Here is a 54,605-nt window from a genome sequence, read left to right on the forward strand (position 1 = left end):
GGAGGATGAAGGACAAGCCACTAAGACTAAAACTGACAACGTTCAGCCAGCGGCAGAGGGGCAAGCAAGTGGCAAGGAGTTCAAGCGGGAGTACCGGGTTTTCTCGTCGGCCCCAGAGTCAATAAGTGCCCCTAGTGTGTGTTCTTGGTTATTTTCCATGAGTGTTACCTGAGTGGGTGTGCATGGAGTGTATTTAGAGGGGAATTTGCTCACCAGTGCCCTCCTCATAGCCGTTGAGCGTGTCTTTTTCCCGGACATGCGGCAAGCTGGTGACCCTGATGTCCTGGTTCTTCCCATTTGCATGGGTTCCTCCCGTGCTTGTAGAGGCGCTGTTCCTGGAGTTGCAGAGGCCGGCGGAATCCATGAAGGAGAAATTCCTGGGAGAACGCCCCTGGTGGCTTGGAGGTCTAGGTGTGGCTCAATGCCTCTCTCTCTCTGAGGCTATTATCCACTCGATCCATCCATCCATCTTCTCCCGCTTATCCGTGGTCGGGTCGCGGGGTAGCAGTTCCAGCAGAGAGCCCCAAACTTTATTTTCCCTGGCCACATCAACCAGCTCTGACTGGGGGATCCCAAGGCGCTCCCAGGCCAGCGAAGAGATATAATCCCTCCACCTGGTCCTAGATCTACCCCTTGGTCTCTTCCCAGCTGGACGTGCCTGGAACACCTCCCTAGGGAGGCGCCCAGGTGGCATCCTTACTAGGTGCCCGAACCACCTCAACTGGCTCCTTTCGACGCGAAGGAGGAGCGGTTCAACTCCGAGTCCCTCCCGGATGACTGAACTTCTCACCTTATCCCTAAGGAAGACACCAGCCACCCTGCGGAGAAAACCCATCTCGGCCGCTTGTATCCGTGATCTCGTTCTTTGTGTCATGACCCATCCTTCATGACCATAGGTGAGGGTAGGAACAAAAATGGCCCGGTAGACAGAGAGCTTTGCCTTCTGGCTCAGCTCTCTTTTCGTCACAACGGTGTGGTAAAGCGACTGCAGTACTGCTCCCGCTGCTCCGATTCTCCGGCCCATCTCACGCTCAATTGTTCCCTCACTCGAGAACAAGACCCCGAGATACTTGAACTCCATCACTTGGGGTAACGACTCATCCCCTACTTGGAGTGGACAGTCCATCAGTTTCCTGCTGAGAACCATGGCCTCAGATTTGGAGGTGCTGATCCTCATCCCAGCTGTTTCACACTCGGTTGCGAACCGATCCAGTGAGTGCTGAAGGTCGCAGACCGATGAAGCCATTAGAACCACATCATCTGCAAAAAGCAGTGCTGCAATCCTTAGTCCACTGAACTGCAGACCCCCTCCCCCACGACTACGCATATAAATCCTAACCATGAATATTACAAACATGATCGGTGACTAATTGCATCCCTGGCGGAGGCCAACCCTCACCGGAAATGGGTCCGACTTACTGCCGAGGACCCAGACACAGCTCTCGCTTTGGGAGTACAGAGATTGGATGGCCCTGAGTAGAGACCCCCTCACCCCATACTCCTGTAGCACCTCCCACAGTAACTCCCTGGGAACTCGGTCATACGCCTTCTCCAAGTCTACAAAACACATGTAGACCGGATAAGCGTACTCCCAGGCCCCCTCCAGGATCCTTGCGAGAGTAAAAAGCTGATCCGTCGTTCCACGACCAGGACGGAATCCGCATTGTTCCTCCTCAATCTGAGGTTCGACAATCGGCCTGACCCTCCTTTCGAGTACCTTAGAATAAACTTTCCCGGAGAGGTTGAGTAGTGTGATGCCTCTGTAATTGGCACACACCCTCTGATCCCTTTTTGAAAAGGGGAACCACCACCCCGGTCTGCCACTCCTTCGGTACTATTTCCGACTTCCACGCAACATTGATGAGACGTGTCAACCATGACAGTCCCTCAACACCCAGAGCCTTCAGCATTTCTGGGCGGATCTCATCCACCCCCGGATGCGGGAATTCAATGGCGTAATCTATGACTGGGTGGGAGTGCTGTTTCATCTGCATAAGAGTCCGGGTGCCCTCCCTGGAGGTTGAGGTCTGATCGAACACACGGCTCATAGTGTCATAAAAAGCGGAATACGACCTGCATATGGGAGAGTCTCAAGCCCATTCAGCAGTGGCCCATGCCCCGGCTCTGCCGGTGAGGTGGGAGACCAAGAAGGTGATCTTGGCTTCCTCGGAAACAAACGCCGCTGGGTTGTGTTTATTAGACCCTCCAGAAAAACGCGGGCAAAAATCCTTGATTATGCGGGCTAAAATCCTTTATTATGCGGGCTAAAATCCTTTATTATGCGGGCTAAAATCCTTGATTATGCGATTAAACATGCAGGTTTTTTTTTTTAATATTGGGCTGTCTTATTTATTCTCTCTCACACACACAACCTGCCACTAACATTAAACCCCTTTACTATTCAATTAAACATATTCAATGTTTATTTATTGTAAAAGCAATTGGGCTATTTTAAACACACACACACCGCCTCATTCTGTTTTAATTTACTTGTTCGTTATCTGACCAGCTTCAATCTTGTAGGCTTCTCACCTCGTTTCTTGTAGCCCTCGAAAGGGTTTTGGAGGTTGATGCCTCGGTGAACGTGAGATGTTTGGCTTTCTTGTCCGCAGCAGCAGAAAGCATTTTCGAATGTTTGAATGAATCAAAGTGGGTCGTCACCGTCGATTTTCTCTTATGCTCCAACACAGTTGCACTGGGTGCAGAATAGTTTCCCCCCACTTTCGTGCAAGACATCGGGGTACTGTTTTGCCCGGTCTTTAGCAGAAATGTTCGTCGGTAAATGAGATGGATTCGATTTTTTCATCTTGGTGTTTTCTCTCTCGTGTGAGTTCCACACGTTCACTCTACGGTGTTGTTTACCTTCTGTGATGCGTGAGCTGATGACGTTGCGTCATCATCATCATCATCACTTCACTTCAAGACGAGTTAACTATTTTTTTTCTCAACTTTGTGTGCAATAATGCGGGGATTATGCGCCCTTTTAATAAATATGCGCCCTTTTAAAAATCTGCGCCATTTTGCTGATTATGCGGTAAATTATGCGATCGCATAATCGCGTTTTTCTGGAGGGTCTAGTTTATAGTGTAGATCATCACACTGGACCAGGAACGTTCTGCAGTTTCCAGACTCCCCGGAAAACCTCTCTGGTGATGCCAATCGTAATGGAACAGATGCCGAGCGAAACTCGGCCTGGCCAGCTGCAGGATCGACGGGAGGTGGCGCCGTCGGCACAGCTGGAGTCTCTAGACGGGTGAGGATTTGGTGAAGCTGTGTCGCCAGATGATTGACCTGCGCGGTTACGGAGGTCTGAAAACCCTCCTGGCAGTCTGACAAGCCTCTTACTCCGTGCCCAATAGCTGTTAGCTGCTCTTGATGCTGGTGGATCAGACTGCCTTGGGCAGACAGTGCAGTCTGGAGCGCTTTTGGGTCGGCTGGGTCCATTTTTGGTCAGTTCGTTCTGTCACGACCTCAAGACAATGGGTCTTTATCCTTTTTCAATATGAGAGAGATAGTAGCCTGACGCAGAGTGAGAGGAAGTGAGCCATTTTGCAGCGATTCGTTGAACATGTTAAGTAAAAGCGGTGAAAGTGTGCAAATGTTTTAAAAAATTCAGCAGGGTAACCGTCAGGGTCAGGACTTTTCCCATTCTGCATAAACATTAAAGCACTCCTAAATTCGTCTATTGTAAATGGTGCATCCAGATTAGATGCCACTTCAGAGTTGATAGAAGGGATATCTAAGGAACTAAAAAAGTGTTCGTACTGTGTTTCGTTGTCTGGGCACTCAGAGGAGTATAATGACGCATAAAAATCCCTGAACTGACCGTTAATGGATTGAGGGTTAATGGTTGGTCCAATATCTGTGTTAATTTGGGTGATGTGCAATGATGAGGAGGATTGCCTAATCTGGTGAGCAAGCAACCTACTTGGTTTATCTCCAAATTCATAATAATTATGGCGTGTTTTTAACAGGGACTGTGCTGTTTCGTTGGAGGTCAGAATGTCATATTCTGCCTTTTTTGTGAGTAAGTCTTTGAAAAGATCAGCATCAGGTGTGTCTACACACTTTGACTGCAGCTCTGCTATATCCTTGGAGAGAGTGGCCTTGTTTTCCATAGCAATCTTTCTCTGATAAGCAGAGTAAGATATTATTTCTCCTCTTAAGTAAGCTTTACATGACTCCCATATGGCTGCTGCAGATATATCTGGATTGACATTGGTAGATATGAAAAGATCAATACGACTGTTAATTGTGTTAATAAAGTTGGTGTCAGAAAGTAGCAATGAATTATAGCGCCAGGGAGAGCGGGAAAGCGATCTGCCTGGGAAGGAGACATCCATGACGACGGTTGCATGATCTGAAATTACAATGGGACTGTAGGAACACGACATGACAGAGGAGAGGAGTTTACTATCAATGAGAAAGAAATCTATTCGTGAGAACGTTCCATGAACAGGAGAGAAGAATGAGAACTGCTTGGTGCTAGGATTAAAAAAAAGCGCCAGGCGTCTGAGACGGCATATTGTTCCATGAACAGCTGGATTACTTTAGATGATTTAGATTAAGCATAAGGCCTGTTGGATGAGCGATCAAGCGAGGAATCAAGACAGCAGTTGAAGTCACCACCAAGGATAAGCTGATGAGAGTTTAGGTCAGGGAGAGAGAAAAAAAATTCTTAAAAAAATTGTCATTATCCCAATTTGGGCCATACACATTTGCCAACACCAGGTTATTAGCCCCAATTCTACCTGTAACAATTATAAAGCGTCCATTAGGGTCGGAAATGACAGTGGACATTGAGAAGGGGATTGATTTATGAATTAGAATTGCAGCCCTGCGTGCCTTGCTTGAAAATGTGGTAAAGTTGGCCTACCCAACCTCTCTTAAGTTTAACGTGATCTAACGGCTTAAGGTGGGTCTCTTGTAAAAAGGCTATTTTAGTGTTAAGGAATATAAGATGGTTGATCACTTTGTTACGCTTAACAGGAGAGTTAAGACCTCTAACATTCCAACTAGTGAATCGAACTGCACCGCATGGTGCAGACAATGAGACTGTACTAGCCATATGCAGGGATGACGGTATGGTTGGAGATGCATCCTCCATAAAAGCCCCCGCCCATCCCCACCTAAGACTCAGAGCCAGAACCAGAGAGAGAGCCATATGGATTGTAGCAGTAGCACATAGATAATAGTAGAAAAATACAGTAACAGAACGCACAATAAAACAACTCAAAAAACAGTGACAACAACACCCCACAAGCAACCCACACTCCAACCCCAAACCCCACTGCTGCTGCAAGAAGCAACAGCGTGAAACTCACTGATCCACTGATCAGCATCATTTGCTACTTCCTAAAATTCATCACGCTGATCCCACGACTTACTAAACTTAATAAACTTCAAGAAAAGCATTGTATCTTAACCTCAAAAGCCACATAAAAAACGAGTATAATAGGCATTCCCATGAATTGTTTTGAACACATGTCTGCCTGTGAAAACGTGTCAGTCTGTTGGAAATACGATGAAACAGTGTAACACAAACACTAAACATGTCAGCCTCTTAGAAATACGAAACTCTTTGATGAGACAGTGGAACATGAATATCAAACGTTTATACTCTTAATAGGCTACTGTAGACAGCCCGTAGCTGTGGAGATAACATTTGGGAAGGTGTACGCCAACCGCAAACTGCAATCAACGCCAGCGCACAGCCGGTGTTACCGTTTAACTGGTTACACCGGGGAACTCGTTACGTTACGTTAACGCAGTGGTTCTCAAAGTGGGGGGCGCAGAGGCATGACAGGGGGGGCGCGAGAGACCAGGAGAAAAAATGGTTATTAAAAAAAAAAAATTAAAAATATTTTCAATAAAAAAAAGAAAAAAAAGAAAATCATATTTTGAAAAATTATTGATTCGAAAATAATATGGTACAGTACAATTACGTCTGGGTGTCTGTGTTTCATTCAAGCTCGGCTCTGTGTGTGTGTGGAACGAGCCATTTTGTGTGTGCGCGAGCGAGAGAGAGAGAGAGCGCACCGGTACCGGAGATCGTTGTTGTTAGCTTCTGGTGCTAGCGAGCTACGCTAACGGATATAAGGAGTTTTTTCAACAACAAAGTGGAGGAGAGCTCTCCTGTCAGACTGAGAGACTCAGTGAGCTAAAGGACTCTCTCAGTGTTATCTCAGTGGGTCTCAAACGTTTTGGTCACCATTAATATAAATAAATTAAAAACAATTATGAAATACTATATGACATTAAAAAATGTATAACGTTTAAAAGGGGAGTGATTTGTAAAATATCCATAAAGAAATAGTAAATCTGTTTACAGTTCTGTGTTGAGAGATGTATCCATACTGTAGATCTCTTCATTTTGCTCTCAAAGTGCACCAGATTGATGCTTTTAACTTCAATATTTAAAAATAAATCTTCCCGGAGGAGCTTGCCCCCGGACCACCCTATGTGAGGTCCACACACCACCTATAAAAATAGCACTTTACCCCTGCTTACACCTATATGCCGTGAGCTGATTATTGAGCCTTCATTGTAACAGTTGCGGGTACACTGTGTGTATGCGTGGGGAGTGTTGCAGTAGAACATTCCACTGTAGCGCCCGGTACATTAATGGGAAACCCTAAATGTTTGAGCACCCTCTATGAAACGTCAAGCTACCCCACAGTACCCCCAAAATAAATCTTTGGCGCCGCCACTGAGCCTGACTATTTGTGTTGGGGGGGGCCCGACTTTTTTTTTTCTCCAAAGGGGGGGCCTGACAGAAAAAGTTTGAGAACCACTGCGTTAACGGTAGGAATGGGGCGTGTACTTTGAGGATTGTCGAATAACCAGGAAATACACATTTCGATCGCTTCTTTTGTTGTTTACATTTATCTTTTGGTATATTTGGCTCCATAGGAACACTTTGATGCACATTCAGTACCAGTGTGTGAGGTTGTGGTTGCGATGCCGATATCCGGACGCGGACAGCGAGGACTACAAAATGACAATGAGGTGACTGGGGATGTCTGTTCAAAACATTGCCAACGTGAATAAATCATTTCAAATATGTATTTGTCTCCGACTTTCATTTGTACATCGTTGTTAATGTGATGTTTAGTAGCTTTGATAGCTGTCCATACCTCCAGACAGCCTAAAAGTAAGACACAAGTTGTTTACTCACAGCCGAATGCAGCATCGAGATCCGTGGCCAGCTGTGATCCTCTCCGATTAACTTGTGACAGGACTTCTTTAGCTATTCTCCAGCGAGCAAGGTTTTTATTAAATACCTCCATTCCTCTCATCACAACAAGACTCTACACTGTGCAGAAAAAAAACAACATAAATGAAAATAACCTTGCTGGATAGCTTGACATCAAGCATGCTCATTTCTGACGTGGAGCTAATCTGAAGTAAACATTGAATACTGCTTTCTATTCCTCCATCTTGTGACTGTGTAACTCCCTCTCTTGGATATCAGCATGTGAAGGACACTGTTCAGGAACTAGTTGATGCTCTGTATGTGATGACTACTTCCATTCTGGAGAGGATCACAGACACATGGATCTTGAGGTTGAAGCTCAAACTGGTGAAAAGTGATATTTTTCCAACAATTTCCAATAAATGTTATTCTGAAACATAACTATCACTGTTGTCTTTCCTTCTATAACACTGATGTAGGCCAAGAAAAACGTTGCATTGCATAATATCTAAACTTACATTTGGCACTTTAAATGTAGCCAAAAATATGTGAAGCTTGCGCTTAGCCCACCAAAAAGTGCATAGTTGCAACTTAGGCAGTTAAGCATTTTATATCAGTGGGTCCTAATGGTGCAAGACGGGGAAGGCAGACATAATTGCTTAAACATATAGGCTTAACCCCTTAATTGGCAGACCAAGAAAAAATCTATGGAAAAAGTATTTGTTTGCATTTTTTTTATCAAATGGGACACAAACTACTTTTTTTTTTACTGTCTACACAGTTTTGTTTTTATGAGCCTCAACCAACTGGTCTTGCTGGCATTTTATGGTAAAAGTGCATTTTCAACAATCATCATCTATAGTATTTGTATGCATCAAACTCAAATACATGTTTTTCTTTTATGGAAAATGAGCAATATACCAGATATATTCATACAAGATAATAAAGGATAATTTTCAACAATTTTCTTTTTTTCAAGCCATCAGCATAAATATCGTGGATCATAAAATCCATCAGTTGTTTAACAACTCCTGAATCCATCCCCTCTTGGTTAGCCCTACAGCTATTCTCTCTCACACACACACACACACACAGCCGATCTTTATCTATGTCTATCTCTACAGTATCTCTATCTATGTCTCTATCGCTATCTATCTCTCGCTATCTCTCTCTCTCTATAATCACAAACCAAGAAAGTGTGACACTTCCGCCGGTTTATATAATGTACAATGTAGGATAGATGTACAATGTACAATGTAGGATAGAAATAAATATAAATATATATAGCATGTATAAAATAACAATTTCATTATATGGATTCAACTTGTGCCCCCCCGCTGGACTTGTCTGTGGTTTAGCCGTTACTGTGACATCAGTATCAGCCATGGAAGATAGTTTGTTTGTTTCATTCTAAGCTATCCAGCAAGGTTATTTTCATTTATGTTGTTTTTTTTCTGCACAGTGTAGAGTCTTGTTGTGATGAGAGGGATGGAGGTATTTAATAAAACCCTTGCTCGCTGGAGAATAGCTAAAGAAGTCCTGTCACAAGTTAATCGGAGAGGATCACAGCTGGCCACGGATCTCGATGCTGCATTCGGGCTGTGAGTAAACAACTTGTGTCTTACTTTTAGGCTGTCTGGAGGTATGGACAGCTATCAAAGCTACTAAACATCACATTAACAACGATGTACAAATGAAAGTCGGAGACAAATACATATTTGAAATGATTTATTCACGTTGGCAATGTTTTGAACAGACATCCCCAGTCATTGTCATTTTGTAGTCCTCGCTGTCCGCGTCCGGATATCGGCATCGCAACCACAACCTCACACACTGGTACTGAATGTGCATCAAAGTGTTCCTATGGAGCCAAATATACCAAAAGATAAATGTAAACAACAAAAAAAGCGATCGAAATGTGTATTTCGTGGTTATTCGACAATGGCTCCTCAAAGTACACGCCCCATTCCTACCGTTAATGTAACGTAACGAGTTCCCCGGTGTAACCAGTTAAACGGTAACACCGGCATTTATGATGGGAAAACGCTAAAAATGGAAAGAGCGCGCCTCGCCATCAGGCACGTAATATTGACATTAACGATAGCGTTAATTGTACATAAGTCACTAGCTTACTTGTTCAAGTTCTGTAGAAACTTGTCAGCCTCCAAAACAGACCGGATCCATGTCTTCTCGCCGTTGGGGAGGGTAATACGGAGCTTGGCTGGATACAGGAAAGCCGGTCTGTACCCGCGCTTGTAGAGTTCCGCCATGGAGCTTTTGTACTCTGCTCTTTCCTTCAACACATCGCTGCTGTAATCCTCGTAGAGTCGGATCTTGTGCTCCTTGTAGAACAGCTCACCACGTCTACGAGCCTCACGGATGAGCAGGTCCTTCACTTGGAAGCGGTGTAGGCGTACGATGACAGGTCGTGGCTTATCTCCTGCAGCAGGCTTGGGTGCGACTCGTGCGAGGCTCCGGTGGGCACGATCGAGCTCAGGTGGTGAATAAAGGACCTCCTTGCCAAAGACATCCACAAGTAGTTGGGAAAAAAACGCGGTTGGTCGTGGACCTTCAAGCGATTCAGGTAGGCCGATAATCCTGATGTTTTGGCGCCTGCTGCGCCCCTCCAGGTCGGCTAGCTTAGTTTTCAGCAACACGTTATCTTGTTGGAGGGTAGAGCATGCATTCTCTAAATGTTGGAGACGACGGTCCACCTCATTAGAGTTGTCTTCCAGAGAGCCGATCATTTCCCCATGGCCCGCTACAGTCGAGTTCAAGCCGTCCAGTGTCGTTGTCAGCGCCTCAAAAGATGACTTAAAGTCGGCAGATATTGCTTTCCTGTGCTCAGCTAACAGGGAGCTAAGTTCTGCTAGCGTAACACTAGCAGACGAGGAAGACGGGTCTTTATCCTGCTTGTTTTTCGTTTTAGACATTGTCGAGGCCAAAAAGGTGGTCAGCACAGTTACACTAAACTTTTGAAAACAAAAATACTTAAAAATGAGAAGTTTAAAAGGTAAATCTGAAAGTTAAGTCGTGGGAGTGAGCCACCTGCACGTCTACTCCGCACACCTCATACCGGAAGTCTCCAGATTTACCACCTTAACCTCCTGAAAGCATGGAGGGAGGTGGCGTCTGTTTCTCTGGCAACCACGGTGATTGAGAGAGATGAGTTGGGACCATAGACTGTATATATAAATGGACGTAGGGTCCGTGACGTCACCCATATGATTCTGCAGAGTTGCCGTGAAGCCCTTAGTAGGCGGAGTCGGCCACTAACGGCTCGACAGTGACGCCAGAGTTCAACTCCCGCCTGCTCCAAATAAGGGCAAAGAGGCGGAGCCGAGGCGGGACCTGCTGCCACCGAGCTGGAAGTTCCAGAGCTAGCTGAAGCTACCAAGCTAAGCTAACATGCTCCCCATCTGCACGCTGCCGTCGCATTTTACGTTTCTAAGGTAAGCGGACATGAAACTATTCAGCAAAACTATAAATAATAATCTAAGTTATTGAGTTTTTAGCATAATACTTCAGAATCTTAAAACCCCTTAACGTTTGTATGCAATTGTGCTAAATTCAACACTGGAATCAAGCAAATATTAATATGTTTGCATGACATTAGTTATTTATATTTTGATATCACTTAACTATACGTTTAATACATTTAAGTCAAGCTAAGGTACATGTGATGCTAGCTAGTTAGCGCTCTTACCTGTGAGGCCTCCTCCAAACAGCATAATAACCAGACTATCATTAAAACTAAGTACCAGTTCTAGATCCTTGACTTTAGACAAACAATTCAAAAGACAACATGTATTTAAAGACCAATCTTTATTTGAATGTGCCTCTTAACCTGAGATATTAGTTATTAGTTATACAGTAATAGTATTGACAATCTAAAAAAACTGAGCAACTCAACAGTCAACTTTATGTTTCTTATTGTCTAAAGCAGGGGTGGGGAACCTTTTTCCTCTCAAGGGCCATTTCAATTTTTACATTATCCTCCGAGGGCCGTACAAATGATTGACCTCTGCTTAAAAAAACTAAAATCACAGCCCATTCATTTCATTCTGTGCAAAGAAAAAGCAACCTCTTAATCCAGATATCTCACCATGACTCGCGCATGCATGCACGTGCACGGTGTGGCGTGACCACCAAAACAGAAAGATATGGACACAAGATGTGTGCAAATGTATTTAGTTTCCTATCCATGTGAACATGATTTAAGTGGGGGGGGGGAGCTAACCTCCTCTAGGGGGGTCCGGGGGGGGCATGCTCCCCCGGGAAGATTTGTTTTTAAATGTTGAAGTTGAAAGCATCAATCTGGTGCACTTTGAGAGCAACATTAGGAGAGCTATGGAAACATCTCTCAACATCCATATGAAACAGAACTGGAAGCAGATTTATTTTTCTTTATGAATATTTGACAAATCACTCTCCTTTCAAACTGTATTCTTCTTTATTAATAACAACTTTTAACTATAATGATCATAAAGATGTGGCTTTGCCTCACTGGTTGGAGAAAAAGCGTCTTATATTCGTTAGCATAGCTAGCTAACCAGATGCTAATAACAACAAAGCTATTGACTGTATGATCAGTATGACGGATGAACAGATCGCCACTGGGCTTTCAGCTAAAGACACAGCCACGCAGAAACTGTGAAAATGTGCACATCTTTAAAGGATATACCCGAAAACAATTGCAATGTTCAGTGTACTTTGTGCAATTATTATTTACAGCCATATTTTGTGCAAAACTACTATCATGTGCAACAACACTAAAACGTACTAGTAGACTGCAGCTAAAACCCCCTTACAATAATTCTTCATTGATCCTGGGGCCCTCTGAATCATAATGCATTTTCATCATCAACAATTAGTTTGTACATACTTACATTGCTTCCTCTTCTGTGTCATTCGTTGTGAATTATATGCACCAAAATAAGAATGCCTGAGGCTTATACACAGGGTGCATGTCTATTCTTTTTGCATATCATTATGAATCTCTGTGTCAACCAATGTTTGGCTCGCTGTTGGAAAAAGTGTTTAAAAATAGTAATCTCAAATGAAATTATGAGAAACACATTTAACAATCCTTCTTACGTGTGCTCTTGCCATACTTTATTCAATAAAAAAAGTAGTGTAGCTACAATATGGCACACTTGTGCAATATCAATCAATTTCCAATGGCATGGTAATGTGTTTTAGTTATACAAAGCATGCTTGTACATTAAACACTTAATAAATACAGTAATTTCTATTAACACTTACAAATTACATTTTGCAATTTCCAGGGGCAAATAGTAAAATAAATTTTAAAAACACAATGTGGCGAAGGAAGCGGTCGACACCATTATTCTCCGAAGACCAAACGCACTTAGAAATACAAAACTGTCTTACAAACAATTAGGTAGACGGCATGCATACAAAAATATACAACTATTCTCATCATTTCTTTGTAATTTACAATACTGTTTCATTATTGCCAAGCGTTCTATTTTTGTGCTCCTGTTTTGAGGAATAGCTTGCTTTCTCAATCTTCCCTCGTCCTTCTTGGAAAAGTACAATGTACATTCACAATCACTGAGGCACAGCACTTGATTTACAATTTGTATAAGTACCCCAAAACATTGTGTAGTCAACGTTGTTTAATGTAATATTAAATATATATATACTATATATATGCTCAACACTCTGTACACTCATAGAACAAACATACCCCTTTATCATATCACACATGCATAACAAAATGTTGTGTACATCCAAAATAGCTTTAAATTCCTTCATCAACTAACTGAGCGGCTGTACACAACTCCAGCATAATGTTCCAAACCGTTCAACAGAAGCGCGGGGAGGTGGCCATGCAAGTGAGCGATGATTTACAAAGCCCTCCGTCGAGTCTTTGACACGGATACAAAGTGCTTATTTTCCAGTCATAAAACCCTGTTATTTTAACAAGATAAATGTATTTTTTTGCCTTTTTGTAAGAGCCCTCATCTTTAAAAAGAGAGTGGAGAGGGACACAACGTCTGGGTGCTTCTGCACGGTGAGCGAGGTTGAATGAAAGAGAAGATGTAGAGCCGAACGGGAAAAATAAGGGTTTTGGTGCCTTTTATCTCCAGCAGAGGGATGCCAGCGGTGTGAGGCACAAGCAGAGTCCATACTTTTGAGGTTCAATCAACACACTGATCATCAGTCTACCCTAAAAAACCCAAGGACCGGTTTGCGTCTTGAAGAGGAACATTCTGGAAGGAGGTATAGAGGTACTGATTAGTAAGTAATAAAACACACGTATGGCAGGAGAGACACAAATGCAACAAAAAAAAGTAAGTTACCTTAAGTGAGCTTTGGAGGATCCGGAGGCGATGAAGCTTGTCATTGAGGAGGGGGTCATTGACACGGCGGACAAATGAACGCTTGTACTCGAGGCGGCTGGCTGATCTGTGGTCAGCGGAGCTGGACAGGCTGGTCTGCTCCAGAGCCCGGTACAGATCTCCCAGAGAGTCCGCCTGCATCCTGCAGTCCCGCCGTCCATGGCCTTGACGAGAGGACAAGCAATCAACAATGGTTTAGCATTACATTGAATTCAAGGATAAGATTCATAAGACACAAGAAAAAAAAATACAAGTTAACAGCCTGCAGAATTCTTTATTTGAATCTCCTTTTTTAAACTGAACAAACACACCTAAGAGACAGACGTTAACAAAACTAGTCTTAGCAGTACATTTCTCACCGCTCCACTTTAAGAAACTGGCAGTAGCTGCAGCTTGCCTCTGCCCACACATTAACATGGTGTTTTCTACCTGCACAGCGTGAAATGGCCAAAGATTTGGCTTGTCAAGGGACTAAGATAAACCATCTTGCTGTCAACCTGCTTCAATTTTGAGTAACAAGGATTTTTTTTTATGAAAGAAATGATGTAGTAGGGTTTTTATATAGTACAAAATAAATTGCATCCATCTCCGCTGCATTGCAATGTAATAAGATTGAAATACTCGAGGAGAAGTACCTCACATTCCTATTGCTCAGTATCTGCTTAAGTGACAAAGATATATGTACACCAATTCTATCTGCAAATAAAAATGTGTTTTTCTAAATTAAATTACAGTTTTGATTCCTTCCAGTGTAAATAAATGATCTCAACATGCTAAGAAATCAGACTTCCTTAAAACAATTAATGTCATGGCAATAAGCTGAATTGAAAAATCATATAATTTTGAACGTGAACAGTTCTTCTGTGAATTGTTTATGGAAGCTCAATTTATTGCAATTATTTTGTGTTTTTCTTTGTCCTCTCCCATTTACTCAGATAATATGATCTTCCACTACGCCTCACAGGATGCACATTTCCACTCTTTATACTCATCATTCTGTGGTGTGCCGTTCATTATGGTGTCTTCATGAGTGAGGCGGCACAGCTCATACATAACAATTGACCAGGCCCCCTGTGTTTCATGTTTAGATCCACTGCCCTCTGTTGGCATGATGCTGACACTACACCAGGGCTCTGAATCTGTTTGTCGTCACTGTATTTGGGGGTTTTGGAAGCACGTGGTGTGTTCTGAAGCTTTGAGGCTGTGCTTTGAAATGTATCAAGCTTTATTTTCCGCCTGTTTTGTGTTTCTGTCTTGTCTTTACAGCCAGTGGTGGAGAGAGTGAAGGGTAGAGCAATAGATAAATGAGGACAAGAAGAAAGGAGCCCAAGGCGTGCTTCTTTATCCTGTTCAGAATTCAACATTAACATGGGCTGAAAGGGTTCCTCCTCGCTTCACCATTCAAACACTGCCGAGAGGCACAATGACATCTCGATCGAGCATGAGAGAGAGGATAGAGAGAAAGAGGGAGCATGAGTGTGAGAGAGAGAGTGGACTGCCAAGATAAATCACTACCAAATAAGACACTACATTTCATCTCCCCGCCCTGGAGGTCTTTGAGGGACGGAAAATGGGCTGGCTTCAAATCTAATCCAATAAAGCTATAATAGCGAGTGTTCAACCTTTGACATTCGCTGGCTCTGACTGCCTGTTAGCAGCTTTGATAAACTAACTGATGACAAACAAGCACACTGGCTCGACGCTGTGCGGAGGAAAACACTGATGTTACAGTGAGATTTCAGATCACAGCTATTTCCTGTAAAGCAGAATACCTCAAATACCCCTTCATCAACACCAAACCTCATGCAGCAAATATATTGAGGTTTATTGTAGTCATTATCAACATCATTGTAAACTAAATGTTTATTTTAGTTAATTTAGTACCTTAAAAAAAACAGATTTCTACTTTATTATTTACCTTTTTAATGGATGTTTCATTTTATTTGTGTGAACTTATTACTATATTCTTTCTCAAGTTAGATTGTGTGTTGTTCTAAATGCCATACTGTGACCATTTTACGTTTAAAAGTCACTACAATTATACATTTGATATTATTATCTGTAAAACCTTTTTTATAAAAATGGATGCATTAATAAAAGAGATCACAGAGATCCTGAAAATGTCCATGTTTAAAATGTTCAGTAAAATGTTGAGTGGGACAGCAGAGCGGAACATTTCAAGGATTTTTCCATAATTTCATCACTTCTCACTTGCAGACTAATTTTCATCGCAGCAGGTGGTGTTGATGTGCTAGAAGAGCCTCAGCTTAGTGGGAAGCACTTCCTGCAGTTGTTATTTAATAAATATTAGCCAACTTAATCCGTAATCATATTTGTCTATTTCCCTTGAAACACAAATATGTAGATAGAAGTTTTTTACCAAATCATAATTTCTTCTTTCTCTTACCATCTGAGCTACTTCACCTTCTCTCCAAGCTTACCCTTGTTAATTTATGAATGATAAATCATCCATGTTTGATGTAGGGTTGCAACTAACAATTATTTATTTAATTTGTCTTCTATTTTTGTTGCAATTCATCAATGTATCCTGTAGTCAGAAATGGCTAATGTCAATAAAAATGTCTACATTATTTTATACTGAAATGTTTAATTGATTATTACAATTGTTTGTTAAATTGTAGTCAATCATTTCTATGGATAAACAAATTAATTAGTCAAGTTTTGGTTCTAGTCTGGTGAACTTCACTGTATTTTCTCCTACAGGGTTATAACTTGAAGGGTCTATGTTTCATGTGAAAAGGTGTAAAACTGCTGTGTGTCTGACCACTGCCTCGGGGCCGGTCCAGCTGGTAGTGGTGGGGCTCTCGCTGGTCGGCTGCAGCGGCGGTGGCGGTCAGGATGGCGTGGAGCCCGCTGTCCCGGGGGAGGGTGAAGCTGCGGGGTTTCCCTCCCACGTCTGAGTCGATGCTGGACCTGAGGGGCATCGGCAGCACTCGGTACTGTTCCTTCAGCAGGCTGCGCTGGGCGGGCAGGGTGGACTGCCTGCGGTACTCCATCGCCAGGTGGTCTCTGTCCTCAGGACGCAGGGGCTCCTCCACTGGGAACGTCTGGAGGTATTGCATCCTCACGTTGCTCTCCATCTGGTCCTGCCAGGAGTTTCGGTGGATGCTCGTCTTCTGCCCGGGGGAGACGCCGTTGTTGCTGCTGTTGCCGTCCAGAGGCTCGGAGTGGAAGTCGTCATGAGAGGAGCGGGACTGGAACGTGTCGGAAGAAGAGAGGTGGCCACGTTTCGGTTCCAAGTAGGGACTCACCTAAACACAGACAGACAGGTTGCAAGTGAAACTGAAAAGTGTAGCATATCTACTGTACTACAGGCTGAAAGACTCACTGAGGATGCCCGGGGATAGGTGTCATATGGTGGTGGAGGACTGTCCTGTTTGGACATCGAGGGCATCTCCATGTCCTCGTGATCACTCTCACTCCAGTAATCTGTCAGTAACAGATTGTCATGTTTTTATTAATACATCAAAAATAAAAAACAAGCCCTTTAAAATGCATAAAAGACAATGGACCATGGCTTTTGAGACTGTAGGTACATGTTAGTAGCTGATAACATATGAAAAGTTAGGCTACTGAACTGCTGCGTCTTGAAACATCCGCTGTGCCCATAAAATGAGAGGTCTGACAGGTGCAGCTGCAGTGTAGGTGTGTGATGCAGGTCCAGGTCTGACTACCGTTGAGGCTATATATGGAGACGGATGAATCTAAGATGTGAGAACTTCCTGTTAAGTCTTCTGGAGGTGGCAAGGCTCTTATTTAGTAACATTTCTGGGAAGGAAAAAGGCTCCCTCTTCATGAAACCAAAGACAGACCTGATCTCACCCGCCCACATTTGCAGGGTTTCTACGTAGGCTCCTCAAAATAGAGCACACTTGGTTACATCATTTCCTGTCCATTTGTGAGGGGCCAAAGAAAACCAGAATATCAAAAACAACAAGAACGCCTTCAGCCGCTAAGATTAGTATTTATATTCAGAAGATCTGCTGGGATCGGATGTGGAAATTAAAACCGGGGAGAGGTGTTAAAAAGCCTCATTTGCTGATCTGGAATCTGTTTGCATGTTTGAGCAGATGCACTGAGATGCTGCTCTGAACCTGTGATATGTAATTAAAACCTTGTCAAATGATGAAGTGGCAAAATAATTATCCATGCGTTCGTCATCATTCAGTTATATAAGATTCCTTGATCATGGTGTTTTATATAAGTGTTGAACAGAGACCTGGGACAGACGAGAATCTTTTGCAGCACGGTCAACAGTGACTAATCTCACCTTGGTCCTGGCGAATTTTCTCCTGCTCAGAGTATCCTGCCACTGCCATACTAAGACGACTCAGCCACCTGTAGGGGGGGGGGGAATAACGCTCATGACGCACAGCAGCTTGACATTCAATAAAGCATTTTGTGTGTGTGCGTGTCTCCCTGTTTGACCAATCACCTTGCAAAAGTGCTCTGTTCAAGGAGAGTGGGCAGACCCGTAGGGGGATTCAATTTCCGGCCAGAATGTGGCTGCAGATTATTGGGAGAGTTTACAGCATGACCATCACGGCCTCATAAACTCACCGGGACATGTCGTCTACATTTTCCGCCGCAAAGTAGAAGGTCTTTATCTTCGGATGGCAAGCCTTGAAAGCACTGAAAGAGAACCAAGGAGTATATTTAAATCATATGTAAGCACAAGAGCGGGGCCGTATAGCTCATTACCATATGAATACAGAAGATTGCCGAGGTAAACAGGCACTCTGTCACACACACACACACACACACACACACACACACACACACACACACACACACACACAGAACAATTCAGGCTGACACAAAAACAGCAAGACGTTGCATCATAAGATAAACGGCTCTGCTTATTTTCAATTGCTGTAGGGATGTCTGAGTCAGTTTCATCAAGCATGCTCGTCTGTGCATACACACACAATCCTGAAAGCCAGATGCTGAGGGGCATGGTTGAGATACATATGTGAAGGCAACACCCTTAACATGATTTTCAAATCATAAGAGAACAAAATTCAGTTTTATATTTCTACTCTAATAACTGATTTTATTCCATAATCCCATATATGTACTACTGGTAGTTTCAGTCCTCTGCATCGATTACTTTCTCATATCCACAGTTATAATAAGGCCATAAATGTGTGCACCTGCTGTCTTACTATACTAAAATGCTGCTGGCACAGTTTGCGAGTGCAAACAGTTTGAGAGTCAGGTGTCCTCTGTAAATTGTCCGTTTTGCATGGTCAATCCCCCAAATTATTCAATATATATGCCAGTTTCTTTCCTGCCGAGAGGCAATTTGCACAAGGTTACCGCTGTACTGAAAACACATTTGTAGGATTGTAAATTCAACATGAGGTCTCTGCTGTCAGTTTTGTGAAGGTTTATCTATTAGTATTAACTTTTGCCATATGTTTAGGCTAAACGTAAAGCTAATCTAAGGAAATGTATCCTTGGGGTATCCAGGAGGAAATCAGTACTTACTACTTCCTTCTGCACTCAGTGGCACGGTCGATGTTGAACTCTGGGAGGCTGACAAAGCCCTCTGCCTTCTCATCCTGTAATGCAAAGCAGAGAAAAATCACAGTGTCACATATTAAACAATTCACAAGTAATGCTGTTAATTGCTCTTCTGTAAAAATCATCAACAATTATTTGTACCTCCTCGTTCATGTACCAGTACAGACAAGTGTCTTTCAGGATGAACCAGTACTTCTTCCACTTCTGTGAAAAATAAGTTTTAGCATCCTTCTTTTTCCACAGCCAGCCCTCGCAGTCGCCCTGACCCAGGTCTCTGCAGGAAATCCGCCGCTTACTGATTGAAGACATGGGACTTGCTGCTGCAGGCGCCAGCAGGGGAGCAAGACAGATGGGTTGTCAGAAAACACTCCTCCAAAAACACCTGCTCGTGTTTGAGCTTGAGTACATGTGAGCACTCAAGGATATCTCCTTACAAAATGCTCTCACCTTTGCACTTCTTCTTTGACCTTGACATCAGCGAGGAACGCTCAAACACCTGCAAAGCAAACAAGAATGATGACACAGGAGGATCCCAGCTCTGCTAAATGCTCCTGCTTTTATGCTAGTTTACGACACGTTTTTTTAAATGTAATGCTCAGACATAGGGGACTGACATGGTAGAGGGAGGCCGAGTCGGAGCTGGATGTGGACAGGGACACCTCCATCTGCAGGGCGGGGACCAGCGTGTACTGGGTGGGGCTGCTTCCTCGCTCAGTCTTCCTCCTGTTCTGACTCAGGCTGCGTCCCAGCAGGAAGCCCTCCCCCGGGGCTTTATCTTCACTCGCAAATCGCAGCAGGGAGTTCTCTGCAGGGACACAACAGAGCAAAACTCAGTCCTGCACACACACACACACACACACACATTTTTACTTCATAATCGACAATGCCTATACGGTTCCACTGAGTGTGTTTGAATTACAACATTTTAGAACCCTCACTTTTAAATAAACTCTGTAGAGTGATTTTCCATCAAGACTATGAGCTGTTTACTAATTGTGGACCAATATGGGTCTTTCAATGGCAAATGTCTATATTTAGAGAGCAGAATGGATGTTGATTTTCTTTACATTTAATTAACAGTGCCTTAAAAAACAGCGTTTATCAATAGATAGCAGAATCTTCTCCAGAGACAATAAATATCTTTTAAAGAGGCCCTATAATATATTTTGGGGTTGCTCTCTCCCGTAGTGTGTTATATAGGTAGTTGTGCATTTAAATGGTCTGCAAAGGCTAAAATCCCAAAGTTCCCTCCCACACACACCCCACCTGCCTGAAAGGCCTCCATTGGACTCCTTTGTTAACTTCCATAACACAGTGACTACAGTAAGTAACAATCACACTTCTATTGGGTAGTGCCGCAACCTTTATATATACACACAGTCTATGGCTACAATGCTACAATACGCAATAGGCTAAGGGAAGGGAGCTCTTTAAGCGGTTGACCAATCACAACAGAGCCGGCAAGCTAACCAATCAGAGCTGAGTGGGCTCAAAGACCTTTGTGACGTTAAGGCACATAAACATGTCACAGTAAAGGCAAACAATACAATCATGAAACCTGAAAATGAGCATAATATGGCCCTTAAACTTACACACATAAATGTAACAATGCTTAGTGTTCTACTGTATATACAATATTATAATTAATAAACAATAAGCCTTGTGAGCACACAAATCAACATTTTATTTTTGGTCTCGCAATACACTCAAACCACATATAACAAGAGTTTATGTCACAACACTGACAATACATTATTATGTAATCTACTGTAAGACCAGTCAGTTTGAAAAGCTCTCTTTCGAAATGAGATAGTGCTGATGTTTCAAAAGACTACCTACAGAAGAAGGCTGTTGTCAGGCAGGAAGCCCTCAAAACTTCCAAATACTGTCTCTTGTAGATAAATATAGCACAATCACTTTTTTTTGGAAAGCCCAAAAGAGCAAAATATCACCATCATCCCCAGGGGAAACAAAACCATCAATCAAGTATTTCTTTGAGACTGAAATAAAGCAGTTCACTCTCCTCCCACTCATTTACCACCTAGACCCACAGTTACCAACAAAATGTGCAAATCTCAGGATATATTTCTACAGTTGCCAAAGCAACGGTGTACTTTTTATATCCAAACAGCGAGAAACGGCAAAGCTGAGAGCGAGAGGAAGGGAAAATTGGAGCAGTGGTAGATTGCGAACACATGGAGGAGATCGCGGCACAAACTGATATCCAGCATGTTATCGGTTTTGACAGACCAGCTCATCCCTCTATTTATTGGCCCAGAGATCTGAGAGGGTGAGGATATTATGAGATATCCACCCACTCACCTTAGCTCCATGTCCCTTTCTGCCTCCCTACTTTCTCTGCCTCCCTTTCTGTTTATCTCTCCCGCTGCCTCCCACTCACCTCTCCTGCTCTCTCTCTTTAGCTTGGCCAGGTCTTCGTTGTCTCCCACCCAGTTGTATTCCACCGGCATGGAGATGGGCCTGAGCCTGCCTGCAGCAAGGAGGCGCAGGGAACGTCAATATCACACAGCGGCCCACACACACATCAAACAGCTGCAGACGTCTCATAAACATCTCAAAAGCGTCACATTCGCAGGGCTCTGAGCTGTCGGCTCGCACAATTATAGCAGCGAGGCTTCAGACGAGGCCGAGGTCTTACCATAGGTGGGCGTGCTCCCCCTGCGGGCCAATGACGCCTCTTGGTTCTGGTCGTACTCGTAACAGTACAGTATAGCATCTTCCTCCACCAGAGGAAATCGCCGCCGGCACTCCTGGTCCAGGTAGGAGTTTGGTGACTCGGATCCCTCGGCGACATGGACCACGTCCGATTGAGGATCTTCCTCGGACAGATTTCCCTTGTCATCTCTGAGGCAATGGAGAGGAAATACATTTAATGCCAGTGAAGATATTGATAATAAGAACCAACACCTGTAGCATGTAGAGCAGGGGTGCCCAAACTACCGCCCGGGGGCCAAATGCGGCCCGCGGACCATTTTGAGTCGGCCCTCAGTAAATTCAAAAAGTATAATGGAGTATGGCCCACAAATGAAACTTGTGCTTGTCTTATATTGTACTTCTTAAATATGAATTTAAACATATATTACACAGTAGTATTCATGTGTTAATAAGACCACTTTTCAAATAAATTCAGTCAATTAAAGTTGGAAACATTTTCTAACATATCTTAGTTGATAAGAAAAAAGCCCAATGACTTATTTGTAACAAGCTTGAAATACACCCTTCCTATTTCTCCTTATTATAATCAATCTGAGGCTTCTGTTTTAAGGGATGAGCTGCCAACACTCACAAGCATAATTTACCTACATTTGATTGATTTTGCTAACTTATAACTGAACTTATGAGGCAATATACCTCTAGTGAGTGGCCCAGCCCTTCGTATATTTTTCTGTATGTGGCCCTCGGTGAAAAAGGTTTGGACACCCCTGAAGTAGTGTCAAAAACAGCCACGTTTTTTGTTAAAATGTTGAATCTGGCAATATTCTGTACAGTTGACCTGTTGTGGTCAACAAAGCCCAGGAAAAGAACAAAGCAACAATGTCTGTGTCCTTATACTTTCTAACTTATTCATCCTATCTGTGGCCATTAGTCCTAAGTTCATTGGTTCTGTTGTAAAAAAAAAAAAAAATGCCACTAATATACACTAAAGATACACTAAAAAAGACTGCTCCATCGGACTTCCAATAATAAAAAAACTCAGCAGTTATTTAGTAATGCAGGCACGTCTATATGTTTTTTTTGTGTAAGTGTGAGTTCACCTGGGGGTGTAGGGTTCTGCGGGGGGAGGGGGGATGAAGAGGTCCTGCAGGGCACAGCTACTCCTCCTGGATGGAGTACTTAAAGTGCTGGTGGGGGTGGCGACGCTGCTGCTGGGGCTCTGAGGGAAGATTGGCTGTGTTTGAGTGAATGTGTGTGTGTGTGTGTTTGTTATGTGTGAGCATGAGCAAAAGAGAGAGAGAAAGGCCGACAGAGAGAGAGAGAGAGAGAAGAGAGAGAGAGAGAGAGAGAGAGAGAGAGAGAGAGAGAGAGAGAGAGAGAGAGAGAGAGAGAGGAACAGTTACGAGAATTAACACATAGAACATTTGGAGTTCACCGCAGTCCAGTCAGTTTGTCAGTCAGGGACCATTTGTTCGCTTCACACTGTGTTGCTGAGCTTCTCAACCATGAAATGAGCCGTGTACTGTACGTTTCTGATGCTCCACTTCTAACGAGTGCACACAAGAAGACGGGTGAGTGCGCAGTCTAATCGCCACTCTCATTCAGGTCAAGGAACATTTGGTCGTAGCCTACATAATCTGTTAAACAGCTCATGTTCATGTTCCTAGTTTATACACGATGCCTTTAAAACAAAATATTTATTATCTTTTAGCTACATTTATGATATGATTATATCAGCAACTTCACTTCGGTGAGATGTAATCAAATCATAAGAAGCCTCTTGTGCAGTGATAAAACATGAACTTCTACAAAAAACACTTATCTTAGCTTATTAAATGAGTAAGAACTGAGACTCTTACAACAGTAGAATAATAATTTGACACTGCTCAAACTATGCAAATATGTTGCATAACTCACAGCTGACTAATATCAGCAAGGATGTGCTCCATCATTAGACCATTATGTGCGTTATAGCTACAGCAGGGCTTCCACAGCACAATGTTCTTTTCAATAACTTAACAGACTACCTTGACATTGTTCATTTTAGTCACATTGCAGAGCAGAACACATTAGTTTCTATGATGCCACCCCCCCCCCCCACCCTTTCTGTCCTTTAAAAAAGGCCAGAAGGAGAGCAAATTCGATTTAGGTGGAGAAGAAGAATGAGGATGTGTAGTGAAGGGGGAGGAGGCTGAGCAGGACAGAGCTTCTGGGCCTCAGGGGGGAGAAAACATTTTCTCTGGCCTAGGACTCAAAGAAAGGCTGGGCTCCATTAATACGCAGCCCTCTCATTTCCACTCATTCTGGCTCAGTCGCACGGTCCTAAAAATGTGCTTTGTTTGGCCGAATTAGGACAACAGATGCCACTGAGGCCTGAAATATCACATTGTGAATGAATTATACTGGAAACTTCAACCAATTAGTAGCAGGTAGTGCCACATAAAGGAAGTGGAAGCTTTAAAAAGAATACCTGGGCAATTCAGTACAAAACCCATAGCAACAATTAACTCTCTGAAAAGGATATGTTTTACAAAGCTAATATAAGATTTAGGGATCATTTTGTTAAAATAATTGATTGCACCCTATTGTCAAAGTGGTAGTAAAGAAGAGACACAACAGTAGAATAGTGTAATTAACACTACGAAACGTCCCAAGTTAATTACTTGTATTTTGATAATCATTTTTGTTTATCAGGTTTTTTAAATGTCCTGTTTGAATAGGAAAATAAGGCATTATCTTAAATAATAGAAGAACAAACCCTTCAGTAGAAAACTGTTCTGGCTCAGTGATGCAAATTGTCAGAATACAATTGATGTTTTCCTTCCACTCTGAAAATAACAGAAGCAAAATTGTCCACTGCATGACAAAACATGCTTCTGCCAGAAGTGTCTCGCTCTCATTTTTTTTTTTTTAAAGATAATTCTTTGTTTTTGTCTCTTTATTTAAAACAGTCCCAAGAGAAGAAAGGGAAAGAAAGCGGATGAAATAGAGCAAAGAAACGCAGGTCAGATCCAACACGGGCCATGTTTTCTCTGAACCCAATCTTCACTTTGTACTATTAAAACTTGATCTTTTGCTATGTCTAATGTCCAGAGTCTTTGGGGTCTTAGTTTTTTAACAGACCGAAATACAGAGATATACACATACAAGTACATATTGACACACCAACAGGCATGCACAAACATATCTGTGGAGGATGAAAGTGGTCATCATACTTGCAGGGCCAACGGTTTCCATCTCATGTTCTTGAGCAGCGCAGGGGTCGATGTGAGCGTGCTTTGTGGGCGTTTCTTCAGCGTCAGGGTGACACCTGCAGGGTCCCCACGCAGCAAGTTCACCAAGTTCTTCAGCTGCCAGCCCACCTAGCAAACAACAATCGTGTGATGAGTGATTTCTCGACACACAGGCATTCCCGTAACTCAAGCTTTAACATGAACATCCAGTAGGTGACTAGTACAGGGATTCAATGTACATTCACTCCAGTTGCCATTTTAAATACTTAGGTGTCAAAAAGTTTTCCTTCACACATGTCTTGGATAGCCTTTTTTATGCCCAGCCTACTTTCATGCTGTTGTGGTCGTTATTTTAATAATAGACAAGATCTTGATGGTTGTAAACTGCAGCACAGCCTCTAAGTTTGATGATGATGAGGTTTTGAAATGCAGAGTGGTGTGCTGAAGGGCATCTTGTACACCTCCCGTATTATCCGTCTGCAGGCGTTGTGATGAAGTGGTAAACCCGATGTTATGTACAGCTGCATGTCTTGTAAATATTCTTTAACCCAGTTTTTATGACATTTGGCACAAAAACATCTCGCCCAGAGAAACACGGTCTGCAGCTGAACCAAATATGCCATGTTCAGTTTGGGGAAGAAAATATCCTCTCTTGCTTGGCTGACTGCTCCGGGTCTCAGTACATTTTATGTGTTCAGAGCAGCCTGAGAAACCGGGCACTGACCAAGCAATCACTTTGTTCCTTTCCAAGTCATTTTTCACCTTGGCAACTACTACACAAAAAATCTTCACACAGAAAGTGCATTAAAATATACCGACAGGCTGAAACAGACACTTTGATACTCAAAGGCAGCTTCTATGATAAAAAATGTTTTGCTGTGTCAGACCATATAAAATGTGTTTATTGAATCAGTAAAACCCATGATTTGTAGCTTCTTCTTTTTTTCAACTAACTACTGCTTTGCCTTGGTAAATACTTTTTATTCTTTAAAATGTGTTTCACATAAAACGTCATCCCAATGGTTTTTCTTTCTTTAATCTCCTTTCTGGGATTTTTTTTTAACACTGCAGTGTCAAGATTTACCATCCTTTTTGTTAATGTGTCTGAAGCCCTCCTCATTTATTGACCTGCACCAGAAATTCAATCTATTCTTGCTGCCTAGAGTTATTTATGTCTGACATGCAGTCTTTATTCTTTTTTTACAGCCTTTCAATCATGTGCCCAATAGCTTATTCAACACGAGATATAACACTTTGAGTGTTAATCAAAAGGCAGCTTTTGTCTGGGAGGAGTTTTTCCTTCATTACTTTCCTTTGGTTGATGCAACTCCTTACCTCAGCACTCATTGCTTCTCATGATCCTTCTTAGACTGTCTCCCACAACAAACACGTCTAGTTCAAAACAGTATCGACATGTTTCTCCAAATGTTTCATCCTAGCTAATGCCTCCCACTAATGGGATGTTTAGAAACAATTAAACACCAGGAATGTGTTCTGAACTTTAGACCACAGTATATTAAATGTATTAATAATGTTAAAGCCGGTTATGGCCGTCATTATGAGTGACAGTGCATTTGTGATGTGACGGACACGTCTACTCAGTTTTCATATTGCTATCATCGACCACTTAAACTGTCAAACTCACTCAGCTGCTGCTAAATTCTGCAGCACACATCTTTTCTTCACCAACACCTATCACCGAATATAACAACATACAGCAAGTACAACAATATAACCCTCACTGCATAGTTAATACATGAGTAACAAACATGAATAAATATTAGATGATACAAGACAACTGATGTCAGTGAAGCTGCGGAGTTGAAAAGCTGCTGCCAATCAAAGATGAATAACATAAATCATGACTGGTTTTGTGCAAGCCGAGCCTTCTGACTCATCATTAACGTAATGAATTACACCTGTGCTTTTCCTGCTATGACAGTTTAAGTGATCTGCCATGGAAAGGTCCGTTGGGATCCAGTGTAAATCTTTTGGTTCCCCATGAGGAGAATGCAACAACACCTCCGCACTCTTGCTTTAGTCAGCCTTCAAACTGTGCTTCAATGAGATGAAAGAGTCTTGACATCAATTTCAACTCTGCATTTGCACTTATTCTTTGTAAAAATGGTTGCATTCAGTGGGTGAGTTGACTGACTGAAATGAACCTGACTTGAGCTTTGTAATTATCATTCGTCTTGCTGTTGCACACACAAGTAGCAATTATTTCAGACAAAGGCTGCAGTATTTAAATAGTGCGCCACCAAAAGCTTTCATTTCCACTGAATTTGTACAATGCTATGTACAACAATGAATTGCAAGATCCCCAGCAAAGGACCTTTGTTGCATGTCATACCCCATCAGTCTTCACTTTTGTCTTCCTGTTATGTCTCTACTATGTATATTATATAAACAAAACTACATTTAAAACAAATGCACCCAGAAATGTGCTTAAAATTAACTGTTTGAAAGTTGTCCCTCTCTAATAGGAGCAACCAAACTATTTCAAATTTTAGACGAATGTCAAAGAAGCACTGTCTACACACAGCCACCAGGTCCTGAGGAGGGGTGTAATTAATGATAAATACACCTGTGTAAGTGCCTCATGGGTATCTGGGAGGTTAAACGTTACTATAGTGTTCTGTCTGGGGTTTGTTAAGGGCCCTAAGCAGGTACCTCTCGATGGACTCATGTGCTCATGTAATCACAAGTTCAATGATTTCAACTGACCATCCATCGGACCCTCCAACGGGCAAATAAACACATTTAACCAGAGATAAATATCCGCATCCTACAAAACGACCTATAAGAGGCACTACAGCCATCCACTTATACAGGAACAGCTCCAGAAGAGCTAACTGTGGATGTTCTGCAACTGCATACACAATCTGAGGCAGGTTCTTTACAAAACAAGCATATTATACAAAAATATATATATTATTTTTTATAGCACTTAAAAGGTTTGGCTTATTTAAAGTTAATGTACTTGCTTGATTCTTGCTATGCCGAGTTTGTATCCTCATTGACTTATGATAAAAGAGTCAGTTAAATGAAATGTTATGGTATTAAACAAAATGGTATTTGGATAAACAATCTTCAAATGCAAAATGGACATAATTTAGGCAGTAAATATAATAAACACATCAAATAAATAATGGCCTTACCACTGTCTGAAGATTGACCTGAATGACTTCATCTCCAGCATGGATTTTCTTGCAGCGGTCAGCCAGAGACTGATGGACAGACATAGAGTCATTTACTGCAGCTCCATTTCACGGCACAGCTTACTGTGACACGACCATAAGTGGCACACCTCACTCCACAAATTAAACTACAAGTGAATGGGCAGTGAGGCCAAGAACACAAAGAGGCTTGCACTTACTCCTTCTGTTGTCCCGGTGATTACATGCAAACCATCATATGTTGATTTGATATACATGCCCTGAGGGAAGAAAGCAAGAATATAAATGATTACATCACAAAGCAAACTTAAGGCTCTTTTAACTAAATGCATTTGCAGCCATTTGCAGAACAAACCAGGGCTATTGCAATCCATTTGTGTTAATCTGCTCGTAGTGCAAGATAGGAGTAGGAGTTTTGATTTGTCTCAATTATTTAAAATATATATATATTAAGCTGCAGTGCTAGTCAAAAGTGTTTTACTGAGCTTGGCTTTGCAAATGTTAAAATGACAAAAGAAAGGTCCTTAAATAATATTTTCAAACATAAAAAGGCACAATATGATTTAAATCATGTAGTGAATCCACTCAAAGCTTTTTAAAGGAGACTGAATCAAACATGGAGGATTATTTTTCTGCAAATACGGTTGTCTGTATAAGAGCTAAAAGTTCCCACTAAAAGGGGTCTAAAATGCCTTGCAAAGATGTATACACACAATCATACAAACACACACCCAGACACACATTCGCACACAGATGTGCATGAGTAAACATGTACACTCTCACACAGATACACAGAAGCAGCATGCCAGTCTTCAAGATGAGTGTAAGAGGTTTATTTTAGGCCACTTGGTCCACTGCTGTGTTCAGGTTTCACTGAACGGATGAGAGAACTTCCATGCCCCCTGCTAGCGTTTGTGTGGGGGTGGGGCTTTTATTGTGGCCCCGCGCAGGGCGCTCGTGCCTGAGTATAGGTCAGTGGGAAGATGGAGTCCAACCACGAGCTCATAGTTATAATGTGGTGGGAAAAAGAGATGTCCCTGCCACTAAATCCAGAGCCTACAGTTTGTCCCCAGAGTGAGTGTATTCGTCATGTGTTGCATGCAATTGCTAATTTAAGCATTTTCTATTTTGTTCATTTTTTCACCACATGTTTTCTATGTTGCATTTTATCACCTGACTCATATGCCCACAAGCTCAGGAAAAACCTAGTTTTAGGACGGCTACAGTGAGCTTCATTTGACACTGGACAGTAAAGCAGAACATCGTCTTTATGTCTTTTTTCATTACTCTCTCGTTTTTAAACGTTGAATGCTACCACGAATCATCTGGATGAAAACCGTGAACAGCAAGGGCTCTTATTAACCAAAGAAAATGTGGAGTTAAGATGTCTTCTATATCTCGTCTAATATTTCAGATCCCTCAAAACATGTGCAACAAAACCAAAAGTATTTGCATGACTTGTTATATTTAGAAGTATATCAACAAATATTTTTTCTTTTATTCTTTACAATTTAGTTCAACCAACTTAGCCTGTGTGCTCCATGTTGCCAAAATTGTAGAGGTTTACATACTCTGATAAAGCTGGCAGAATCAAATCAGGCAAGGTTAGTATTAGTGATTGAGCAACTGAATTGTTTATGTTTGCAGTGAGTGAGATGCATGCTGCAGGATCATTTGCACTTGCCATATTTGAATCAAACTCATGCTTTGCCATTTCTGTGATTAGTTTTTCCACCATCCATCATTATTAGTAGATATGTACTTTACTTTTTTGGTAGCTTTTGCCTGTGTTCATTTCATCAAACCTGAAAAACAATTTAACATTTTAATAAAAGTGTACTCAAGTGTAATAAAGATAATAATTGAATAGGCACGTACCACATGTGTGGTAGGGTATTGGGTTTGTACGATTGTTACATAATATTGTTGTGATTACTGCAATTTATTTCTTGGAATTTTCCTGTAATTTGTCAGGCTGGTATTTAAAACAGAGCATCCTCTAATGGGTAGGATGATCAATTAGGTACTTAGCATGGTAATTACACCTTGTGGTTTCTTCTTACCTGTAGATCTATTTAATAATCAATATTTTTTGGGCACGGGTAGCCAAATGTTAGAGGTATTTGCCTTTCTGCTAATGGAATTTAATGGCGATCGGAAACCGTATCACCGCGCAAAAGAAAGCGTGCATCCACTCATTAATGCTTACTCGTTGGCGAATGGCGAGTGTAGTTCAAAAATAAAATAAATAGCTCCTACAAGAAACAGCTCGCAAATGGCAACTCATAAATTTAGATGACTAAATAGCACTACTTGTAAAACGAAAATATGTACTATTTTGGGGTGATCTGTCTGAGTCTGACGGGGATAGCCTTACCAGTCCTTCAGTAGATGTTATGTTGGCTAGCTGCACAACCTCCAGATGTGCAGCCTGGGACACCATGGGATCCGAGGACAGAGCGATAATCTGGTCGCACACTTCTGACAGAGTTGTACACTGGGGAGGACATATAAGGGATGAGTAAAACCTTAAAGAACGGGCATTGAATATGTATTTACATCGGATCCAGTGTAATAAAGTCAGAGACTCACCACATGCAGGATTTTGTTTTCGGTTTCGTACACAGAGCATTCCTGGGGAACATTCAGAGAGCACTGTTACCTCCAGAGAATGTGTCAAAATGGAGTTATTATTGGCATTTTTTGCTGTAGGTGGTTTTAAGCAAAAACCGAGCAGCTTGGCACCTATAACCCCCAACACTCCCACACAGGCATGCACAAACACAAAACAAATGAATCATCAATGCGGAGGCATGTCTCTCTCTCTCTCTCTCTCTCTCTCTCTCTCTCTCTGCTCTCTCTCTCTCTCCTCTCTACTTTCCTATCTCTCTCTTCCTCTTCTCACTCTCTCTACGCAGTTTCCTCTTATTCTCTATCTCTCTCTCTCTCTTATCTCTCATATTCTCTCTTCTCTCCTCTCTCTCTCTTCTCTCTCTCTCCTATTCTCAGCCCTTCAACTCTCTCCCTATCGCCCTATTTCACTCCCACCTGCAATTTTTCCTATTTACATTTTGCTCTTAACTTGATATAAACATTCTCATCCACAGAGACCATCCTAAAACCAATTAAACATCACTTGGGTCATTATTAACAGATTCTGGAGGGTTGCACAGGGCTATTAGTACTCATCATCATGTTTAGGCCAAATACAGATGTACCAGTAATAAAACATGTGATGAATTGTAAAATGTCATGTGATCTGCAATGCCTTTTTGTTTTGCAGAGACACCTGAATTTCCCTACGGGGATCAATAGGGGTTTATCTTATCTTAAATATGTAATCTAGTAATCTATGTAAACCAGAATATTTGTACATCCATGGTTATCTGACCTGAAGTCATTAAGTGAGACACACGGTACCACTTTACAATAAGACTACCCTTATAAAGGATTCATAAAGGGTTTATAATTAGGTTATGAATTAGGTTGTAAACACTTTATTAATCATTAAGAACCATTTATAAACCAGTTTTCATACATCAACACAGGCTCACTATTTGGCAAGATGACTAAGCCTTATATTGGCTACCTAGCTTACTTCGTCTTCTTCATCAGCCAGCAAACCCCTAAAGTTTGGGTACCACTTTACAATAAGACTACCCTTATAAAGGGTTTATGAATAGTTTGTAATTCATTTATTAATTAGGTTGTGAACACTTTATAAATCATTAATAAGCTTTTATAAGACATGAGATAAACAGGGCAACTGTGACCGGTTGCTTGCCAAATAGTGAGCCCACATTTATCTGTACTGCTAAGCCTTATATTGGCTACTTAGCTTACTTCGTCTTCTTCATCAGCCAGCTTCCTTGGTATCTGTTGTTCACTGAGTTGATTCCCCCCCTTCCATCTTGATGTTTCTTGGCATCTCTTATGACCATTTATTTATGAGTTACTAACATGTATAACTGCCAAAAGGGAGCCTTGTAAAGTGTAAAACACATTCCCATTTATGAATGAGTTACTAACATTTATAATTAGTTTAAGTTATATTAAGACTTAAAGTTATGCATAAATTAGGGCGTGGTCCCATTGAGTGACAGGTCTGTCAAGTGGCTGCTGCTGTTAGCTTTCTGCTCTGATAGCATCTCCGTGATGCTACAGGGGCTCTGCCTGCTCAACTCATCCGGGATAACTTGAACTCTGCTGTGTTTGTTGTGCTGGTGCCTTGTGGACTATTCTTCATGCTTATATCGGACTATTGTGACTCGCTCCACGTTTAAAACAGACGGTGCATGAATGCAGTTTTACGGTAAGTGAAATTCGAGTACTTTATTTATGTGTTGCTTGTGTTTTTAGTCAGCTAACGTTAATGAATGTTAAGGCTTGGGTTAGCATGTAAGCAAGTGGTAGCTACATCTGTGCTAACGATGCTAATCGTAGCCTCCAAGTTCAAATGTAATAGAGAAGTGTTAAGCATTAAGTGGGGTAATACTGTAGAACAAACGGCTTCTGTTTGAGGTTAGCAAAATGTGGTCATCTTTGTAAGTTAGAGAGATATTTTATTAGGTAGGTAACTTTATGCATTGATAAGGTTCATTTAAATTTGCTATGATCGATTATGTAGACAAGCTAACGTCAAAGTAGTGTTGAAGAGCGGCCTAGTGCATGTGAAATTAACCTCACAATAAGATGTGTGTATATTATAAATATGAATGTCATATTTCAAAATGATTACTTAGATATTACAATATGGTTGGTTGAGCTGGAGTTCATTATTGAGCTTACACGTTAACGTCACAGTCATATCTCAAGAACGAACCCAAAACTTGTTATTTTTATTAATTGTATAACCAAATTGGTATCAAATAAATAGTAAGCATTGGTAACACCAATGCTGATACTTATTTGAGTATTTGTGTCTGGGAGAAGGTACTGTACCCAGTTCCTATGTTCGGCAGTTATAGACTGGGCTTTCTTGTAAAAGAGAATTAAAAAAATAAAGAAAATCAATATGGACCATTGCTGTATAATTATCCTTAACTTATGTTATACAATGCACCTAATAAATAAGTAGGGCATTTTGAAACATGATGTGCAACCATTTTTACTGTAATTTGTATGCATTTTGTTGTTAACTAAGATGATGTTATGATTTATTGTTTGTTAGTATGCACATGGACGCTTTGGACATACCTGGAGAAGGAAGAAATGGGTCTTCTGAATGATGGGAGTTAAAGGCAAAAAGCGGAGACTAGTGTTGAATCTAGTGGAGAAACTATCAAGATGCCACCTTGTCCCTCTGATTAGACGGCATGTTAAGTCAGGAAGTAGCATCATGACTGATGAGTGGAGGGCATACAGGAGAGTGATGAGTAACATGGGGTGCAACCACTACACCATAAAGCACAGCAGGTGGTTTGTGAACCCCCAGAAGGCAGTCATACCCAACGTATAGAAAGAGCTTGGTCGACCGTCAAAGGACATGTCCGTAGACTGAGAGGAAACCGTACAGAGAGTTTGTTGGAGGAACGCCTCAAGGTTCTTGAATGGTCATCTTGGCTTGGCTCTACTCACCTTGATGGACTGCTTGGACGCTTGTTCAAGAATATACACAAAGCCTTTCCAGTCTGAGTACCATTACGTCTTACCAAGTCTTTCATTTATCTCTGAGAAAAGCTTTTATGTTTAAATATGTGTATCAGTCATACTATACAGTCATTACTTTATGTCCTAATTTTCTTCATGTGTGAATACAATGTTTTGCTTGGCTCTTTTGCATCTTACTTTGCATTTGCAAGGCTCCCTTTTACCCATTATAAATGGTAGTTACTCATTAATAAATGGTGATGTGTTTCACACTTTACAGTAAAGCTCCCTTTTACCAATTATAAATGTTAGTAACTCATTCATACATGGTCATAAGAGATGCCAAGAAACATCAAGATGGAAGGCGGGGAATCAACTCAGTGAGCAACAGATACCAGGATGCTGGCTGATGAAGAAGACAAAGTAATCTAGGTAGCCAATATAAGGCTTAGCAGTACAGATAAATGTGGGCTCACTATTTGGCAAGCAACCGGTCACAGTTGCCCTGTTTATCTCATGTCTTATAAAAGCTTATTAATGATGTAAAAAGTGTTCACAACCTAATTAATAAATGAATTACAAACTATTCATAAACCCTTTATAAGGGTAGTCTTATTGTAAAGTGGTACCCAAACTTTACTAAAGCTTCTAAAAACCAGCACTTTGGCATTACTATGATACTCATGTGGGGAATCAGTTTACTCTTGTCTATGGGAGGTTTTTTAATCACAAATTGAATTTAAAAAAAGTTGAGTTGCATAACAGTATTATATTACATGATGTATTTACCTGTTGTACAATTGTAGTGAGCTCCAGACAAAGCTGGATCACGTTGTTCCTGGTCACAGAGTAATCTGCAACTGCAGCAAACGGAGATCTGAAAAAGAACAAGCATCTGGAATGAACCATTAGATCATTCTTCCTCTGAGACTAAATCATTGGTAAATCTGAGGGAACATTTCCAAACACGCAATGGTGAACATCAGCACGCATACAAATACACAGGCCTTATGACTGCTTCATTCTCATCCACATTTTGGAGGTTTTTTCTTACTCATTTAAAGTCCGATTTATGAGAATAATATTAGTTATACTTTGGCCCATATGTACAGTTTATCATCCACTTGTAAAAACATTTGTATAAACAACTTCAAGTGTTAAATGTTTATATAGTATACAAAAAAAGTATCTTCATATAATGGTAAATACTTTTGTAAGCAAATTACATGTTTAAACAGCAAAATGCAACATTGGATATTGAATTTTTTATTAAAATAGATGCTGCAGATTTTAATTGCCAACATAGGAAAAGAAAGAGCATTTCACTTTGTCTTTTCTTTTGAATATTGTGTGCTTTCAACTTCCAATTTGATCAAAACAGACGCATACACATACACACACACACACACACACACACACACACACACACACACACACACACACACACAAATAGATGAAAACACACGTTGGCACAATCCCACTGAGAAGCAAAGGGATAAAGCAAAAATATAAATAGACTTGCTCAGTGCATTTTTACCACTCTGTCAAAGTCTTCTTATATAAGGCCGTTACTCATCTGTTCTTGTCAGCTGATTGGTTATGGACATAACATGAAAAACAAACTGGTCTGTTGGTGGTAAAAAAAATAACTAGCACCCCTAAAATACTACATGAACCAATGCAAGGTGCTATGTTGAAGTTATTTTGAAAAATTAATATTGAACCATCCATCATATGAAATCCAGTCCAATGCAGAGTTTTTATTTTTGCTTGAAAATGCAATCTTAAGTAAGTATCCAAGATTAATTTAGATACTGCATGTCAGGCTCTCAATCATGATGGTACAACATTTGAGACTTTATCAGCCAAAACCAGTGCTGCTACTGTAACACCCAAATATAAAAACTAAAAAGGGGAAACCTTGCCCGTGTTTCAGTCTGCATCTTTTAATCCCTGTGTAGACACATGTGTTTAACAGGATTACACGTATTACAGGTGCACTTTTTCGCAAATCTCACCTGTCCAGCCACGCCAGAAGGCTTTTGGCCGCAGCAATCAGGTCCACCACGGAGGTAAGGAAGTCGTTAGGCAGCTTGTGGGAGGCTCTGCCGTCGTAATGGCCGCTGCGCCGCCTGTCTGTGATGAAGCTCTGCAGGTTCTTGGCAGATGCGTTCAGTTTATGAGAAAGAGTTTTCAGATTCTCAGTCTCCAGCCCATAATTCTAGAAAAGAGAGGAAAGTAAACCCAATCTGTTTGACCAGTTTGTCAGTGTTTGTTTTTGCCGTTTTCCAGGAATTGCTCCAGTTCGGAGACAACTGTTGTCATGACATTGCTCTGTGAATAAAAATAGTAACAGAGGAGCCCACTGTGTCACACTACAGAAGATGCTGCCACATGAGGTAAGAAACCACTGACCCATTCACCCCGCCTGCTCCCCTCCATCTGTCACATTGCATGTGGAGGGATAGCAGAGCAATCATTACCCGGGTACATGCACATGGAGGCCAGTCAGCGTCTGTCACGTTAGTTTCTCGAGAGGGGAGGCGCGGCAGGAGGGTCCACTAATCATATTCAATACAGCAGTGCCGGAGATACTTAAAGCTAAATCCCAGTTACATAAGGAGCTTTGGGGCTGAAGCAAGGCCCCCTGTGCAGCGATGCGGGATGAGAGGACTTTAGATTCAGATTGCATCTGTGACCTCAGTCCATGAAATCTCCATCCAGTCTCTCTATTGGCGCGTTTCCACTGCAGGCCTCACTCGGTTTGGTTAGGCCTTATTAGGCCCGGCTCACTTTAATGCTGCGCTTCCATTACAGTTTAGGAACTGGGGTAGTTACTATAGTAACGCAGTGTAAACGGAGCCGTGACGTCATTTTCAATGAGCGCCCCAGAAAAACAACACAGCCGTTAGCTCTTAGCATTCAGAGCTCACAGCTCCTCATATCTGTTCAGAAACTAGACAAAAGTTAAACTAGTACAAACAAAAGACTGCCTGTGTCATGGCGAATACAGTCACTAAGTTTTAGTTTGTTTGAACTTATTCATTTATAATTATTGTACAAAATGGTATAAGAATGCAAACATTAAGATCTGTTCTGTTTAAATTGATTATAGTCTATTATCAATTCAGGTTAAGAAACTAGTGTTGCTTGCATCCTATTTTAAAAGGCATTTCTTTTTATACTCTACTAAAATGCAACAAAAAAATTGTTTGATTCTATTAATTTTGTCTTTTTTATTGCACTTTGGCAGCAGATTCCTGTGTAGCTTCAGATCTGAGTTGTCTTATTAGTAAGCCTAATTTATACGTTTGTAGCAACACTATTTTTATATAATGGCAAAGAAAGGGTTCAGAGTCTTTTCTTTTTTTCCTGTGTCATATGTGGCAGCACTGTTCAATGTTTCTTGAAAACATTACCCACTGTAGTATGTGAGGTGTGAATAAACTCCAACTCTGTATCAACAACATTGTTGTGTAACTTCAGTTAAATACTTGTATGTGTGTAGATTAGAAAGAGATAAGATAAAGGATCTGCAGTATTTTATGAAGTATTAATCGTACAAAGGTCAGTTTTATACAAGTAGAAGTGTGTATTTACCTGGTAGTAGGCTGTCAGTAATGGCTACGCCTCTCTATTTGGACTGGTAGAGGAGTGCTTGAAATTCACCCACAATTTTTTTTTTTAAACCTGCCATAATTCCCAAACCATATACTCCTTGGACATAATTTTTCATGAAAAACGTAAGAAAACCTACATTGAAAAAATTAATAAAAATGAAGCAAAAAAATTAAACAAAATGCCTCTTGAGGGCATGAAGTGACAACAACTTTCAACGTGTCTCCATTAACCTGTAAAGCCCCAAGCCTGTTTTTCAGGTCTCAGGCTCGAAAATGACTTTCCCAGAACAAATGACAATAACTTCCCTTCTAAAAGGGGTAAATTAATTATCTTTTTTCTCAAAGCAAGGATAAACCTGTGAGTTGGTTGTAGAAAAGTCAGAATCAATATAGATTTTTTTTATTTTAAAGGAAATTCAGATTGAACATAGTAAAACAATTTAAATTATTATTATTATCACAAAACTTTTTGGGAGTTTTACGGGGCGTGGTTTGCAATCCGCCCAGCCAATCAGACATAGGAACCTTTTTCTCCCACAAAAGTATCTGCTCAGCAGGGACGGAAAAGGGGGTAAAAAGATCCTCATGAACTAATTTTTGTTTCGGCTCTTTTTGGTGTGAACGCGACATTTTGGAAATATATCGGAACTAAAGTGGGAAAAGTACTGCGGTGTGAACGCGCCTATTGGATTAACCTATGGATTAACCTTCAGCAGCGTTTTTATCATTTTAATGCCATTGAAGACAACTTTTGATCAGAAAACAACAAAGGTAAGACGTGTTGGCTACCTAAGGCTACGTGGTGTGATGTCTTTGTTAGCTTCTCGTGTCGCGAGTTCGGATCGGTCAGTAATGATACCAATACCTGTCGAATCTGTGCAATATCAGCTTGCTAATCGATATCTTGTTTGTGCAGATATGATAAATAATAAGGGTATTTTAACGTGAGTTCTGTGCTAAGTGTGTTAGCATTTTTTCGCTCAGGGCTAATTCAGAGCCTTTGTTATTACCCTTATGTTTCGTTTTGCTAAAAATTGTTAGTATTGTCTGATAGCTGAGTTTCTTCCCGTTAAGTGGGTATGACACATTCATAGGTTTTTAAATGTTAAGAAGCCTTCTTGCAGATGCTGCGATTTCCCCCCGCACGCTGTTTCTTGCAGATGCTGCGATTTGGGGCTTGGGGCTTAACAGGTTAAGGCCCATTGTAAATGCAGCGTCATCTTTCCTCACAGCACCAGCTGCAAACCTTTGGTAAAACTGCCAAAAATGCCACATTATTGACCCGAAAGAACATAAAAAGCAGACTTAAATGCTCGTCAGGGTCCTGAGACGCTTCACACGTTGAAATGTCACCGATATCTGCTACGGTTCTTCAACAAAACGTTCACAGGTAAGAGGTTTATCTCTCATTCAGATCAATGGAAAGGCTCTCCTCTCACTGATTACTGCACATCACCATGGAAACCTTTGATCTCTGGGCTCAAGCACAGGTGTTTCATAATGTGTTAGCTCAAACACAAACACCTGTGTGATGATGTCATAACTCCAACTGACATGCTCAGAACGCCACCAAACATCACATGATGGTTAACACTGTGGCCCTGAACAGCTCTACGTAAAATCTGATGTTACATAATGTGGTGTTACCATGGCATCCCTCGCCATTAAACACAATGTCGCTGTAACTCCAATTGACACGATCGTCCCCCAATCTTCCCTTGTATATCACCGGTCCATGCCTCAACAGCTCTACGCCAAATCTGACATCTCACCATATGCCGTTTCCATGGAAACGCATCCCTCGCCAAAAACCACGATGTTGTCGTAACGCCTATGAAAAGGGTCAAAACAGCACCAGACTTCAGATAATGTTTAATGGTCCAGCCCTCAACATGTCTATGTGCCAATAGTGTGTTTTCCTCAAAAGCTGTTGCTGTGGCAACGCATCCCTTGCCATAACACACGATATTGCTATAACTATATGAAAATGGTCAAACGGTGCTCAAACTTCACATGTGGGCTAACAGTCCAGCCGTGAAGACATCTACGTGACAGTTTTGAGATTTCTTCAAATGCCGTTGCCATGGCAACACAATACCTCACCATGAAACGGTTTTCTCATAACTTCAGTGAAAATGCTCCAAACGGCCCAAAACTTCACAGGTTTGGTAACGATGCAGCCATCAACACATCTAAGCGTATTATGAGGTTTTATCAAATGCCGTTGCCATGGCGACAGATCACTCGCCATCAAGTTAGTTGAAAAGTTTGCAGTTAAAATATTCTGATGCTTTTCAAAGCCTTTTTACTTTATTTTCTTCTCTTATCACACATTCATTCACTACTACGTACATCTGATATGTAACTCCTTCAGTCTACTTTCAGCTACAGAAACCATTCAACTGTTAACTTATTCAGCTATTTCAGGACATTGAGGCTATACATGTTGTTGTTGTTTATACCTTTTAAAACATTTTCTTTTAAATATTAAGCTTCTTCACTATTTTTCCTACTCTTCCAGTTTAACATTTCAATTTCAAGTTTTCAACAAAGTCATTGCAATGCAATTGAGCTGTAACCATTTGATTCAAATCATTTCCCTTTTCTGCATTTCTCCGCTAAGTTCAGCAACACACTTGTTTTTTTTAGCTAAAAGCAGCTACAGAGACCATTCAACTAATAACATATTCAGCTTTTTCAGCAAAATTCAGCAACAAATGTTCACAGTTTATAGCATTCACACCTATATATACAGTCTATGATTCACACGCATTTTCTGCAGGAAATGCATTCATCTTATCAACTTTTCCTATCTTCTTTTCTCAACACCACCACAGTTGTGAATATTGGTAGGGTAGCAAATATATATATTAAAGTTTGTTATTAACATCCATGTTTACTTTCAAAATAGGAGTCTGACAAGAGGGACATTTCAGCATCTTGAGAAATTAATCAATAGGGTCAGCAGGTAAAGGACACACTTTCATACATTTAAAAATAACAATAATCTCAAATACCAAACAAAAGAGCTTTTCATTTGGATTTACATAGACATTTAGTTAAATTTCTCCTTTTAAAAGTTGTGAAGTGTTAAATTGCTTAGTTCTAGCTCTTCAAATTTGAGGATTTGCTGCTTTTATATAATTTTACTGTAAACCCACAATTTGAAGTCACATTAGGTTCTGTGAAATAGTTATATATTATCCTCATGTCATGTTATGTGAGGATTAAATGACAATGTAATCTGCAGATTAGTCGATTATGAAATAAATGTTCGTCTGCAGCCCAATACTGGCGTTTGAATTTTGAACTTTTGTGTTCTAGCAGAAGCATTAATCAACCAAAAATCATCCCAAACTTTTCAAATCGGAGAAAAGGTAAAGGCTTCTCCCTGATAGAAAACAAATAAATCTTTGACCTAATTATCTGTTCTTGACTGAATTGAGTTTATTTCTTTCAGAAACTACAGTGCCTTGATAGAGGAAGAGACTCCTGAAAAGGATGTTTATTCAAAATGTGTTTAACTTGTGTCATTGTGGATTGAATTAATCCAAAATGTTGTGCAACCTGAATTGTCTTCTGTACTGTGTTGCAAATTGAAGATGTTGCAATAAAAAAATGTATGATAACAAAAAAACTTGTGTCATTGTGATGCTGCTGACCTGAATCACAAGGTAAAACAAGTCTGAGGTCGCTGCAGTGAGACCCGGGGTGAGTATTACAATCTGTGCTGATATTAGACTTTTACTACTGACTAGCACCTTAGCCATATCATCAACAGCAGTCTACTATCGTGCTGACACACACAAAACGTTGCGATTCTAAGAGTAACAGCAGAAATCACTTAAGGGGGCCCTTTTGTGCTTGATTTAATCTTAAGCATTTCTCCCAATCAAAATTAGAACTATTCCTGAAATGATTTTGCAAAATGAGTAACAGACTTTATAAAACAACTCTATCAATTAACACTATCAGTTGAAATCTCACATAGACTAATCTTGACACCACATGTTGGGATTAATCCAATTAATTTGTATTCAAAAGCTGAGGAGGAATCAAAATGTGCTACAGAAACTTTTTCAAACAGCAGTGGTCTAGGAGAGGTGACAGTACAGAGTAGTGGGAGGACAGTGTGGGATTTTTGGACTCACCAGAGCACAAAGTAAGTCCACAGCCTCCAGTATGAGCTCCTGGTGGCCGATTCTGGACACTCCCAAATCCTCCAGCTCCTGGTGGGTGATACGCAGCAGCTGGTCCCCCCCTACTTTCTCTTTCTCGAAGGTCTTGATGTACTGCTGTAGGCAGTCGTCCAGGCCTGAGGGATTCACACAGGAAAAACGTTCAGTACAGCTCCACAACATGAACATTTTGTTTGTTGGCAGTATCAGACTTTCAGAGCACTTGTGAAACCCCCATTTGCATTTTGTGGCTAGATATCACTTTTCCTGTTAGGATAATGTGTCGATATCTGTAAAGTGTGAGCAGCACAGGTTGTATTTTAAGTGTGAAACAGTCTGTGTCAAGAAAGAAAACTGACAGATTCCTCCTCCTCAACAGTCTTGAGGTGCAGTTTCACCTTTAAACTAGAGAAAGCTTTCAACTAAGACAAGGCTGCTTGTGCTCAGCTAGTGTTACATCTTTCACTGCTGCAGCAGGTGTGAAGTCTTTTGGTGACGCAGTTGATGAAGAGGAGCAGACTTTAACAGAGTCTGATTCTGCATCAGCCATCTACAGCACTGATTTATACCTATTCAACAGAGGTTTAAAACTGTGCTAACACATGTAGCAATAGGGGGGTAGTCATAGTCATACATTCAGGAACACTTAGAAAGTGAATCCAATACAACAACATGACTAAAAACCTCAAGAAATACCATCATGTTGACCTAACTTGCATGTTATCTGCAGACAGGTCATTTCAGTAGCATTGTATTGGACTGCATTTTCTGTAAGTGTTAATAATATTTAACAACATATTTAGCTCTAAATCTGTGCTAACAGTGATAAATGATTTTGAAACCATAAACATTGGATGCTGTTTAAAAAAAAATGTAATAGTCTAAAATGTTTTCTGCAGTTGCATTCCCTTTCATATCATCAAACACACAATTAAGCTGAAATAGAATATAAATATGTTCCCATAGTTGATTAATGTGCTCATTGTGTGATTAAGCATTCGGTCTATAAAATGTCAGAAAGTAGTGAAAAATGCCCATCATAATTTCGGAGAGCCCCAAGGTACGTCTTCAAATACTGAAGAAAATAGTCCTTTTCTGTCTATTGAGGAACTGATTAATTGATCAACCATGTGAGCTCCAATCCATTTTATGTAAATAAACCACATTTCACCATACATGTCACCAGAAAGTGCTCTGAATGTTAACTCGTTGCTCATCTCGTCTTCTCATCGCCGCAGACCTTTTACATACATGCGTTTCAGAGCTTTCCCTAAACCTGATCAAGCATTCAGATCAGGGTTTAGCTAGCAGCTAAATGGTGGAGAGGAAACATAGGGAGTTTCATGGTTTAGCCTCAAATGCAAAGGCTTAACTAATCAGCCTCTTTACCAAGTTAATTGAGACTCATTATGTCAATGAAGTATTCCCCATGTTGCTATAGAAACCTTGAAGTAGGGTTTTGGCAGGGGTACTCCCTGACCGCTGGACCAAATAAAGAAATGTGTGAAGAGAGGACACAATGCTTTCCAAAGAGTGATGATAGCAGATAGCAGAGATCTAGCCGACATGCTGAGTTCATCAGTAATAACTCTAAAACTCCCATGGGATTTGAGATGTTTATATGATATTGAATAGCACCATGTAGCACTATTTTTTATGAATAAAAAGTATTACTTTAAATGATATGGGGGAGTTAAGAGATTAACACTGATGCTGTTAATGGATGCAAAAGTTTCAATCTGAAATACATTCATACTTGTCCTCCTGTAGCACCATTTTAAAGGAAAGCTTCTCTAGATGGAGTACACTTTGCTGATTGCACTAAGGGATTTTCCTGTCCATGTCATATGCGGGTCAGATTATGAGGCACGTTGAGGAGAAATTAAAAGTGCAGCTCTGACATAGCCTGATCTCATTTCTAGATAATCCACTGGTAATATAAGGTAAAAGAGACACTAAACACTGTTAGCATCTCAAAAATGGATTCCTGTTAATCCGACTTGTCATTGATCACTTTCTTCGACTGTCACTGAGTGAAACAAAACTGAAAGAAAAGATAAAACTGATATACTTCACAAAACATGAATTATGATAATGCACACTGACAGGAAGAGCAGAGATTATACTAAGCCTGCATTAAGTATGCGCTTCCAAACACACACACACTATCAATGACAGTAAAACACACAATGAACACATCATGTGTTTGCACAGATACCACGCAGTAGTTTCACAACACATTTTCAGTGAAAGCGGGATTTTTTTCTCTCTTTTGTGACGAGAATCTCTTCTTTAGAGAGGCTTTGTCACAGCTGGGGTCTTGCTCACACAAAACACCAGCGGGGGGGAGGAGAGTGGGATTGTGGGAAGGTCACAGGGTGCCCCTATTTGGCCTCCAGTGACATCATGGAGCGCTATGCTAATAATTGAACCTGTGAATGCTCACGACAAAACGCTGCCAGTCCTGAGGAGCTGAGATTGGATGGGAGACAAGACTGAACCCCCCCTCTCCCTCTTCTCTCCCTCTGTGGCACTCTCTGTCCCTCACTTTGAATTACCATTACTGGGCTCTGGGCACAGAATCCTCTCTGCTCCACTTGCTGGATGTGGGACACTGAAGAGCCCTCTCTTATATGCCATCTCCGCTTCTCGCTCCCTACATTTCTTACTACCAGCTTATTTACAGGTCCTCTTAGGTTGTTTGCTTTTCTCTACCTACAAAATCACCCTTCATTCTTTTGTCTGTATAAATCCTCGATAAAGCCATATACTTTACTGAGCCAGCAAACTTACAAAACACCTTGTTTGAAAAGGAAGCATCAGAATCAGGTACTTGTAACACACAGCTCATACTAAGAGAGGTCTGGTTCTGCAATCCTAATATGTCTGAGCCAGCAGAAAAAGGCCCACAGGCTTAGAATTATGACTAAGAGAGTGCCTGCATGTGTGTGTGTTTGCACGTGTGTGTGTGTGTGTGTGTGTGTGTGTGTGTGTGTGTGTGTGTGTGTGTGTGTGTGTGTGTGTGTGTGTGTGTGTGTGTGTGTGTGTGTGTGTGTGTGTGTGTGTGGAGAGGCAGAACACATGTATGTGTATGATGTGTATGTTTCATCCGACGGGCTGTGGCCTGACACGTGAGCATGTGGCTCTGCTTAACAACACACACTGAAAAAAATCACAATAATGACAAATACAGAGACTTGCATTTTGCACATTTGATAATAACAGACCTCCAGAGGCAAACATTTTGTAATGCAAACAGACAAACAGCAGAAAATCTAATGAGTTGTATGTGCCCTGACAGTGTGCTTGTGTGGGATATTTATACATATTCAGACGATTATCCTCTGAGGAGCCTCTCATCTAATATACCTAACAAACGTATAAAGGAATTATATACAATTATATAGGCCTAGGCCTCCATTCAGTTCATACAAAAGCATCACTTTCCATCAGGAGAGCAGTTGGCCTCAAGAATGCTTCTGTTATTGGATCATATATTTGTGTTCAAACCTCTTTGTCTTTTGGGTGTTTCCCAAATATAAAATGTTTTCCAACTTACACAAGATGCTCTTATACTAAATAAATGCCTATAATAATACTAAACCTGAGCTCAGCGCTGGTATACTCTTATACCAGGGTTTAAAGTTCATCAGTGGATTTTAAGACTATTTAAGTATACTTGTCAGCTGTGACTTCTTAACGTCTTAGAACATCTGTGGATAAACATTTGGCACAGATGGCTGTAGGCTTTGACAATGTACAGCTATAATAGCTCTTATTCTAGACAGCAGAAATTACCCTTAACCGATTACTTGGAACATGGATTCAGAATGATCCAGTGAGAAGGGTTGTGTTTTTAACTACTGAATCTCTGCTATGTTTCCCAGCCTCCAGCGAGCCAGCCCCGCGATAACAAACCACCGAGGGACACAATAGAGGCACAATTGATCTGAAAGGACAAGTCGTCTACAGATTGAAACAGTCAGGAATACATCGATCAATGATTCAAGGATGTAATTAAAAGCCTCTATCAGCCGCATGCCGATGAGGCAGCAACCCGAGGCTCAGCAGGTGTTTTGTTCCCTTTTGGCATCTCGAGTGAATCTGTGATTAAATGCGTTTCCACTCGCAGCAGAAGACTGTATTCATGCGATATTGCAGTTTGTGAGATCAGTTCGGCTAACATCGTGCCTGAAGCCTTACCTTTCATCCAGTCAACCACTTGACTGGAGCTCCACTTGCTCACAGGCTCCATAACCAGTGCCATAGAGAAGTTTGTCTTCGCGCTTGACAAAAGAAAAACACCCCAAACACGCCCACCCCCCTCGGAAAATGTTTTTTCTTTAAGAATAACAATTAGAAATTAAAAAGGATAAATCAGATGGCCCTCAAAATTATTCTGTGGTGGGTTTGAGTGTTTACAAACAAAACGAGGTAGGTCCAAAAGGTCCAAAATATCGCTTTGATAAGCCCGAGTGCAGCCCGGCGGACTTCTGCACATTCCTGCGCTGTTTGCTCGCTTGAAAGAGCTCTTTTTACTTGTCATTCATGTCAGGTTCAGTGGCGGTAATGCTGGTGGGTCGCTGCTACTCGACCCCCCCTTCCCAAATACATCCCAGTACCATCCAGTGCGGAGGAAAACAACGCACAGACTGTCACTTCATACTGATGTCTGGAAAGGTTGGGTTCGCTCTGAGCATCCTCCCTCACACACAGACATGGAGTCACAGCCCTCACCGTGAGAAGTGTGTTGTATGAGGGGCGATTAGTGCCACATAAAGAGGCAGGGGGGATTAATGACATCCAGTTTATGAATGTTGATAATAAAAACAGTCCAGTACATAAACAGCTTGGTTGAGCTGCAGAACTATGTTGCATTGCAGTTCACGCATGAGCATGCACAATTTATAAGAATGTTAAAAGACAAGTGTGTATAATTTTGGGGGATTTAGTAGCAGAAAAGCATTGAATACAATATTCATATGCATGTTTTTTTTTTTTTAAGTCTATGGTCTCCAGACATTAATAATTAATGTATTTTGTTATAAATCCTATGTAGAAAGTGGGCACGATTCCGCACCGTGTTTCTACAGTAACCCACAACAAACAAGAGGCCTTTCGTGTTCCTTTGTTTCCTGAAGTCCACTATATGTTCACCATCACGCTTAGAAAGGGATATTTTTGCAACCGCATTCCTTTAGGTATTATTGAATCCTTCACACATGTCACTGTCCATAGATCTGTCTTTTAAGGAACTGTGCTGGTGGGACAATACCAGACCACAACAAAGAACCCATGAGTTGTCAATGCCAGAAAAAGGACATGACCCATCATTGGCTTCACAGCCATAGAAAATGTGAATGGATCAAGCTGGGAGCATTGCATCCATGGATTGGGTCCAGGTCTGAAAGAGGGAATGTTTTTAATAGTTTTTCTGGATGTTTATATGGAGCACAACAAGCGATTGCACTCGTTCAACTTTGTTTCTGCAAGCACGATAAGCACTTATTGCAGAAACAATACATTCTTTCTCCATAATATATACAGCAATATAGAACATGCAACCTGAGCCACCAATTCATTCATTCAACACAATGACCAGCAGGGGCGGACTGGCCATTGGGAATACCGGGAGTTTCCCTGGTGGGCCGGTGCTGTGCGTGGGCCGGAGGGCCACATTTAAAAATTAAAAATAAAATTTATTTACGGCTGTACCCGTAGCATAGAAAGGGGGGAAGTGACGTCTGACTCAGAGGTTACGCGGCTGTGGAGAAGAACGTGTTGCCCACATTCTGTATTAGCTAGCAGGTTTATTGTTTTGGGTGCAGTCACTTTTGCCTCCACTTGCTGTTCAAATACATGTTGAAAGAAAAAGTAAATCTGTTTACAGTTCTGTTTTATATGGGTGTTGAAGAAGAAGAAGAAGAAGAAGAAGAAGAAGAAGAAGAAGAAGAAAGAGAGAAAGAAGAGAGAAGAAGAAGAAGAAGAAGAAGAAGAAGGGAGAAGAAGGAAGAAGAAGGAAGAAGAAGGAAGAAGAAGGGAGAAGAAGAAGAAGAAGAAGAAGAAGAAGAAGAAGAAGAAGAAGAAGGAAGAAGAAGGAAGAAGAAGGAAGAAGAAGAAAGAAGAAGAAGAAGAAGAAGAAGAAGAATTGGGAGGGATGAAACCTCTTTAATGGTCACACATGCAGAGCATACAGCACACACAGTGAAATGTGTTCTCTGCTTTTAACCCATCCTAGTACCAGGAGTCTAGTACTAGGAGCAGTGGGCAGCTATTGTACAGCGCCCAGGGAGCAATGGGAGTGAGGGGGGAAGGGGGATTTCCGGTGCCTTGCTCAGGGGCACCACGGCAGGGCAGGAGGTGAACTGGGACCCCTCCAAGTAGAAGTCCACACTCCAAATGTAGGTCTGGTCGGGGACTTGAACCGGCGACCCTACGGCTCACAGTCCAGGCCCCTACTGACTGCCATAGATTTAGTCCCTAATTTTGCTCTCAAAGTGCACCAGATTGATGCATTTAACTTCAACATTTAAAAAAATCTCTTCCCGGGGGAGCATGCCCCCGGACCCCCCTAGAGGAGGTGAGGTCCACCATCTGCCCACACCCCCTGTTAAATTGTCTCACCCACATTGAGGATGCTTCCTACGCCCATGTTTTATTCCATGTGTCAAGTCAGGCAAATTGGGTCCAACTGTTATTGCATCGAAGATCTGTTAACATTAAAATCACTAAATATATGCTGTAACTATTTTTCTTAGGCAACTCAAGGGCTCAGGTAATGTGATTACTATATGAATAATGGTCCAAAATAACATTAAATGCATAGGATTTTTTGTTAAGTAACATACTTTCTTCGCCGGCCGGCCGATACATGCCGCGCATTAAGTGGGCCTGTCTGTCAATTAATTCCCGGGCCACTTTTCCCCCCCAGTCCGCCCCTGATGACCAGTAGGGATGGGTACCGAGCCCCGGTATTAAACGGGCCCCGGGGCTGAATTATTAAAGACCGTGGTACCGTTAAGCTCCGACGTTAGCTGTCTTTTTATCGGTACTGGAGACATGTAAAATATATGTCACGTGTATTATTGCTACACAAACATTATATTGCAGTTTTAGTGTCGCCAACTCCGTTTCTAATATGCAAAAAGACTGCAAAATGATTATTTTTAGTATTTTCGATCTCTCTCCCCCGCCTGCTTGCGAGAGGGCGGAGCAGTTTACACACACGCGGCTGCTACATGCAGCAACACACACACACGTAGGAGATGGCGGAGAGAACGCGCTCCGAGGTGTGGTTAAACTTTACCTGTTCGATGTGGACAATGCTCGTTACCAAAAGTGCAATAAGAGTTTAGCATGTAAGGGCGGTAACACGAGCAATTTGTCCAAACATCTTGCAAAAGTGCACCACATTCAGACGGAGAAATGCACCGTTTTCGACTGTCTTTCTAGTAGCTCTGTGGCCCCATCCACGAGTAACTTTTCCACGTCAGGTATTATGTATGCTAGCAGCAACACACAGAGTTAACTCAATTATACAAACCTGGGTTAATGATAGGTATTTTAGAGGTATTTTGTTAAAGTTTCAGTTTACAGTTCTGTCATCAGCTTATTTAATATGATTTGTTAAAACAACCTGATCTCACCAGAATGCGTGACTCCACCACGACTCCTTAACACCGCATTGCGTGGTAGAGTCACGCATTCTGCTACATTTACGTGTCGGCACCACGCAAAAAACCCCAATGTAAAGTGAATGAGGCTCTTTTGTCGTGGTGCACACACGCATTCTACAACGTCCCGCAGTGAGCTTTTATTCTATAAAACGTTTTTAAAATCTACTATATAGCTTGTAGTAACTCACGGGAGACTTCTTTTATTTTATTTGTATTCATAATAATTTTTATTTTTCGTCAGAATGTAAAAATTATATTAGTTACGAATTTTTGTTTTCAAAAAACAGTGTGTGTAATACAACTGTGATTTTTATTAAATTAGTTAGTTTTTAAGGAAGGCCAGAGCTTCAGCTGTGTCAAATAGATTGTTCCGTTTAGTTAACGTTATTTAAAAGATAATGATCATGTCCCCTTTATTGTATTACGAGCGTCCATTCCCATTGGATAACGGAGAATTTTACACCCGGAAGTAAGTATTCTCCTTACTGTCGATTGATTTTACAGTGATATCTGAACTACTCATCAACTCAAAAACACCAAATTATCCTTGTTAATTACACAACATTGATTGGTTTAAAATGTGTACAATGCTTTTGTATTTTTCCCCTTCGATTCGGAGAAATGAATATTTTTTCGGAGTTTTTGGATGGCAGAAGACACTACACTACCCAGAATCCTCAGCTATCGTTTGGGACTACACCATGTGCTTAGCTTGACAAACCCCGTGATCAGTCCTCAAGCTCTATGATTGGATGTTGGAGTGGCAGTGCGCGAATTTTACACGGAGCGTCAAAAAGCACCTTGAAATGGAATGAAACCCATCGACGGCACACTATTCAAAACAGGAATCGAACGTGTCCTATCCCCCCCCCCCCCCCCCACCCCCTCTTAGGTCGCAGGCTCCTCCAATAGTGCAACACAATAAAACAGATACACAGAAGAAATAGTGCAATAAGAGTCTATATACAAGTTATGGGAATCTTTTTGATTCCAATCACTTGTTAGTTATTATTAGTTAAAGTTATTTAACCAGATAGAAGCATTGAGATACAATCTCATTTTCAATGCTGACCTGGCCAAGAAGGCAGCAACGTTACACATAACACACACATATAAAAGAGAACATAACTAAGAAAACAAAAGACAAAAAAGCAGTCACTACATTGTGAATATGATATATTAGATAAATAATTTCTATGTAGCAGCCAGATGAATGTTATGGATGTTGTTTCAAATATCAGGTGTTTAATAGTCTTATGGCCTGTGGGATGAAGCTGTCCCTGAGTCTGGTGGTTTTTAGTCCGGATGCTGCGGTACCGCCTGCCAGACGGCAGCAGACAGAACAGTTTGTGGCTGGGGTGATGGGGGTCTTTTATAATCCTGAGGGCTTTCTTTAAGGTTAACGTGGTGTTTTTACTGCACTACATTTATTTTAGTTACTTTACAGATTTGGATTAATGATGTGAAATATAAACAACCCTTAAATCAGACTTTAGTTACACCTGAGTAAAATTCAGTGAAGGTGATTGTCAAGTGCCAACAATCAGGAGAGATATTTGATTGAGAAGACTAAATATTTATCTGCAGATCCGTATAAAGCATATTCATTACTCGTTATTCTCTAATCGTTAATTAAAGACTGTATATAATTGATATTTTGCACATCACTTTCAAGATTTCAAGATTTTCAAAGGTTTATTGACATATCACAACTACGGTGTAGTTATGCAATGAATGCAAAACTTGGGTCACAGCAGGTTCCTCAACAGTGCATTACAAGACATCTATCAATATGTGTGTACCTCCATAAACTGTCATATTCTGCACATGTATTATTCTATCTACATACATCTTATAAGAGTATAATAAATATGTATAATATCGGTTAAAATAAGTGCTTCAACATAGTTAACATTGCAGGAAAGTTGATTGTCAAGTTCCAAAACAAACCATGCAATATATTAGACGTTAAGTACTTTGTCAGGCTTAATATGTATCTGTAGATAGATACCCCCCAAAGCTTTTTTCTTATTTAAAAGAAGACCTTAGCCTAAAGTATTCTTTAATGTTTAAATAAAGCCTTATTAGTTTGTCTGTTTTGCACATCCTCCTATCAGGCACTAAACTGTTTTATTGTAGATATCACTTACAGTATCTTCTTGATATTTTCTATTCTATATTTATATCATTGACCTTCTACTTTCCCACTATTTTGTATATACTCTTAATATTTAAATGTTTTCATCAAATATAACACATTCAAAAGTGCTTTACAAAAATGAAAGACATTAAGAAAAAGGCATTTTAAACAGTCATTAAAAAGCAACATAATCTACCTGCATTGCAATTACTCCAAACGTGTAAAAACGTGCTTTAACCAGTAGGAGGTGCGGGTTAAAAAGCTGTCAAGTTTACAGTGTTAACAAAATAAAATATACTGCTGTTTCTGGTTTAGTTTACGACGGATATATTTTGTTATTGTTTTTATATTTGTAACACAAAAGCGATGGAAAAACCCCACAGCAACACATAAAATATGGTCTTAACAGTCTGACCCAGCGGTCTAGTAGTTAATAAAAAACAATAATATCAAAACAGATTATTACTACTAACTTTATTGTGAAATTAAAACAGAACGGTAAAAGAATAGTTTCCGGTCTATTCTGATGCCCGATCTCTGTAGATAAATAAAGAACTACGATAGATGTGTAATATTTAATGCAGCCAAACCATTTATTACAATGCATTCATGTAATGACTTTCAAAGAGTAAAGCAAGCACTGCTGAATAAAGTATGATTTTATCTTTTACGAAACGTGTTTTTTTCATATGGAATGCAGTTGGAGGTCAACCAATCACAGAGCTTGAGGACTGATCACGGGGTTTGTCAAGCTAAGCACATGGTGTAGTCCCAAACGATAGCTGAGGATTCTGGGTAGTGTCTTCTGCCATACAAAAACTCCGAAAAAATATTCGTTTCTCCGAATCGAAGGGCAAAAACACAAAAGCATTGTACACAATTTAAACCAATCAATGTTGTGTAATTAACAAGGATAATCTGGTGTTTTTGAGTTGATGAGTAGTTCAGATATCACTGTAGAATCAATCGACAGTAAGGAGAATACTTACTTCCGGGTGTAAAATTCTCCGTTATCCAATGGGAATGGACGCTCGTAATACAATAAAGGGGACATGATCATTATCTTTTAAATAACGTTAACTAAAGGGAACAATCTATTTGACACAGCTGAAGCTCTGGCCTTCCTTAAAAACTAACTAATTTAATAAAAATCGCAGTTGTATTACACACAATGCACTGTTTTTTGAGAACAAAAATTCGTAACTAATGTAATTTTTACATTCTGACGAAAAATAAAAATTATTATGAATACAAATAAAATAAAATAAAGCCTCCCGTGAGTTACTACAAGCTATAAAGTAGATTTTAAAATGTTTTATAGAATAAAAGCTCACTGCGGGACGTTGTAGAAATGCGTGTGTGCACCACGACAAAGGAGCCTCATTCACTTTACATTGGGGTTTTTTGCGTGGTGCCGACACGTAAATGTAGCAGAATGCGTGACTCTACCACGCAATGCGGTGTTAAGGAGTCGTGGTGGAGTCACGCATTCTGGTGAGATCAGGTTGTTTTAACAAATCATATTAAATAAGCTGATGACAGAACTGTAAACTGAAACTTTAACAAAATACCTCTAAAATACCTATCATTAACCCAGGTTCTGGTGAGATCAGGTTGTGTTAAAACGTTGTTGTTTCTTTTGATTTGAAATATGATGTATTTAATTAAAATAAAAAGCAATGTTAGTTTTGTTCACAATTTGTTTAGTTAGTTTACCTTTTTTTTTTTTCTACAAAAGAACCGATAAGAGTACCGTTAAAAGACCGGACCGATAAGCGGTATCGATAAAAGTAGTAGTACCGTTAAAACCTTAACGATACCCATCCCTAATGACCAGGCTGACAATGATTCCGCTTCCTTCTCCATCAGTCCTTCGGGCACTAACCACCTCTCATACACTCCACTGTTTCCTCCTGCCGTCTTTGTCGCTGCTCACGCCTCCATCACACAAAGCGCAGTGTAGCGGTCACTAACGAGACAAGGAAGCGGACATGCGCCTCGCTTTTTTCATGTCTTGGTAAACAGCCTCAGGGTCTAAGCGTATCACTGCATGGACACTCCATCAAATGCTAAACTGAATCTCTTACCATCTATTTAAACAAATAAATACACTGATGATGCACACTCTAAATGTCCATGATATCTGTTATAATTTAGTAATCACCATATTTAAAGTAGGCCTACCTAGCTTATTATGTCCATCATCTTGGTAAAATACAAATCTACAGCATGAATACATTTTAAAAAGTATTCATTTCAAATCAATAGACTGCATTCAAATGTAAAACTTTCAGACAAAGCATGCTGTGTCTAAAAAAAACATGTTTGACTTTTTGCAAGTGTTGCCAACGGTACAAGCAGGTGAATGAGCCAATAAAGCAGAAACCCATCAGAGCAATGACATTCAACATAATCGATAAAGATACATGGACAGGGAGCTTTTCTGTGTGAAGCATAATGTGGCAGGACAAGCGAATATACGGCTCTGAAAAGCACCAGCTGTCATGATGTTTTTTCTTTTTCCTTTTTACCTTTATGACTCATATTTATGCAGTAGATAACAGCCAGAGGACATTCCAGCATTTCACTGGCCATGCACAACAACTAACAGTATCAGACTTGTATAATTGCAGTGCCATAAATTAAGATGAGAATGTTTGTCTTCTTGAAGAATGCTACAAAAATGCAATATATTCCATAACATAATGCTAAACCATGCCTCGACATTCGTTCCAGTGTTGGATAGAGCTCAGGACGAGTTTGAAGCTATTTGAAAAGTTTAGAAACATATCTGGTGGATTGGATTAAAATAAGTGAATTTACCAATACATTAGCTGCAAGTAGCCTTTGAAGTCTCTGGCAAACCGTCAACAGTCGTGTTGTATTGTGGTTCTGTTGGCTATTACTGAAAGCATAGAATAAAGTTGACAATATCTCTGGTTCAAATGCATTTGATCATTTTTTCAAAAGGTTTTTTCAAGCTGAAGTGTTATACTGTAGGAGTGCATTACTAAATCCCTGTAACGTTTTGTGGTTCAAGCTCTATTGCTAATTAAGCCTGATGTGGGCCAACTGTGCAACATGTTTTCACACATGCTTTTAGAATTGATATGGAACAATTACAATTCGAAAATAATTGAAAAGTAAATCATTGTTCACCTGCCCCTTTCCTATTGTGAGATAACTACATGTCTTGCATATCAA

The 54,605-nt window shown here is 40.8% G+C and overlaps 1 protein-coding gene across 6 annotated transcripts; it reads right to left on the bottom strand.

The window, feature by feature from the left end:
- Positions 1–12,282: 12,282 nt before the first annotated feature.
- LOC117538474 (connector enhancer of kinase suppressor of ras 2-like) lies at positions 12,283–46,281 on the bottom strand. 6 transcript variants are annotated; one of them, XM_034204202.1, is made up of 22 exons: positions 45,789–46,281; positions 41,559–41,722; positions 35,806–36,008; positions 34,577–34,664; positions 30,791–30,832; positions 30,576–30,695; positions 28,399–28,458; positions 28,181–28,249; positions 25,002–25,148; positions 22,887–23,005; positions 21,770–21,975; positions 21,512–21,601; positions 19,725–19,915; positions 19,558–19,606; positions 19,252–19,430; positions 19,075–19,148; positions 18,145–18,216; positions 17,855–17,922; positions 16,913–17,013; positions 16,349–16,835; positions 13,525–13,727; positions 12,283–13,434 (listed from the first exon to the last, which is right to left on the bottom strand). In XM_034204202.1, exons 1-22 carry the CDS (start codon positions 45,850–45,852, stop codon positions 13,387–13,389), a joined length of 2,844 nt encoding a protein of 947 aa, XP_034060093.1. In that variant the 5' UTR covers positions 45,853–46,281; the 3' UTR covers positions 12,283–13,386. The 6 variants fall into 6 exon arrangements, with proteins under 6 accessions (XP_034060093.1, XP_034060092.1, XP_034060091.1 ...); XM_034204201.1 differs by having other exon boundaries at positions 22,887–23,020; XM_034204200.1 differs by having other exon boundaries at positions 34,577–34,682.
- Between the last annotated feature and the right edge of the window lie 8,324 nt (positions 46,282–54,605).

This window comes from Gymnodraco acuticeps, unplaced genomic scaffold (assembly GCF_902827175.1).
Source record: "Gymnodraco acuticeps unplaced genomic scaffold, fGymAcu1.1, whole genome shotgun sequence".
Taxonomy (NCBI): Eukaryota; Metazoa; Chordata; class Actinopteri; order Perciformes; family Bathydraconidae; genus Gymnodraco; species Gymnodraco acuticeps.

What these genes read in the sequence shown, in the direction of transcription:
- LOC117538474 (XM_034204198.1), bottom strand. Translation starts at nt 45,852, where the DNA reads ATGGCACTGGTTATGGAGCCTGTGAGCAAGTGGAGCTCCAGTCAAGTG. An exon ending in GTCAAAGAAGAAGTGCAAAG is followed by an intron (nt 19,431 to 19,557) that starts GTGAGAGCATTT and finishes TGGCGCCTGCAG; the next exon opens with CAGCAAGTCCCATGTCTTCA. An exon ending in CCTATCCCCGGGCATCCTCA is followed by an intron (nt 16,836 to 16,912) that starts GTGAGTCTTTCA and finishes GTCTGTGTTTAG; the next exon opens with GTGAGTCCCTACTTGGAACC.